The sequence below is a fragment of the Dasypus novemcinctus genome, chromosome 9 (genome assembly GCF_030445035.2).
Source record: "Dasypus novemcinctus isolate mDasNov1 chromosome 9, mDasNov1.1.hap2, whole genome shotgun sequence".
NCBI classification, from domain to species: domain Eukaryota; kingdom Metazoa; phylum Chordata; class Mammalia; order Cingulata; family Dasypodidae; genus Dasypus; species Dasypus novemcinctus.
Window position 1 is genome coordinate 37,560,763 of NC_080681.1, and position 72,089 is coordinate 37,632,851.

A 72,089-nucleotide genomic window follows, 5' to 3' on the forward strand; every position below is an offset into this window, starting at 1 on the left:
CCTCTATGAACCATTCAGCTCATTCCTTCAGACTAGACTTAGCTATCAAAGGGGACCAGTCAGTTCATTCTTTCAGGCTAGACTGAGCTGTTAAAGAGGCTTTTGGCAGGCCAAGTAATATTCACACAATGGGGTTCTTGAACAGTTTCCCCTATTTCTTTATGTCCCCAGGGAGTCGGTACTGCTGTACAGTGGCTACTGTGCAATCGGGAATTGGGAGGTCAATGGGCTATCACTTAGCGCAACCTCACATAATTGATTTAATTGGCTGCACCCATAGGGAAAATTTATTAATCCAGATATCGATGCTTAAAATGTGTTCAGGTATAGGGACTATGTATGGGAAGTAACCTCTCATTTGCATTGTAAGAGAGTCCTGCTACACCTTCACTGTTCCAACCCAGTATTGATCAGCAGGGGTCCCAGGGAACATTCTGCTCCAGGATTTAGTAGAGCTAAAACCTTCCGTTTATTAGGGGGAGACCAGGGGATGGTGAGTTCAACCTGAGGCCCCAGTCCCTTCAAACGGAAGAGATCGCGCAATGACTTTGGCCTCCCCCGTCATTTACTGGGACCTGCTATTCTGAAGGCCTTTTCCGCTTCCTGTTGGGGAGGGGCCGGTGGCACATCGTGAAACTTTTTTTGCAGCTTTAGCTTCTTTTCCAGGTCCACTAAGAATGAATTCGTTTTCCCGTATATCTTTTCTTTCAGTATCCCAGCTGCTAGCATGTCAATCAACATTTGTTTTTCAGTTACTTAAAAAAAATTTTTTTCCCACCAGTTTCATCCAAACACTGCTTCCACTGCCCTCCTTTCATCCCCACACCACTGCCCCCCATCCCAGTTTTTTGTTTTGATTTTTAATCCATTCCGTTTCTTCTAGATCAGCTGTGGCTTGAGCGGCAATGGACACAGCGTCCCCAACCATGGGATGAAGATGCAAACCTGAGAACCATAGCATTGTTCTGGGGCTGATTGTAAGATGACATCGCTCACGCCCATGGTAAATAATTCACTGTCGCCCCCGAAAGTGCTCAGCACAAATAGCCTGTTTCATTTCCAATCCCCTTGTTATACACTATCATCGCTGCCCTGCGGGTATATCTCCTTACCTGGGCCATGTCTGTGGCCAATTTAAAAGAGACGCCATCCCCTGAATAAATGGCCGCACAGAAGCACTGTGGTGGGAGAGATGTGTGGTAACACTGACCAGTTTAGACAGTTTATTGCCCAGGAGGACCATGCCCTCAGCACCTTGATTCCCACAGGTGCAGCAACCAACCAGCAACTAACTTCTTTTTACCTTTTGGCGAAACTTTGCTCCTGGTTCTGCTCTCTGACAGTCATATTACAGGCGGCTGGAATTTCTTCTTCTGGATCCATGTGAGTCTCTTAGCCTTCATCTTTGTTGTCATAAGAGGCCTAGTCTGCAAGGGTACCGCTCTTTTTTCTTTCTAATCTTCTTCATCCCCCTCTTCGTTCAATGGACCACTTTCACAGGGATCCCACTTTCATGGGTCCCACTGTGGTTTGGAAATGAGAACTCACACTAGCAGTTGCAGTAAGCCTTGGCCTTTCAGCCGAGCCACCTGGCAGGCAAAGGCTTTTATCTTTGTTGGCACGTGCTACTTGCACGATGTTTTCTCAACCCAGCTTTTTCTAACTGGCTGAACTTTGCCTCTACCATGAGGTGTGGTCGGTGGCTGCCTGGAATGCCATCTGCAATGGCCATCCTACTGCTGCAGCTGCTTTCTGACACTCTGTTTTTCTTTCTCACACCAGGAGTTTTTAAGACCTTGATTGGGCCCTTCGGTGTTCTCGTAACTCACGCACAGGCTCCCAAGTGTCTAAAACCCACGCTGCAGCCCCCCACCTAGAGGATGTGGGCCACCCTAGAATTTCCCCCGCAGAGCCCCCCTTTCCGGGCCCATTCATTGTCTTCAAGTGTCCATAGGCTCCCAAATGGCTTACCAATTGTGCTGCTGTAGAAACACAGCCTCTGGTCTCAGAGTGTTACCGCCCTTGCTCAGGAGCCCAAAGAATGCCTCAGGATGACAGGAAAGGAATCATACAATGTTTGTTTAGAGAAGCTTACATACAGGAAATGTGGACCAGGGCAGCAGCTGAACGCCAAATAGTGCTCCACAATGTGCAGCAGGTTACATGAGGATTTTATAGGAAGAGAGCAAAGAAGGCATCGAGCCAAAGCATAGTGTACTCAAGCAATGTGCATGAAACCTCTTGGTGCATGTGTGCAGGGGCTTTGTACAAAACGACTCCATTCCTCGCCAGTCACAAAGCAGAGTTTCTACCAGCATTATCTACCCTGTATACCTGCACACTGGTGCCTTCTGATTAAGTAAATACTCTCTCATTCTTTGAGGATTGTCCAGAGCCCTTGGACAATCCTGTTCCCAGGAAAGAAAGGGAGGAGGAAGGTAGGGAGGAGCGAGGTTAGCACATAAGAAAATATTCCCCTTCACTCACCTCAATCCCCTTGGCACTTACTCTTCCTGCACATTCCAGTGGCATCTTACTGCAGATACCTGAGACCCTCGATCTGAGTGTTTCTTTCGACCCTCATATGGACAAGACCAGAAGTGCTAGGGAATTATCTCGGGAGAAGCCCCATCCAGTGATGAAAGGAGGTTGGAATAAAAGGGCCCCCGTTTTCTCAGCCATCTGAGAGGGAACTCAGAGGCAGGTTTTATATTCTTTCCTACAGCACCTCAGGGGGTTTCCACAGAGAGAACCTGCTTGATATGATCCCATTTTGTGGCTTTCTTCTCTTCCACATTTTACTTCCCCACTCTCCTACTGTATTCCTTGGCATCACTTTTAGACTAAATCCCTTGTTCTAAAATCTTTGTCTCATGGTGTACTTCTGAGAAAATACAGCCCAAGACCCCCTCTGTTCATTGTATTATTTTAAAAAATAATCATATTATTAAAAAGGAGTTATCATGAGGATGATTCAATCAGCAAACACATAAAGCAGTATGATGAGGTGGTTTCAAGTATGGGTTCTACAACAAGACTACTTGGGTTTGAGTCTTAAGATACATTTGTTTGGAGAAGATTGTGGGAAGACAGCAGAGTAGGAATCTCCAGGACTCAGTCCCTCCACCAGAACAACTATTAAACAGGCAGCAACTCTGTGAAACAACTATTTTGAAGCTTCAGAGTCCAGTAGAACACTGTGTAGCATTCAGGGAAGAGAGGGAAGAAGAGCATGATATATTGTGGTAAAAGAAGTGATTTGCATTCTCTGCATGCAGGCAAAAATTACCCTACCCAACCTCATGGTATGCAGCAGTAAGGTATTGGCACAGCTTCCTGGTGCCAGAGTAGGGGAAAGACGCATTTCCCCAAGATCCTGGGATCTACAGTCTGAGTGCTGGTTAACTGCTTTGGATTAGCTACTATAAATCACTGGGGACCTGGATCTGAGGGTGGCCACAGTATGCTTCCTCAGAGCTGTGGAGGACAGTTGAAGAGCTTCATTTGCTGGGCAGATGCTCAGACAAGATCATAGGGAAATTTCCTGGTGTCCTTCCTGGTCTCTCTCATCCCCTTTTCAGAGCAGTTTGGAGCCAGTCAGCACTCCCTTTGGGGGCCCCTGGCCTTATTCCAGCTGAGAAAGACTATCTTGGGAAACTCTTTTCTGGCATGCCCCCTTTGCAGAATTTGCCCTCCAGGCAAAAGCAGCGAGATGCCATGAAAGCAAAGTAAGAAAAGACCTGAGTCAAAGGCTTACCTGCTTTATGTCCTGCAGAGGAACTTGTAGGAGAGGGAGAGGTCTGTTTCCTGGGGATTAGAAGGGACCTTCAAGTTCCTGTAAACAGGAGAACTCCTCAGGCCATTAACAAGCACAAGCCCAGGTAAGACACAAGCCCATAAAGACAGGGAAGCCTGTACTTTGCATTTATCGTGGGCTAACATTTTTGATAGGGGGACTGAACTCTGAAGGAGACCACATGCCAACTCAAAGTCAATTTGCAAAATTCTGTGAAAGGTGCTCTTTGCTTAGGTTTGCTTGGATTTATTACTTCCTGATACTCAAGAAAATTCTGTCATATCACTAGCTGGATACAAAGTCAAGAAACAGCTCAAAGAATAAATCCTTGAGTTAAGATTTTAATATTTTCAAATGCACAGCATGCAACAAAAAATTAGAATAGAAACAAAATGACGTACCATCCAAATGAACAGGATAAAAATCCAGAAAACCTCAATGAATAAGACCAGACTGTTAACCTACTGGCCAAAGACTTTAAAAAAAGTCTTTAATATGTGGAAGGAAATGAGAAAAAAATACAGAGAAGAAACTAAAGTATATCAGGAAAACAGTCAATATGTTCATGGAGATGAAGAAGTATAGCAAAAGAAATAAAAGGAAAGCAATGTTTTCATTCAGGAAAACAATGAATGAGCAAGAATCTCAATACAGATAGATATTTTAGAAGTCCATAATAGATGAAATGAAAAAATTCCAAGGAGGATTTCAACAGCAGATTGGAGATGGTAGAGGGAAGAATCAGTGATTTCAAAGACAAGAGAAGTGAAATGAGTCAGGCCAAGGAGCAGAAAGAAAAAAGAATTCTAAAAAGCAAAAATAGCCTAAGAGACCTGTGAGACACTATCTGCATACTAATATATGCATTATGAAAGACCCAAACTTTAAAAAAAGAAAAGGTGGCAGAAAGAATATTCATAGAAATAATGACAGAGAATTCCCAAACTTAGCAAAGGACATGAGTATGCACATCAAAGAAGTCCCAAGAACACCAAACAGGATAACCTTGAAGAAAAATACCATCCCATCACATCTTGATCAAACTGTCAAATGCAAAGGACAAGAAGAGAGTGCTGAAAGCTGCAAGACAAAAGCAATGTGTTTTGTTCAAGGGAACACCAATTAGGTAAAGTGCCGATTTCTCATCAAAAACCATGGAGGCAAGAAGGCAGTGGGTTGAAACACTTAAAATGCTGGGAGAAAACAATTGCCAATGAAGAATTTTTATCTGGCCAGACTTTCTTTCAAAAATGAGAAAGAGATTAAGACATTATCTGATAAAAGTAAAAAATCTGGGGAAGTTCATTACCCCTGGACCTGTCCCACAGACAATGTGAAAGAGGCTTCTTCACATTGAAAGGACAGTGATTCAAAGGACATAAAGAAATAAAGACCTCCAGTAAAGATAACCATATGGGTAACTAAAATGCCAGTACAATTGTATTTTTCAATACATAACTCCACTTCCTACCTCTTATAGGTGCTAAAATGCAAATTCAAAAAGGTAATGATAATCAATGTTTTTGGACATATAATGTACAAACATATAATTTGCAACAAATATAAAAAAAGGGGATGGAGGGGTACAGGAACAGTGTATGTTATGCTATTGAAGTCAAGTTGGTATCTAATAAAATAGGATTTTTATAGATTTAGGGTGGTATGTTTTAACCTCATGGTAACTAAAAAGAAAATATATGAAAAATATATCCAGAAAAAATGAAAAAGAATTCAATATGGTACAATAAGGCAAAATATCAAATAAATATGAAAGTAAGCATTAAATGACATGTTGAAGGACAGAAATGGTATAAGACTTACAAAGACTAAATATCAAAATGGCAGAAGGAATCCCTGTGTTATCAGTAGTTACTTTAAATGTAAATGAATTAAACTCTGCAGACAAAAGACAGAGATTGGCAGGATGGATAATAGAAGTGCCCCAACTATATGGTGTTTATAATAGTTTCACTTAAATTCAAGATACAAGTAGGATGAATGTGAAAGTATAGGAGAAAATATACCATGAAAGTTGTAAACTGAAGAGGTTAGTTATATTAATATCAGATAGTCTTTAACTCAAATATGGTTATGAGAGACAAAGACAGTCATTATATACTGATAAAGGAGTCAATTTAACAAGACATAGCAATTATATAAATAGAGAGATGAATTATATATATATAGACAAGTGAAACTCTCCATGAAGGTTGTTTGTTGGTAATCCTGGACTCCTGACAAATGGCAAGGCACAGTGGGGGCTGCTGGTCTCTGCCTTCTCTTCTAGACTCACCTTCTCCTTGAGCTCAGCTTTGGTGATCAGTCACATGGCAGGTCATAATGGTGGTGTCAGCTCATCTCTTCCTCTCCTCCAGGCCTCATTGTTAGTTCTGCTTTGGGTTGATCCATTTATGGCTTTTCTTTCTCCTGTCTTCATTAATTTCAACTTTGGGAAGCTTCTCTCTGTCACTGCAGTTTTTTCCCCTATGTATGAGGTTTTATTCCTCTGTTTATAAAGGATTCCAGTAAAAGGATTAAGACCCACCCTGGGTCATGCCTTACTAAAATGATCTTGTGAAAAGGAAAGTTCCTTAACTGAATCTCATCAAAACATTCCATCTGTAATTAGTTTTACACCTCCACTAGTGGATTAGGTTTAAGAAGATGATCATCTGGGATCCTCCCAGCTTTGAACTGTCATAGAGGGAACACTCCCTAATTCATCCTACAAGACCAATATCACCTTAATACCAAAACTAGATAAATATACCACAAGAAAAGAAAATTACATATCAATATCACTTATGAATTCAGAGGCAGAAATCCTTAGGAAAATACTAGCAATCTAAATATAAGAGCACACTACAAGAATTATGCACCGTGATCATGTGGGATTTATTCCAGGTATGTAAATGTGGCTTAACATAAGAAAATAAAATAATGTTTTATAACATATTAACAGAATGAAGGAAAAACTACATGATTATCTCAATAGATACAGAAAACTTGTGACAAATTTAGCACCCTTTTTGATAAAAATGCATAGAAGACTAGGAATAGAAGGAAATTTCCTCAACAAATAAAGGGGATATATGAAAAACCCATTGGTAAAATCATACTGAATGTTATGGGTCCAAAAGCTTTCCTCTAAGATAAGGAATAAGACAAAGATGCTCACTGTTAACCACTGTTATTCACCGTAATATTGGAGTTCTAGCCAGAGCAATTAGGCAAGAAAAAGAAATAAATGGCACCCAAATTGGAAAGGAAGAAGGGAAATGTTCCCTATTGGCAGATGCCATATATTTTCCATATATGGAAAATCCTGAAAATTTTACAACAAAACTGCTAGAGTTAGCAAATGAGTTTAGCGGAGGGGTGAGATACAAGATCAACATCCAAAAACCAATAGTCTTTCTATACATTAATAATTAATCAGGAGAACAAATAAAGAAAAAAAAATCAATTTACAATAACAACTAAGAGAATCAAATATCTAGGAATAAATCTAACCATGAACGTGAAGGACTTGAACACACAAAAAAACACAAAACATTGCTAAAAGAAATCAAAGCAGATTTAAATAAATGGAAGAACATTCTTTGTTCATGGATGGGAACTAAATATTGTCAAGATGGAAATTCTACATATAAAAAGTGATTTAAAGATTCAATGCAATCCCAATCAAAGTTCAAACAGCCTTCTCTGCAGAAATGGAAAATCCAATCATTATATTTATGTGGAAGGTAAGGAGCCCCAAATGGCCAAGGCTTCTTGAAAAAGAAGAACAAACGTTTTTTTTTTCGGCAAGATGGTGGCTGCGTGAGCTTGCCTGGTAGTGTCTCTGCAGGGGGCGGCTGGGCAGCGTTGAAGGCTCTTTGGGACCGCGCTGTTTCGGGGATTTTTGCTGGTTGGAAGGTGTCTGGACGTCAATTCGGTGGGAAGGTAACAGAGAGGATACGTCTATAATATATAAACGGAGGTCCCAGCTGGGCTCGGGAAGTTCCCTCCTTGGGTGGGCGGAGCCGCGGTAGCGGGTGCTCCTGAAGCTCCGGAGCCCCGGCGGCCAGGGTTTTTGTTTTTTTTTTCCTTTTACTAGAGGCTTTGCGGTGCTGAGAAATTCGCGGATACTGGGCTGGCTGGTGAGGGATTGTTGGGACAAGACTCCTTTGCAGATTGATTTGGGGAGACAGACGGTGTTTTCTTGTGAAGCGGGGGACGTTTTTGGTGACCGGACAGTGCTTCCGCCTGGAGCCCCATCCCCACAGGTCCGGCTGCCGATCTGCAACGGAATTGGATTTTGGACAACAAGGGGACACAATTGGGAGACTGTTGTAGGGTGCAGTGAGGGAGGAGGACACGTCTGGAAGCTGATTGGGGGATATTTTGCGAAGTTTGGGATTTCGGATCTTAGAGTCTGATTTCGGCGTTTCCAGCTGAAGCCCACCCCACCCGGCGGGGCTTGGGATCTGGGTCATTGAACTGGCCGTGGTGTAGAGGCGCCCTCAAGTGGCCGTTGCGAGGGAGCACAGGGAGGGAGCTGTCCAAAGGCTGATACCCTGAGGAGTTAGGTGAATTTCAGGGATCAGAAATTCAATATAAAATTGGCGGATCTGGCTTCCCCCACAGGGCTGGCACCCAGCTACGGGGATCCCTGAGGGCTGTGTTGCACTGCGGGGCTCCTAAGCTTTCTGTGGACCAGATTTGAGCTTGCCAGGTCTGGGTCCCCTGAACTCTGGCGGTCCACACCCCAGACTCACACCTCTTGAGTCTTCAGTGTCTCAGACTTTCCACCCCTGAATCCATCACGCTCTGGGGTCTACCTGGGGTCCTTGAGTGCCCTGGACCTTAACGTTTGCATTTTATCTTTATTGGTTCATATTGTTTTGTTTTTATTTTCACTTTATCTTATTTTTTACTCTTTTTGAAGCCCTGATTGCTAATATTGCATTATCCCCTAGTCTTTTCTCCTAGCGTCTCCCCCAAAGTCCTTTTCTTTTTTTTTTATACAAATATTTAGGGGTTTTTTTTGGTTGTTGTTTTAGATAGTATTGCAATTGTGACACGTGTATACCTGTATCTCTCTCCCCCCTATCTGTTCCCCACCGTTTGCCTATCCTCTTTTTCTTTCTTCCTTTCTTCTTGTCTTTCTTTTTTTCTTTATTATAATTAGTGTTTTTTTTTCTTTTTTTCGGTTCTCTCTTTCCCTCTTGTCCCTCATTTTCCACTTATTTTATTTTAATTCAAGTACACAATACGTGCTACAGGGAACACCTCACATTTGCTGGGTTTTCCCATCCTCCACTGCCTCATTTCTATGTGAACTGATTTAGGCTACCTACACTATCTCTCTTCCCCTGCATCTTGATAACCACTATCATCTACTGTCTCTCCTATATTCCACCCCCCACCTCCCATTCTTTGATCCACAAAGTGTCTAACTCTTAATTTCTAATACCTTTGTTCTGTTTTCTGTCTGTTATCCACTCTTGAAACTATTACCTTTCTTTTCTTTTTCCTTCTCTCATGAAAACAATAGCTTTGTAGTTCATACCATATTCCGCCTATATTCAGTCATCTACTTCATAAAAGATACTCTACCTACAGCTATAACTCTATACAATCTACATGAATCTAACCTCCATCCTCCCAGATCTCATATTCTTGCTTTGTTAACATAAATTACCAATACCACTTTACACTTTACCCTTCCTGACACAATTGCCTTTCCCCAACACTAATACTTTCTTCTAAAGTGAACTTAACCAACAACAAGTAACTTGAGTAAGAAGAAAAAAGTGACAAAGAGAAGATATAACACCTATGCAAAAATAACAACTAATTAACCTCCAAAAGCAGACAAAGAAGCTAAGGAACTGATTAAATTTGTCAAAATAAAGAGATGACCAGAAAGCAACAAAAATCTACAAACCAAACCAATAATCAGGAAAACATGACTGAATCCAATCAACAAACCAATAATCACGAAGGGGAGCAAAACTTGGCACAAGCAATGAAAGAACTCAGAACATTTATCACCGACAAATTTGATGCAGTAATGAAAGAGGTTAACAACATGAAGACATCACTTGGAGGGGAAATTGCAGACATACGCAAAAACATAACAGATATGATGGGAATGAACACCACAGTTCAAGAAATCAAAAATACACTTGCAGCAAATATCAGCAGACTAGAAGAGACAGAGCAGAGAATTAGTGATGTGGAAGACAGTACCTCAGAAATCAAACAGATAGTAGAAGGGGTCAATAAGAAGATAGAAAAAATCCAATTAGGATTTAGGGACCTGAATGACAATGCAAAACGCTCAAACATACGTATTATAGGCATTCCAGAAGGTGAAGAGAAGGGAAAGGGGTCAGAAGGAGTGTTGCAGGAAATAATGGCTGAAAACTTCCCAAATCTACTGAAAGAGACAGATGTACATATCCAAGAAGCACAGCGCACTCCACAAGTCATAAACCCCAACAGGCCCACCCCAAGACATATACTTATCAAATTATCCAAGGCTCAAGACAAAGAGAAAATCCTAAAAGCAGCAAGAGAAAAGAAAACCATCACATACAAGGGAAGCTCAATTAGATTAAGTGCTGATTTCTCATCTGAAACCATGGAGGCAAGAAGGCAGTGGTATGATATAGTCAAGGTACTAAAGGAAAAAAACTTCCAACCAAGAATACTCTATCCAGCTAAACTAGCATTCAAACATGATGGAGAGTTCAAAATATTCACAGACAAACAGAAACTGAAAGAGTATACCAACAAGAAACCTCCCCTTCAAGAAATTCCAAAGGGAGTTCTGCAGGAAGAAAGGAAAAAACAGGAAAGGCAAAGTTGGAGGAGAGTATAAGACCAACAACAACAACAAAAAAGACCAAAAAAATATACAAACAAAATATGACAAACACAAATCCAATCAAAATATGGCTAACACAAATAATTCCTTGATAGTAATAACACTGAATGTCAACGGATTAAACTCACCTATCAAAAGAGTCAGACTGGGACATTGGATAAGGAAATATAACCCATCCATATGCTGTCTACAAGAGACACATCTTAGACCCAGAGACGCATGGAGATTGAAAGTGAATGGCTGGAAAACAATCATACAAGCTAACAATAACCAAAAAAAGGCAGGAGTAGCTATATTAATATCAGACAAAATAGACTTTAAATGTGAAACAATTGTGAGAGACAAAGAAGGATACTACATTTTAGTGAAAGGGAAAATCTGTCAAGAAGATCGAACAATCATAAATATCTATGCCCCTAACAAGGGTGCCTCTAAATACGTCAGGCAAACGCTGGAAAAACTAAGTGAAAGAATAGATACATCTACAATTATAGTGGGGGATTTTAATACACCACTATCAACTCTGGACAGAACATCTCAAAAGAGAATCACCAAAGAAACAAAACATCTGAATAGTATATTAGAGGAGCTCGATCTAATAGACATATATAGATCGCTACACCCAAACACAGCAGGATATACATTTTTCTCAAGCGCACATGAATCATTCTCCAAGATAGATCATATGCTAGGCCACAAAGAAAGGCTGAATGAATTCAGAAAGATTGAAATCATACAAAACATTATCTCTGACCACAGTGGAGTCAAGCTGGAGATTTGCAAGGGACAGAAGCCCAGATTTCACACCACGATTTGGAAATTAAACAGCACACTCTTAGAAAAACAGTGGGTCAAAGAGGAAATCTCAAAAGAAATCAATGACTACCTTGAAACAAATGATAATGATAACACAACATACCAAAATTTATGGGATGCAGCAAAAGCAGTACTGAGAGGGAAGTTTATAGCCATAAATTCATATATCAAAAAAGAAGAAAGAGCAAAAATCGAAGAACTAACTGCACATTTGAAGGAATTAGAAAAACAACAACAAAGTAACCCAACAGGAAGAAGAAGGAAGGAAATAACAAAGATAAGAGCAGAACTAAATGAAATAGAAAATAAGAAAGCACTTGAACAGATAAACAAGACCAAGAGCTGGTTTTTTGAGAAGATTAACAAAATTGACAAACCTTTAGCGAGACTAACAAAGAAAAAAAGAGAGAAGATGCAAATACACAAAATAAGAAATGAGAAAGGCGATATCACCACTGACCCAACAGAAATAAAGACTATCATAAGAGGATATTTTGAAAAACTATATTCCAACAAAAATGACAATCTAGAGGAAATGGACAAATTCCTAGAAACACATAAGCAGCCCATATTGACGAAAGAAGAAATTGATGATCTTAACAAACCAATCACAAGCAGAGAGATAGAATCAGTTATCAAAAATCTCCCAACTAAGAAGAGCCCAGGGCCAGATGGCTTCACAGGTGAATTCTACAAAACATTCCGGAAAGAACTGACACCAATCCTGCTGAAACTATTCCAAAACATCGAAATGGAAACAACATTACCCAACTCCTTCTATGATGCCAACATTACCCTAGTACCAAAGCCAAACAAAGACATCACAAGAAAGGAAAATTACAGACCAATTTCTCTGATGAACCTAGACGCAAAAATACTTAACAAAATACTTGCTAATCGTATTCAACAATACATTAAACGTATTATACACCACGACCAAGTGGGATTCATCCCAGGTATGCAAGGATGGTTCAACATAAGAAAATCAATCAACGTAATACACCATATAAACAGATTGAAGAAAAAAAATCACATGATTATATCTATTGATGCAGAAAAAGCATTTGACAAAATACAGCACCCTTTCTTGATAAAAACACTCCAAAAGATTGGAATACAAGGGAATTTTTTGAACATGATAAAGAGTATATATGAAAAACCTAAAGCCAATATTGTTTACAATGGAGAAATCCTAGACTCCTTCCCTCTAAACTCAGGAACAAGACAAGGATGCCCACTGTCTCCGCTCCTATTTAACATTGTCTTAGAAGTACTTGCACGAGCACTGAGGCAAGAACCAGAAATAAAAGGCATTCAAATTGGAAAGGAAGAAGTCAAAATTTCATTATTTGCAGATGACATGATCCTATACATAGAAAACCCTGAGAGATCTACAACGAAGATTCTAGAAAACATAAATGAGTTTAGTAAAGTCGCAGGTTATAAGATCAATGCGCAAAAATCAGTAGCATTTCTGTACACCAATAATGAGCAAGATCAGGAGGAAATCAAGAAACAAATACCATTCACAATAGTAAATAAAAAAATCAAATACTTAGGAATAAATTTAACTAAAGAGGTAAAGAACTTATACAACGAGAATTATACAAGATTGTTCAAGGAAATCAAAGAAGACCTAAATAAATGGAAGACTATTCCTTGTTCATGGATAGGAAGACTGAACATTATTAAGATGTCTATCCTACCAAAACTGATCTACACATTCAATGCAATCCCAATAAAAATCAATGCAGCCTTCTTTAAGGAACTAGAAAAACTAACTATGAAATTTATTTGGAAAGGAAAGAGACCCCGAATAGCCAAAGACATACTGAAAAAGAAAAACGAAATTGGAGGAATCACACTACCTGACTTCAAAACATACTATAAAGCTACGGTGGTGAAAACAGCATGGTATTGGCATAAGGAAAGACACATAGACCAATGGAATCGAATTGAAAGCTCTGATATAGAACCTCACATATATAGCCACATAATATTTGATAAAGCCACCAAACCCTCTCAATTGGGAGACAGTGGCCTATTCAACAAATGGTGTCTGGAGAACTGGATAGCCATAGGTAGAAAAATGAAAGAGGATTACCATCTCACACCTTATACAAAGATCAACTCAAGATGGATCAAAGACCTAAATATAAGAGCCAAGACCATAAAAACCTTAGAAAGCAGTGTAGGGAAACATCTACAGGACCTTGTAATAGGAAATGGATTTATGAATATCTCACCAAAAGCACAAGCAGCAAAAGAACTAATAGATAAATGGGACTTCCTCAAAATTAAAGCCTTCTGCACCTCAAAGGAGTTTGTCAAGAAAGTAAAAAGGGAGCCCACACAGTGGGAGAAAATATTTGGCAATCATATATCTGATAAGAAACTTATAACTTGCATATATAAAGAACTCCTATATCTTGAAAATAAAAAGATAAACAACCCATTTAAAAAATGGGAAAAAGACTTAAACAGACACTTCTCCGAAGAAGAAATACAAATGGCAAGAAAGCACATGAAAAAATGTTCCAAATCTCTAGCGATCAGGGAAATGCAAATCAAAACTACAATGAGATACCATCTTACACCCATAAGATTGGCAGCTATGAAAAAAACAGAAGAATACAAGTGCTGGAGAGGATGTGAAGGAAGGGGAACACTCATCCACTGCTGGTGGGAATGCAGAAGGATCCAACCATTCTGGAGGACAGTATGGCGGTTTCTCAAAAAACTAGCCATAGATTTGCCATATGACCCAGCAATACCACTGCTGGGTATATACCCAGCAGAACTGAAAACAAGGACACAAACCGATATATGTACACCAATGTTCATAGCAGCATTGTTCACTATTGCCAAAAGTTGGAATCAACCCAAATGCCCATCAGCAGATGAGTGGATCAATAAAATGTGGTATATACACACAATGGAATACTACTCAGCTGTAAGAACAAACACACTACAAACACATGTGATAACATGGATGAATCTTGAGAACCTTATGTTGAGTGAAGCAACCCAGACATTGAAGGACAAATACTACATGACCTCAATGATATGAAATAAACAAGCTGCCCTAGATAGCAAGAGACTGAACGATAGGCTTACAGGAAATCGGAGGGTGGAGGAAGGATATGAGCCGATGTCTGCAGGGGTGGAACTTAAGACGAGATGGTGGTAAGTATGAACACAAAGAAGAGATAAAATGGGGGCAAGGGGTTGCCTTTGGTTGGGGCTTTACGGGTTTGAGGGTGGCTGGGGAGGGACGGTTGGGTAATGTTGCCCAAAAGTGGGGGGAGGGAGGGGTAGCATACGAACACAGGAGAGGGTTAGGAGGTGGTGGAGAGTAAAATGCCGAGAAAATAATATCAAAATATAATAAAGAGGGTTACCTGTTTAGAATGCTCGGAGGGGAGGGTCTGATGCAGGACGGGCTCCTGGGGAATGTCTAAATGCTCATTCTGCCAGAGTGGGTGACACCATGGGGTAGAATCCCAAGTAGTGAGAGTGGGGGTGGACCCACATCCTGGGGAGGACTAATGCCACCAAATAGAGGGAACTCTATCGCTCGAGAGAAAGGGTGGCTCCCAGGGCATTGGGGCAGATGAGCAAGTTAGGCCCGAAACACTATTCCATCTATCTCTGGAAGTGGCCCCTCAGGAAACGGAGGTTGGCTGTCACTGTGGGCACCAAGGTGGAAGGGAAAATGGACGTTAAATGTGTGGAACCAAAGTAAATGGGGGGCAAGGGAGGAGTTTCTTGAGAGTACATAAGGATGGGTATAAAACATGTAATATTACACCATAACATATAGGAGACGACAGACTGATAATGTAAACCATAATGTAAAACATAGGAGAACTAAAAATGTAAAGAACTGTGTATCCTAAAGTATGCACCATAATGTAAGCACAGATATTACCATCTTAGAAAGCTAATATCTCAGACTCTGTACATCACCTTAAGTAAATATGATGTGAATAGGGTGTAAGAGTATCGCTGTGGAAGGAAAAAGGTGTTGTGGTGGATGTATGGGAGTGCTGTATATTATATATATGCATTGCTGTGGTCTAGGACTCCTACGAAGAAATGCTGAATAATTAGGGGGGGGGGGGAAAAAAGGATAGGATGTGGAATTCTTTCAAGTCAACATTCTTTATCTAAGTTCTTTATCTAACTTTATCCAAGTTCTTTATCTATCCTTTAAACCCATCGCTATATGCCATTCCCTAGTAAGGGACCATGACATTATATTGGGCTTCAAATTTCGGGGAGTTCTGGATCACAGAGTGTTTCAACAATGGCAATGGAGGGATACTGGTATGGGATACCAATGACAGGTGATATATGGCTGACAGGGAGCTGTACAGAACATATGTCCAGGGTGCATGGTAATGATTGGATATACTCATAGTGGCAACAATTAAAAACCCAGCAGGGGGGGTACTGGGTTCCTGGCCAGTGGTGCTCTGTCGTGGTCCCTAGGGGAGCAGCGATAGTCTCCCAGGTACAGCGGCGGGGACCGGGAGGGAGTGAGGGTTCAACAGTGAGCCCCTGATGCTAATGACTACGCTTGTGAGCTGATAAACCTAAAATAAGAAAAAGGCCTAGAGCAACATTGTGCCTGGGAATTTCCTCCTGTCAGCCTTCATGTTACTCAAATGTGGCCAGTCTCGAAGCCAAACTCAGCATGTAAATGCAATGCCTTCCCTCCAGCGTGGGACATGACACCCGGGGATGAGCCTCCCTGGCAACGAGGGACCACTATCAAATACCAACTGATGATGCAACTGGAAAAGGACCTTATATGGAAGGTTCAATGCGGATCAGCAGAATATCCATGTCTACATAAAATAACATGACTTTAAAATGCTGTTTGACCTAAAGTAAGGGGGAAATGGAAAGGAGAAATGAGTTTATATGGCTACGAGTTTCTAAAAAAGAGTCTGGAGGCTGGCAGAAGGATTGCCCTCATGCACAACTGAGCAGAGTCAGAGAGACAGATAAAGCAGATACAACCCCCAGATATTGGTTCCTATGAAGGCTAAAGAGACCCATGAGAGTTATGGTCATGGCCGATGGGGTTTACTACCAGGGCAGATGGCCCCTCTCTGGAAATGGTGTTTATGTGTGATGAATCGGGACTCAGATGGGATCTCCCTTCATAAGACTTTCATACTAATCGGCTGGAGGTGCAGTTAACGTTGGGGTTTAAGATATAGTTAGGGGATTTGAATCTCTGGACTGATAATGTGATAGCCAGGTCCTGAGCCTCAACAGACTCCAGCACCTACAATCTGATTTATTGGACTTACCACACTCAGCTAAGATGGAGTTGAAGAAGGACAATCACCACACCATGGAGCCTAGAGTGATTACAACTGAAAATGGGAGGATGGCAGCCAGCATCCATGTGGAATCTGAGCCTCCTCTTGACATAGAGGTGCAATGGACACAACCAATCCAATGTCCACATAGAAGAGGTGGCATTGGACTGGGAAAAGTGGACATGGTGGACGATGGGTATGGGGAAGGGCAGGAAGAGATGAGAGGTGGGGGCGTATTTGGGACGTGGAGCTGCCCTGGATGGCGCCTCGGGGGTGATCACCGGACATCGTGGATCCTCACAGGGCCCACTGGATGGAATGGAGGAGAGTATGGGCCATGATGTGGACCATTGTCTATGAGGTGCAGAGGTGCCCAAAGATGTACTTACCAAATCCAATGGATGTGTCATGATGATGGGAACGAGTGTTGTTGGGGGGGGAGAGGGGGGATGGGGGGGTGGGGTTGAATGGGACCTCACATATATATTTTTAATGTAATATTATTACAAAGTCAATAAAAATAAAATAAAATAAAACAGAAAAAATAAATAAATAATAGTTTATGCCAATCACAATTACATAAATTCTAATTCTTAATTTTAGTACAGAAATCTAGAGTCTAGCCTCCAGTTGAGTATACCATGCCCCAAATTCCAAAATTTTCACTTTTGGAGACCCATCATTATACTTTTTTAAAAATTTAAAGTAAAATAATATACATTCCAACTTCATTATACTATCTTCTTTGTAATATTATGCTTATTAAATTTAAACAATATTTAATATATATTGGAATGGCTATTTTAGAAAAATGGAAAGGAATGAGGTTCAACGTTGGCACTTTATCAAAGATGTGGCATGTTTCTTCTACTACATCTCTCTTACTAAAACCTGGGATTTTGTGATGAGGCAAGACATGTTAAAATTACGTGAATTATATTTGGTAGAAATTACTTTCAGACTTGTTTATACTATTATATGAACTGTGTTTTTTCTAATCACAAGGGGTTGAATTTCTTTTTTTTAACCTTAAAATCCCACTAAGAAAAAATAATAGTGTAAAAATGTTTATTTCATATAGACTTTTTTCATGTAGTCTTAAATTTATAACTAGGTATTCAAAATAATTCAGTTATCCTTTTTAAAATGAATTTATTTCAAATTTTTAAAAAATAGACAAAAGGAAGCTTAAGTTATAGAAGCATCATCCCAAAAACTCTGTCCAGGGACCTCTATCTCATCTAATTCCAAAAACAAACCCTATAGTTCCTCCAGTGTTCAGAAAGATAAATATTTGATCACAGATTTCTAAATGACATGATGAATGTCTCCTTGTTAATGAATGAAATGAAGAAAAAATTGCTTACTCATATTACTGTATCATAAAACTAAACTTCATAGTCTTTTTTGACCTTCATCATTGATATAGAACATACTTTGATTCACTTACAAAGATATTACAATCTTATGGGCCCTACCTGGGAATTTGTGTTCCTGAGTGTGACGGAGTTGGACTCCCATGTGAAGTTTCTACCCATGCCTCTTGTATCACATTTCCTGAACCTGTGGTTGATGCTGGGGTGGTGTATACCCAGGAAACTTCAATCTCTGAGCTAGTCATATGCCAGCTGGGCAATGAGCCTCAGCAGAGTTATAGCTCCTATTCTTTGGTTTGTTGGACTTGCACAGTTAGGCTAACAGGGAGGTGAAGATAATCAACTACACACCAGGGAACTGAGAGTACCTACAACTCCAAGCAGGAGAATCACATTCATCAACCATGGATCTAAGTCCCCTTTTAATATAGAGGTGGAGTAGACATCACCAACCCAGGGCCCACAGGTTGGAGAAATTAAATATGCATTAAACTGAAATTACTGATATTCTACTATAGAACTATTATGACTAATAATAGAAGAAACTGTAGCAATGATCTGGAGAAAGTGCCCAAAGTAGTTGCCTAGGGCAGGGAGAGGGAAGTAGAGATGAGATATGGGGGCATTTTTGGGATTTGGAGTTGTTCTAAATGATACTGAAGGAACAGCTGCTGTATATCCTGCCATTAAATACTGAATGAATTGGGGGAGAATTTAAACTGCAATGTAAACTCTAATCCATGTGGTTCAGCAGTTCTCCAAAATGTATTCACCAAATGCAATGAATGTGCCATAATGATGAGGGAGGTTGACGTGGGAGGAGTGGGGGGTGGGCTGTGGGGTATGTGGAACCTCTTATATTTTTTAATGTAATATTTTTTGTGCTTTATGTATTTTTTAAAAAGACAATTTAATAAAAGTATATAAATTATAAAAAAAAAAAAAAAAAAGAAGAACAAACCTGGAGAAGTCACACTTCCAAATCTTTAAACTTATTACAAAGCTGTAGTAATCAAATCACCATGATACTGGCACAAGGATAGAGATATAGACCAATGATAACAGAATTTAGAGTTCCAAAACCAACCCTCATAATCATGGCCAATTGATTTTTTAAAAAGATTTATTTGTTTGTTTCTCCCCCACCCCATTTTCTGGTCTCTGTGCCCATTCGCTGTACGTTCTTCAGTGTGTCTGCTTATCTTCTTTTTAGGAGGGACTGTGAACCAATCCCGGGACCTTCTGGAATGGGAGAGAGGTGTTAAATCTCTTGTAGCACCTCAGCTCCCTGGTCTGCTACATCTCTTATTGTCTTTCCTCTCTGTCTTTTTTTGTTGCATTATCTTACTATGCCAGCTTTCTGCTCAGGTCACCTTACCATACAGGCCAGCACTCCTATCAGGCTAGCTCACTGAATGGACCAGCTCACTGCTCAGGCCAGCCTGCCTTCAACAGGAGGCCCCAGGAATCGAGGCATGGACCTCCCATATGGTAGACAGGAGCCCAATTGCTTGAGTCATATTCACTTCCCTGCCAGCTGATTTTTGACAAGGGTGCCAAGTCCACTAAATTGGGAAAGAATAATTTCTTCAACAAATGGAGCTGGGAAAATTGCATCTCCATATGCCAAAGAATAATGGTGGACTCCTACTTCATACCTTTTACAAAAATAAACTCAAAATGGATCAAAGACCTAAAAACAAGAATTGGAACTATAAATCTCCTAGAAGAAAAATGTAGGGAAGCATCTTCAGCACCTGGTGTTTGGCAATGGGTTCTTTGCTTTACATGCAAAGCACTACCAAGCAAAGACAAAAAATAGATAAATGGGACCTCAACAAAATTTGAAAGTATGTTCACCAAAGAACTTTATTATGAAATTAAAATGGCAACATACACAATAAGAGAAAATATTTGGAAACCACATATCGAATAAGTTTTTAAATTATTTTTGTTTTAATCAAGTTTATTGAAATGTGTCATAAACCATACAATTCATCTAAAGTGTATAATCAATGACATTTATTATAATCACAGAGTTGTGAATTTTCATTTCTCCAAGCAGAAAAACCCCCTACCCATTAAGAGTCATCTTTTAATCCCTCTATCCTTTCTCTGCCATACATAACTGCTACTCTATTTCCATCTCTATAAATTTATTTGTATTGTATTTACATTTGTACAGGTGGAGTCAAACAATATGCAGTAAACTTTGTGTCTATTTTCTTTCACTTAGCATACTTTCTTATTTTTACCATTGCTGGAAGAATACCCTTCAGCCCATAGTTTGCTTTAGTTGTATTTTTGCTCAAATATCACTCTATTATTTTCATCTTGTATCATTAATGTACATTTGTTCTGTTTCAGTGAAAAAGCAGTCTCAAAAATGAATTATTGACTGTCTGCAAGAATGTTTTCTATCCATTTGTTTGTCTTCTTTGATTTCTTTTAGCACTGTCTTGTAGTTTTCTGAGTATAGATCTTTTACATCTCTGTTTAAATTAATTCCTTGATATTTGATTCTTTTTGTTGCTATTATAAATGGAATCTTTTCCTGATTTCATCCTCAGATTATTCATTACCAATGTATAAAAGCACAACCAAATTTTGCAGATTGATCTTGCATCCTGCTACTTTGCTGAATTTATTTATGAGCTCTAGAAGCTTTGTCATAGATATTTCAGAATTTTCTAAATACAGAATCATGGCATCTGTGAATAGAATTTTTTACTTCTTCTTTTCCAATTTGAATTGGAATTTCTTTTTCTTTTTTTATTTCTTTTTCTTGCCTAATTGCTCTAGCTAGAACTTCTAGCATGATGTTGAATGACAGTGGTGACAGGGGACATCCATATCTTCTTCCAGATCTTAAAGGGAGAGCTTTTAACCTTCCCCCATTGAATACAAGGTTGGTTATGGGTTATATATATATATGACCTTTATCATGTTGATGAAGTTTCCCTTCTCTTCCTATTTTTGAAGTTGTTTTTTTTTTTTTTAATCAAAAATACACTGGAGTTTTCAAATGCCTTTTCTCTGTCAAATCAAGATGATCATCATTGTTTTTCCTTTGATTCATAAATGTGATATATTACATTAATTGATTTTCTTGTTTTGAACTACCCTTGCATACCAGGAATAAAACCCACTTGATCATGATGGATAATTATTTTAATATGCTGTTAAATTCAATTTGCAAGGATTTGGTTGAGAATTTTGCATCTATATTCATTAGAGATATTGGTCTGTAATTTTCTATTCTTGCAGTATCTTTTTCTGGATTTGGTATTAGGATGAAGTAGGCTTCGTTAAAAGAGTTAAGTAATTTCCCCTTCTCTTAAATTTTTGGAAGAGTTTGAGCAGGATTTGTCTTAATTCTTTTCAAAGTGTTTGGTAGAAATCACCTGTAAAGCCATCTTGTCTTTTCTTTGTTGGGAGATTTTTGATGACTGCTTCAACCTCCTTGGTTTCTTAAGGCCTTGTATTTCTTCTATAGTAAATGGAAGTTGTTCGTGTAATTTGTTCATTTCATCTAGGTTGTCTAATTTGTTGGCATACTGTTTCTCATAATATCCTCTTATGATCCTTTTTATTTCTGTGGTGCCAGTAGTTATGTCTCCCTTTCATTCCTAATTTTATTTATTCATATTTTCTCTCTTTTTCTTTGTTAGTCTAGCTAGTGTTTGGCCATTTTATCGATCTTCTCCAAGAACCAGCTTTTGGTTTTGTTGACTCTCTCTATTGTTTCTTTGTTCTCAATTTCATTTATTTAAGCCCTAATCTTTGTTATTTCTTTCCTTCTGCTTGTTTGGGATTTGTTTGCTGTTCTTTTCTGTGTGCCTCCAGGTGTGCAATTAGGTCTTTGATTTTAGCTCTTTCTTCCTTTTTAATATAGGCATTTAGGACTATAAATTTTACTTTCAGCACTGCCTTCATTGCATCCCGTAAGTATTGATAGGTTGTGTTCTTGTTTTTATTTGTCTCAAGATATTTACTAATTTTCTTGCAATTTCTTCTCTGACCCAATGATTGCTTAAGAGGATGTTGTTCAACCTCCATATATTTGAGAATTTTCCTCTTTCCCACCTATTATTGTTTTTCACCTTCAATCCATTATGATCAAAGAAGATGCCTTGTATAATTTCAATATTTTTAAATTTATTGAGGCATGTTTTATGGCTCAACAGGTGGTCTATTATGGAGAAAGATCCATGAGCACTTCAGAAGAAAGTATATACTGCTGATTTGGAGTGCAATGTTCTGTATATGTCTGTTAAGTATAGCTCTTTCAATATTGTTCAAATTCTCTGTTTTCTTCTTGATCTTCTATCTAGTTGTTCTATCTATTGATGTGAGTGGTATATTGAAGTCTCCAACTCTAATTTTAGAGGCTTCTATTTCTCTCTTCAGTTTTGCTAGAGATTGTCTCATGTATTTTGGGGCACCTTGGTTAGGTGCATGGATTTGCTTCCTGGTGGATTTCTTCCTATTTTATGAATATGTGATGGCTTTCTGCATATCTCATAAATTTTTGCATATAATGTCTGTCTTATCTGATAGTAGTATAGCTACCCCAGCTCTTATTTGGTTACTGTTTTTGTGAAGTATTTTTTCCAACCTTTCATTTACAACCTATTTGTATTCTTGCATCTAAGGTAAGTCTCTTTTATACAACATATGTAAGGCTCATATTTTTCCCTATTCTGTTAGCCTGTGTCTTTTGATTGGGGAGTTTAATCCATTTTCATTCAATGTTATTACTGTGTAGGCTTGCCTACATCTAGTATTTTATCCTTTGGCTTTCATATGTCCTACCTTATTTTTGTCTGTCTTTTTATCCTTTTGGTTACCCTTTCTGATATTCTTCATTTCTACACTCTCCCCCATGCCTCTCCCTCCTGGCTTTTCCTTTCAGGCTGCAGAATTCCCTTTAGTATTTCTTGTAAAGCCAGTCTCTTGCTTATGAACTCTCTTAGTTTCTGTTTATCTGTGAATATTTTAAACTCACCCTGATTATTGAAAGTCAGTTTTTCTGGATGACGAATTCTTGGCTGGCAGTTTTTTCTTTCTGTATTTTCAATATATCTTATCACTGTGTTCTCACCTCCATGGTTTCTGGTGAGAAATTCATGCTAAGCCTACTGGGCATTCCTTGAATGTAATTGATCACTTTTCTCTTTCTGCTTTCAGAAATTCAAGTTGTTGACAACATTCATTTCTTTTTCCACATGATCATGTGCTCCCAACATTTTCAAGCCAGCAATACCAGGTCAAGTCCTCATTTCAAATCTCTGATTTCCTCTTCTGCTTTTCTCTGTTTTTGGGGGTTCCAATAAAAATTTATTGGATGCTGGAAGAACCAGCAAGATGGTGGCAGAGTAAGGAGCTCCTAGAGTCAGCTCGTGCTACAGGGCAGTTAGCAAACACCCAGAGCTCTCTGGAGCTAACTGAAGCACCTCTTTGGAGGCTCCAGGAGGCCAGAAGAGCACCCTGCAATGTCCTTGAAGGAGTGGAAGGAGAAGACTGCCCATCTGCAGAGAAGACTCATAAGTAGAGTGCTCCATGCCATGGAGGTTGATGCCCATCCTCCACTGTAGACACAAGTTACACTAGAGCTGTCCTGCAGCTGGAATTGAAAGCTGCACTTCCCCAAAACAGAGGACGAAGAGACATTTGGGCACCAATTTCACTATGATGAGGAAATTCAGTGGACTACAGTATGATCCTGAGAGCAGCTAAGGTTTAAGCCTGTCCAGGTCAGAAAGAGGCTGGGAGCTGCCATCTTAACTCTACACCTGGCACGAGGGGAAGCAGGGTGGACTGAAAATCCCAGTGCTGGTGGGGACTGGCTTCTTACCATCCAGATCATATTTCAGGTCTGGCCTATGCCCCAGTGCCACCTCCAGCAGGAAGGAAGCTGTGGGGACCTCTGCCAGCCTCTCCAGGAAGTTACCAGCCAAGCTGCAGAGGCCAGTGATTATCCTACTCTGGTGGCACAAGCCACCCCAGGAGCTACTCTGTGATGGGAATTGGAAGCCCCATTTCCCAGAAACAGGGGAGGAGGAGACAATTGGCTGCCAATTTTGGCTGCTGATTGGGGGACTTGGCTGGCTAAGCGATAACCCCAGGAACAGCTGGGATGAGAACCAGCTCAAGTCAGAAAGAGGCCAGTAGCTGCCATTCTGACTCTGCCCCCATCCTGAGGGGAAGCCGGGCTGACCAAAACTCTCAGTGTTGGCTGGAAACAATTTCTTTCACACAGATCAGCCTTCAGCCTGCTTAGGCTTCAGCTCCACCACTGGTGGGGAGGAGACTGAGGAGCCCTGCACCAGCCTATACAGGTAAATGCAGGTAACTTTGGCTGGCATAGACAGAAAATCACAAGTCTGCCAGGGCAACTGTGGTCATCTTGGGCCTGCACTGCATAGATTGCTGCCCATACCTGCACCTTCATCGCTGCCCAGGCATGGAAGAAAGGGATATGAAGCTTCATCAGTCTCTCTGGGCAACTACAGTCTAGGCCTGCACATATGGTTAATGCTTATATTATACAGCGTTCCTATTTGTAAGGATGGAAAAATTTTGGTAATGATGGATGGATGGGGTGATGGTAGTACAACACTGTGAATGTAATTATCATCACTGAATGATATACTTGACTATATTTAAAAGCTGAAATTTTAGTTTGTATGTATGTTACTAGAATGCATTAAAAAAAAATCCATGGGACTGTCCACACAAACAGTGAACCCAAAGTTAACCATGGACTATAGTTAGTACAAGTATAAAAATGTACTTTCATCAGTTGTAACAAGGATGAAGAGTTGTATTAATCTGCTGACCTTAAGATAGGGAGATTATCATGGATTATTCCAGTAGGCTCTATGGAATTACTTGAACCCCGAAAACAGAGAAAATTAGAAGTGGAAATCAGAGATATGAAACCAGGACTTGACCTGGTATTGCTGACTTGAAAATGTTGGGGCCACATGTGAAAAAAAATGAGTGCTGCCAACAACTTGAATGAGCTTGGAAGAATATTATCTCACAGAGATTTCTAAGAACCCAGAGGAATCCCAGGGAAAAAATGTGGTATGATCCTAATTATAGCAGAGGAATTAAAATGCTGTAGGGATGCTATTTTGATTCAATTTTGTGCAAACAAATTGGACAAGAAGGACTTCTTTGGAAAATCAGGTCCTTTTCTTGTATTTTATTGTATTTCTTGTATTTTATTGAAGATGGCAGTTTTACAATTTGTCATAACATAGAAGTAGTCAAAAATACTCTAAATCCTGTATGGGAAGCATTCAAGACCTTAGAGTACTGTATAATGGTGATTTTGATAGAGCAATCAAAGTAGAGGTATATGACTGGGAATGAGATGGGAATCATGATATCATTTGAGAATTTACAAGTTATAGGGAATTTTCTAGAGGGCAATCACAATTCAACATACATGAAGTAACAAATCCTAAAAAGAAAGGAAAAAAGAAAAATATATAATAATTCTGGAGCAGTACCCTTACTTTCTTTCTTGGTAGAAACAGAAGTTTCATTCCTTGACTATATTAAGGGAGGAATGCAAAGCAACTTCACAGTGGCTACTGATTTTGCAGCATCAAATGACACCCTTGCCCAACCGACTTCTCTGCAGTGCATGAATCCTTACCAACTGAATGCCTCTATGATATATCACTGAAGGCAGTAAGAGAAATAGTTCAAGATTATGACTGTCATAAACTGTTCACAGCTATAAGTGTTGGTGCAAAACAACCTCTACATGGAAAGGTGTCACATGAATTTGCTTTGAACAGAAACCCTCAAAATCCCTACTGTGATGGCATTGAGGGGTCATGGAGGCTCTTTATAGGAGTCTAAATCTATCTAACTGTATGGGCTAACCAACTTTGTTAATCATGTAGCAAGGTATTCTTTTCCTGTAAAGGATGGCTCCCAGTATTTTATGCTCCTTCTTGTGACAGATGGTGTTATCTTAGACATGGCTCAAATGAAGGAGTCCATTCGACAGAACTTTCAATGTCAATAATTATAGGTGTTGGACCAGCAGAATTTGATGCAGTGGTTGAATTGGATGGTGATGATGTACAAGTCCCCTTCAAAGAAGTATGCTGAAAGGGACATCGTACAGTTTGTGCCATTCTGGGATTATATTGATGGAAGTGGAACCCACATATTGAGCATGAGTAAATTGGCTAAAGATTGGCTAAAGATGTCTGAGCTGAGATCCCTGAACAGTTTCTTTCCTATGTGAGGGCCTAAGGAATCAAGCCATCACCTGTGTTTCCCGCATATACCCCCACTGACACATGTATTACAGGTTCAAATATTACTGGGCTCCCAAATGCATAACATGAACTACACATTCCTTGGAGCTGTTAAGTCAGTCTTTCATGCCTGGTGCTCTGTAATGAACCGGGAAATGAGTTACTTTTCTCAGTTTGGCTTCAGCAGTACTAGTTAATGTGCTTTCTTGGATTCAAAACTAATTCTCTTCATAAGCCAAAACCGTAAATATGGTTGTTGTGTGAGCAACAGGAAAAAACTGTATAAATGCGTGAAACAAAATACAGGCATTCTTATCTGAATCTTTAATAATTTTTTTTGATGGAAAAGGCTAATTTCCAGTGTGTTGTTGGGAAAAAGCACAAACTATGTTTTTAGCTCAAATATTGTCCTTGGCTGTTGTGTGTATAGGAAAGCAGTCTCTCTGTTTCAATGTTTACATGTTACTACTTTTTAAATTTCAATATTTTTATAACTGATCTTAAGATTAAGTATTTTGAATAATGAATCATTTGTCTTCTGAATTGCAATAGTTATAATTACAAGTGCAATATCTCTTTGAATGACTGTCTGGACAAATACAATTGCAAATAAGAGAAGAGAAAGAGACTTTCAATTTCTCAGTAAACGAATTGTCTTATGAAATCACATCTGATACGTAATCAGTTTCTCTGTGCTTTTTTGCCAAGTATGGAAGTTTAAGTTCAGCAAAGGGAATCCTGAAAGATAACATATTTTAAATAAATTTAATTACATTTAAATAAATTTAGGCTGCAGTAAGTTTATATTTTGTAATGCTAAGTAAAAATACTGAAAAGTCAAACATTGTGAACTGTAAATGCACTGAATACACTCTGGGTAAAAAGTAGCATCTTTATATTATAATGCTATTTAGAAAGTTTAAAACCAAGGATATTTAGCTATGAACCATGTAGCAGATGTTTTAAAATTTTTATTTTATTATATCTTGGCTAGAGATTTTAATTCAAAATGATACTGGCTCTCTTGTTTTGGATTCTTCTTTATCTCCTTTCCACATTGCCACACAGGGTTCATAGTCTTTTATGAGATTCTGAGTTAACTATATACAACCATGTGACTTTTGTAAAGTAACTGACTCCTCTATACTGACCTGCCTATATAGAGTTTTTGCATGGACAGTTTTTACGAGAATTAGAGTTTTGCAAAGTTTTGTCTAAATTAAAGCATTTCTTTAGAAACTTCAAAAATACCTAACAAGTCACCCCTGCCCCCACTTATGTGGATTGGTCTGTGAGGGCATGGCCCTGCAGGAGAACATCAAGTGAATAACCCCTGCCTCCTGTTTCTGTAAATCAGCCTGTGAAACCATGACCTAGTAGGAAGATATCAAATGAGTGACTTATCCTCACCTGCTTCTATAAATCAGCCTGCAATCTTGCAGCTGCATTCTGCCTCAGTAACCCACCTGCTTGCAAAATTTCGCCTAGCAACATGTTAGCCAATGAGTGAAAGTTATGCTATTCCCACCTGAAATCCTATAAAAACCTATGAAAACTGAAAAATAGGGCTCAGAATTTGGAGACTGAATCTCCTCTGGGCCCATGCATAATAAATCTGTTTCTCCCCCTCTCTAGTGACAGTTTTGGGTCTTTCTGTGTTTAGATCTCCTGGCTGCAACATTTGTTTCCCTGGCTGGGAAACCCAACTGTACTGGCCCTTTGAGCCTCTGGTTTGGGACTGGAGGGCATGGCCAGAGGAGATCTCCACACAAACAAGGTGGCCCCACCTGTCCCCTTGACAGGGCCTTCTTCGGGGAAAGGATCCCTGTGGGCTGTGTCCTCCACCATGGCCTTACTCGGTGGAGAGGTGGATTGAACAAGATCAGGAGACATTGGAAAGTTAAAGCCCCAGGGTTCTGAGTCCCAGTCAGGCCTGTCTCCAAACAGAAGGGAAGACTGATCACCTCCCAAAATCTTGAGATTCAAGATTCCAGGATAGGGCAGTTCCTTGGGTAGGACTGTGTAACCTCTGAGTGATTAAGTGAATGAATGGGAAATGCAGAGATTTGCCTCTGCTGATCCCAATTTGTGGCACCATGGCCTGTGCTACAGAGTCTGAGTGAGTCCCAACCTGCACTCCATGGCTACATCATATTGCATAATGACTAATCCAGACTCTACACAGAAGCCTTGTTAGGCCTCAAAGCAAGGCCTTTATGGATAACCAGAGATGGCATGAAGAATACCAACAAGAGAGTTAGGCAAACTCACATTTATTACGTCTGCAGAGGTAAGGAGCCAAGGCCTGTCCAAAGTGACTCAGACCTGACTCCACCTGCTGCAGTTTCACTCTTGTTTAAATACCCAAATTACTACTTAGCATTTGCTTTGATTATGCATTAGTTTTTATGCATATGGATGAACACACATAGCTGGTTATATAATTGTATGATTAGTATGTTCAGAACATCACACTTGCACATACATTGCATGATCAAGAAAGGGGTGGATAACTCCACCCCTGGGTGGGAACTTTACTATGTTAATTAAGCAAGTTGAAGTGAGGACAGCAAGGGGCTACTTCTGTGCAGGTCTGGCCAACTGGTTAAAGTTGGTTTTCATACTTCATTGCTTCAACAAGATATTCTTGACCACCAAAAGAGGAATTTGGCCCAAAGAGAGGTTTGCATTTCATTACCTTCTGAATTACATACAATTCTTTTCTTGGTATCCTAGCAACAGGGAGAAAAACAAGTTACTTTCAGGTATTCGATCATCCTACGTTCATCAGCCTTAGCTAAGATGAGCTTAAGATCTCAGGAGAGACATGGACAGGTGGGCATCTGAGTGGCCTCATGAGAGGCCCTCCCTCCTTTCTTTGTCCTGTGACACCAGTTCAGGGATGGGATCATCACAGTCCAAACTCACAGTCTTAGAATATATGTTAAAAAACTTCAAAAAAGGCTTTTACGCAGATTATAGTGTCCATAAGTCACCCAGAATTCTCTGGACTCTGTGCAAAGTAGAGTGGCCTAAGTTTAGTGTTAATTAGCCCTCAGAGAAAACCCTAGAGGTGGCCAAAGTTCATGCAGTCTGGCAGGCAGTCACTGAAGCCCCTGGCCACCCTGATCAGTTTCCCTACATCAATTCCTGGTTAAAAATTGCCCAAACCCTGCCCCCTTAGGTTTGATTCTGTGTTGAAATGAAGGGTCAGAGCAGGGTTCTAGTAGATCAAATGGCCAGACCTTCAAAGCCTATTATTCTACAAGGACCTCTGGAGCAAGACACTTTACCCCTCTCATATGTTCCAGCCTTTCTGGGGCATCTCCCTGCCCTGAAGCCTCCACAAGCAGATCTCCCAAAGACTCTTCCACCTTCAGTTTCCCTGGGCCCATCAGCCTCCCCCAAGGGGGATCCTGAGATCCCTTCGGCAAGAAAACTTTGGTCCACACAGCCTGGACTTCAGATGCCCCTCTGAGAAACACAGAGTCAGGCCCAGACTGGTGCAGACAGGACTGTCCAATCTGGGAGGCCTGTGGGAAACAAAGGCACGGTGGTGCTGTTTCCATGGTTACACTGTAAACACAGGAATGCAGAAAGCAAACAGGACCAAAGCTGTCTAGGGCTGGGAGAAATATGAGAAAACACACTTTGTAGTCTGAGAGAGCACTAAGACCTTGTACTCTGAGATGATTTTAGTCCTGCAGCTTGTGAGAATTTTTAGTGTGCAGCTGCATGCTATCGCTTGTGCTTACAGTAGCTTGAGTATATGTAACAGTACTTGGAAATAATAAAGTTGTCTGATGAGCTTGAGGATTCAATGATCTCAGAAACCCTGATCTCAATCTCTCTTAGTCTTTCATTCCTGACACCCTTTGGGTCGACATTTCTGACAAGTGGCACCCAATGTGGGGCCCAAAGAAGTGAGTGAGTTTTCCATAATCATATCGGGAACCCACAGAAAAGACCTCATAGAGGGTCAAGTGAGATATCCAAAGCAGAACGACTCAAGTCTTCAAGATTAAGAAAGTAAATAACATTTCCATGATGTCATCAGGGTATGGGTAATCAATATTGAATTGAATATTCTCAAGTGTTAAAAACTTTCTTAAATACTACAGTGGTGCCAGTTAGAACAGCTGATTTGTTAGAACTCTTTGCTTTAGTTCAAAAACATTGTTATTGGTTTCAACCACAAGGTAAAATCCTTTTAAATTTGAAACAGTGGAAACAAGTAATGAAGGCTTTATGAAGAGCATATCAAAAAGGAGAATCTATTCCACTCTCAGTTTGGGCTTTAGGCCAGCAAATAGCAACTGCTGTAGATCCTTTACAGTCTGTGAAGGAGAGAAAGATAAAATTACTATATTTTCTAAGCCCATAAGTAAATTTGAAATAAAAAAAAGTAAATTGGAACAAGAATAGGAGTTTGATGTGAATGGGGAACCGGTAGGTTTTCCCCCTCATCCTGATATAAACCCTTTCATCAACAAAAGCTCAGTGAAGTGTCATAATGAAATATCTTCTATGTATCCAGTACAACCCTCTGCATCTAATGAATTGCATTCTGTTACTAAGCCTAAGTTAGAAATGTTTTCAGATGTTGCCGATGCTTTGCCTTATGTTAATAAGATTGTTATTCCTAATCCAACTCCACAAACACCCTTGATGTGATATTTATTGCAGGGATCTATACAGGGGTCCCCAAAGCTATGCAATTATTATCTGCTTTCCTGGTAGCATTACATGCAGTACCACCATATATAAATAATCTGCAAGGGGGTGTTGAGTTTCATCATGAACCAATACCCTTTAAACTATTGAAAGATTTAAAACAGTCAAAAATACTAAGTAAAGTCCTTGTTAATGAAATCAGGCTTGTAAGAAAACTCTCTGTTAAAGTGTTAACTAAGATTAGGAAACTATTCTGGCAGCTACTCTGTAAAACCCCTGTTGTCTACATGATAATGTAGCTGAGGGCTAATAGGGGTTAATAGAATTAAGCCAAGGGAAAAGGAAAAAACATTGCAACACTGGTGTTCTGTTTTGTTTCCATGCTAATTCTGATTGGGCCTATTTTACCAACATAATAAAATTAGTACAAAATTTTTTATCAAGGTGTTAAAAGGGATTTTTGGTTTTAAATCAATAGTTTACTCCTGAATTTCAAGCCTCAGTGTGGTCTTACAGAGTAGTAATTTAAAAATTTGTGTTAATTGTCTCTCTAAATAAAAGCTTAACTCCATTTATGCTGTGCAAATGATCTTAACTGGTTGCTGATAACTAATAAAAGTGTTTCCAAGCCCAAGCTTGCATGTTTCAGGCAACATGGATTCTAGAAAAAAACTTAAAAGCAGTAAAATCTAAGATGTGAAATGATGGAGAACTTAAAAACAGCTATACCAAAAAAGTAAGAAAGTAGAATTATGAATCAATTGTAAACTGTATGATTCTGTTGATGTGTTGTAATTGTTCTGTGTTTGTTTGGTTGTTCAATGTCCATGTATATTTTAATACCGCCAGATGGTGATATAAATTAATAAATAAAAATTTCTAAAAGAGCTCTGTTCAAATGGCCAAATATTAAATAAGAGCTTATATTAATACATAAGTTTAAATGTTAATAGGATCTCTACAATGATAAAAATTGTAAGTCTTGATTAACAAAATTACTATTATTCTTTTCATAAAAAATTGTTCTTGCCTAGATTGAAATGAATAGTTTATTTTTCTTCACAGGATAAAATGAAGGATGTAAAACTTAAATGAATTTTAAAGAAGGTTAAAAGTTTGTGAGAATGCTGACTAAAATTTAATAAGTTTTTTCCAAAAAGACGTGTTTTGTTCTAATATAAGATGACTGTTTTTCATAAAATCAGAATGCACATATGCAGGGCAGGACTTGAATACATGTGGCAAGTTGAAGAAGGTATTGTGGTAACTTTAAGTAAGGGAATGTGTTCTGTGAAGGTAAAATTTGTCTTAAAATAATGTAATTATAGTCTATATAGTTATAAATAATTATAAGAAGTTTATGGAAGCATTGTTTAAATTAAGGTATTTACATGGCTAGTTCTAAAAAGTCCTTATTAAACAAAACCTGAATTAGAGAGAATAGTAATAAAAGGTAATTCTATAACAGGAAAAGTTGTTGGCAGCCAGCCTCCCCTGCCAACTTGTTTCTAAAGACTGTTTCTAGTATTGCATGCTACTAGATATTTAAAATAAAGTAATTTTTGCATATAACCAAACTAAATCATTATTTTAAAATGTTTGTTTAGTGTTAATGGTAATTGTATGTGTTAAGAGTTTGGCAACTTATGTATATAGGATGTATAGAATGTGTTTTAATTATTAAAGAAACAGAAAATAATTTTGTCCTAAGATAAAGTTATTAAGAAAGAGTAAAATGTGGGACAAAATGTGAATGAATACAGAAAGTGCAGAAAGTTCATGGAAAAGGAATTTTATATGGTTAAAGTTGAGTAGGATTTGATGAGTCTGGCTATAAAGTTTTAAAAGCTTTAGTATCAATTAGTATACTAATACAAAGTTAAATTTTGTTATTTCTTAATGTTTCTCAAGTCATTCGTCTGTTTTAGTAAAAGTTTATAAAGAGTTTTTATCCTTAATAATCAGTATACAAAGAAAGTCTGTTTTATCAAAATAGCATCTTGTGCTTTAACCTTATCATTTCCTTGGTGTTCTAAGAAAAAGTCTTATCACTTTTAAAGGAACATAATGTTCAAACCTGCTTTCTCAAAAAGTATCTTTTTATTTCAAACTAGTTACAAAAGATTTGTTCTTTACCTCGAAAGAAAAATTAAAGTATGGAAATAGTTAAGTTCCTTTAATATGTTATAAGTCAAGAGGAAAGTATTTAAAAGTATGTAAAATTAAATGGAATTCTTTAACCCTCTGTTAATTAAAGTTGCATGAGTAAAAATTCATATGAATACTTAGAAAGTGTATAAAATTCCTGAAAATTTACCATTGTTTCAGCATAATATTAAACAAAAGTATACTAAATTATGGCAAAACAATTTATTATGACAGGCTGCCCTTTCTAATTTTATTGGGATACTTAATATACATTTACCATCAAATAAATTTCTAACATTTTTTCAAAACACAGCCTTTATTATCAATGTTATAGTACAAGACCAATCTATAAAAAATGCTAGTATATATTTTACAGATGGAAAAGGAAAAGGAAAAGCTGGATATTATGGACCCACTAAAAAATTATTGATATTACACAAACCTCAGGTCAAAAAGCAGAAGTGTCAGCCGTTATTCAATTACTTTCTGATGTATATGAACCCATTAATATAGTAGTTGATTCTGCTTATATTTGCTATACTGTTAGCCATATTGAAACTGCTTATCTTTCTCAAAGTATGGAGACTGATTTACTTTTGGCAGATTAACATACATCCATGTAACTGTAAATACTTGTAGTGGACTTACTTAGGCTTCTGCTATGACTGGAGGAACTGCAAACATGTTATTCACCTTTGTCTTGCTACTATGGCTATTATGGGTATGCCTAATAAAATTAAAACTGACAATAGCCTTATATATATTAGTAAATCATTTTCTAATTTCTATAAATCATGGAATATCCAACATAATACTGAAATCCCCTATAATCCCTGAGGGCTGGCTCCAAATCAGATCTGGCAGATGAATGTCACACATGTTTCAACTTTTGGTAAATTGCAATATGTTCATGTTTGTATTAACACTTATTCTCACTTTCTCTGGGCTACAGTGCATAGTGGGGAAAGATTTTGTCATGTTCATTCACATTTGTAGTCTGCCTTTGCAGTCATGGGATGCTCTGCACAAATCAAAACTGATAATGGTCTGGCTTATTCTGGCAAACAACTTGCAACATTTTGCTCTAAATATTCCATTGCTCATGTCACAGGAATTCCTTAAATTCCTACAGGTCAGGTTATAGTTGAATGGTCGCATCATAACCTTAAGTAAATGTTACTAAAACAAAAAGGGGGAGATGATTGCATTATAGTACTGGAGGACCAATTAGCAAAAGGTTTATTTATTTCTAAATTTTCTTAATGTATATGATTCAATAACACCTGCTGAACGGCATTATGCTTTGAATAAGAATAAAGAAAAGATATTGTGTGACTCAGCTGAATGTCAACCAATGTACTGGAAAGATGTACTAACTAACACTTGGCAAAGAGGGAAGGTTAAAGTATAGGGGAGAGGATATGCTCTTGTCATTACAGAAGATGGGGAACAAATTTGGCTGCCAGCTTGACAGATTAAACCACGGATAGAGGAGAAGAAAGAGAATTTTGATGATGATTCCTCTTCTCCTGATCACGTTGATGGTAACTCTGAGTCATGAAAATGAAAACCATACTTACTGGGCTTACATTCCTAACCCACTTCTAATATGAGCTTTAACCTGGAGGGATCCATCTTTCCCTATATTCTTGAATAAAACTTATATATTTCCTGGACCCATTGATAATAGGTTGCCATCAAAACCTCAAGAGGAAGGAAAGAAAGTATATAATTTAATGCTTCCTTTTGATTATAGACCATTGTGTATTGGAAAAAGTCCCCCTTGCATGCAGATAAAAAATAGAACTATGGTAATTATGAAAGCTAATGGTACCAAGTTATTAGTGACCTTGTTCCCTTCATATAATTCAGTTGTGAATAAAAGGCACGCTTCAATTGTGCACACTTACAATTGTCCACCAATTGTCCACAATTGTCAAAAATATCATATAGGAAGAGAATCTGTCATTTTTAATGATTCCTATGGAATAGTGTGGGAAAGTGCCCCTATGGGGACTCCCAAAGAATACAATGGCAGATTTATATGGTATGGTCTTAATAGTAGAGGTCAACAAGTCAGTAATATACAATATCCCTTTTCAGAATCTCTGTATGTGAATGAAGGAATGGTATACACCAAGAATTATAGTATATGGAGATATAGAGGGAAATGGATACCGACCCCATGGATAAATGATACTTATAATCTAAATATACATAAAAACTTATGGAAAGTATTTCTGGGAACTGCCCCTACTTATGAATAGATTGGTAACTACAGTCAAACTGGCCAATACTTACAATTAAATCAAGCCTGTCAATTAAGAGCATGTGTTAGAGATCCATGTGTGTATATCACTGGAAAAATAACTATAAAGGACAATATTTTGTTTTACAAAAATGGTGCCTTGTATACATGTCTGTCAGAAAGTGTATTGCAGAACAGAGACTCCAACACAATGGCCAGAAAACGACAAGGTATATGAATTCCCATCTGAATGAACTGAATTTGGCAGTCATCACCTGAAAGTCAGTTGCTGCTTCATGTGGCACAAGAGATCCTGAAGCAGACAAAAAGGTTTGTTGGATACTTAATAATTGGCATAAGAATGCTGGTGATTCATGGTATAGTCAAGAACATATTGATGAACAATTAAATAACAGAGTTAATGATTTAGAATCAGCAATTTTGCATCTTGGAGATCAAGTGTATAACTTAAATTTGCTTAGAGGATTGAAATGTGACTGGAATGAGAATAATTTTTGTATTACCCCGCTTGCTTACAATGCTTCAATGATTGAATAGGAAAAGATTAAAAATCATTTGCTAGGTCATAGACTAACATATCTTTAGAAATAGTAGAACTACAGAAAAAGATATTAGAAATGTATCATAATCAGATTTATGTAGCTGATGATAAGGATATCTTTGATGATCTGATTTCACATGTTAGTAAGTTTAATCCAGTGAATTGGTGGAAGTCCCAACATTTTTATCAGCACTAGGAATAGGACTCTGTGTGTGGGTCTTGTTGCTCATTGTTGTTGCCCGCCTAGGACAATGTGTTCAGAGAAGACTGCACAGTGTGGATGCTATAGGGCAAGCCAATAACTTGGTGCTTGCTAAAAACCTTGCAAAAAAGAATCCCATGGTCAGAGCACTTGGCTGGTAGTCAATGATGGGTGAGACTCTCAGAGGAGCACAACCTAAGGACAGGCACAGCCATCCTGACTAAAACAAAAAGGGGGAAATGTGGGAAACAAAGGAACGATGGTACTGTTTCCATGGTTATGCTGTTAACACAGGAATGCAGAAAGTAAACAGGAAAGAAGCTGTCTGGGGCTGGGAGAAATATGAGAAAACACACTTTGTAGTCTGAGAGGGCACTAAGACCTTGTAATCTGAGATAAGATTTTAGTCCAGCAGCTTGTGAGAATTTTTAGTGTGTTGTTGAATGCTATCACTTGTGCTCACAGTAGCTTGAATATATATAATGCTACTTGGAAATAATAAAGTTGTCTGATGAGCTTGAGGGTTCAATGCTCTCAGAACCCCTGATCCCAACCAATCTTTATCTTCATTCCTGATATCCTTTGGACCTACATTCTGACAAAGCCAATCCTGTTTTATCAACCTTTCACAACTACAGATCTCTTAAACTGGAAGCACCACACCCCTTCATATTCAGAAAAGCCTCAGGCTCTTATCATCCTCATGGAGTCCATTTTCCAAACCCACCACCCCACTTGGGATGATTGCCGCCAATTCCTCCTAACCCTGGTCAATACAGAGGAGAGATGCCGAATCCTCACAGAGGCCAGAAAGTGGTTGTGAGAACAGGCCCCTGCAGGTGTTGTGGAGCCAGAAGAATGGGCTCGAGAGGAGGCACCGGAAGCCCAGGGACTTTCACACAGATCGGGGTGGTGGCCCTTCATCAGTATCGAGAAGCCCTTCTCAGAGGGGTACGGGAAGGAACGAGGTGGCCCAGAAACACGTCCAAAATGGCCTCCTTCACTCAAAAGCCTGAAAAATCTCTAGGAAATTTTTATAAGCAACCCTGGAAAGCCTTCAAAATTTACACCCCCTTCAACCCAGAAGCCCCAGAATGCCAGAGAATGGTTAACGCAGTTTTCGTTGTCCAGGCGGCACTGAACATTAAACAAAAACTTACAAAACTTTTGAGGGGAAAACAAAAAGCAAATGAAACAGCAGGTCTTCCTGTTAGCAGCAGCCTTAAAAATCCAGACCCAACCAATCAAGAAAGGTCACCCCAAAAAGAGGGGACCACTTTACCCTGAAACTCCCAGCTGCTTCCAGTACTGCCTGGGGCCACCTGGTTTATGTGTCTAGATTCACAGGACTCAATTAACTTGGACTCAGCTCCCACAGAGCTTAAAAAACAAACAAAAAAAAACACCCCCACCTCTTTTCCTAAATCCTGCCACTTTCCTGCCAATGGAGAGAGGAGCTCCTGGGCACAACTGCACAAAAGTGACAAGAAGGTGTGTACCAGCCACCCCAGCCTCCAGGATGGGCCACTTCCTTGCCCAGATCAAACCCTGTCCACAAACGGCAGTGATTTTGTCAGAAATGAGAAAAGGCTTACTAAGTGTGTAGTCACTTCCGCTAAATAAGTAGTGAAGGTGGCTCCCCTACCTAGGGGGCGGCCTGCATAGCAAGCAGAATTGTGGGCATTTATTCAAACCCTACAACTGGCCACTGGGCAAACAGTAAACATTTACACTAACTCTAAGTATGCATTCCCTACTTATACATATCCATGGAGCAATTTATAAGGAGAGGAGTCTCTTAACTGCAGGAAAGAAAAAAAAAAAGAAGATCCTCGAACTGCTAAAGGCAGTCTGGAGGCCAGGAAGGGTCACCATCCTGTGCTACTGGGAGCATCAAAGGAAAACGGATGCAGTTGCTGAGGGAAATGCACTGGCCGATGAGGTGGCTTGACAGGCAACCAAGGGGGCTCTCAAGCTGCAGCCCCACTGTGCCATACCTGTCCCCTTTAAAACAATGCATTGAAAGACTGAACTGTACCTGGGGTAAGCAGGAGTAGGCAAGGAAAGGAAGGGACACCAGACCCCAGAGGGGGGCTGGCTACTCCCCGATGGCCAGATCTTCATCCCAGAGGGGGCCGCCTACACCCTTGTTCAACAATGCCTCCAGCTCACCCAGTTGAGAAAAAAAAATGGCTTTAAAGGCCCTGCTCAGAAAATATTGCTACATTGCCTGGATGACCTCGCTCTGCATGGCTGTTGGCAGCTGGTGCCAAACCTGCACTGAAAACAACCCCTCCCAAGTTCCCCAGGCCCTGGCCAGCACCCAACACACAGGAACTGCCCCTTTTAAAAGCTTAACAATTGACTTTACAAAAGTGAAACCGGGTCAAAGGTATGGGTGCTTATTAGTAATAATGTGCACCTCCTTGGGTTGGGTCAAGGCCTTTCCCACCCACACTGAAAAACAAGAAAAATAACTAAAGCTTTGCTCGGAGAAATAATTACCTGGCATGGGATGCCTTTATCCATAAGCAGCAACAATGGTCCAGCTTTTGTGTCAGCCGTTGTCCGAGAGCTAGCAAAATGTTAGGAATTAAGTAAAAACTCCACACAGCATATAGGCCCCAAAGCTCAGGGAGAGTAAAATGCATAAATCAAACCCTCAAAACCACTTTAGCCAAGGTCTGTGAAAAATAAAAAACTGGCCTCCCTGTGAGTAAACTACTCCCATTAGCCCTCCTTAAAGTCAAACTGCACCCCCTGGACCCTCAGGTTTCTCACCTTTTGAAGTTCTGTTTAAACAACCACCCCCAATTATTCAAACCTTCAAGGGAAATCTCAGGCTCCTAGGAAAAACTGGCCAGGATTCTATCCTCCAGCAATTAAAAAGCCCAAGCCCAAATGCACAAAACTGTCCTGTCTCAGGATCCCATCCCATTAGGAAACCTAATTTGGGTAAAAAAATGGAAAAAGATCCCCTCCAACCTACCTGGACAGGCCCACATACTGTTATCCTTGTAACCCCCACTGCTTTCAAAGTTTCAGGTACTGGCCCTTGGATTCATCCTACTAGAGTTAAAAGGGCACACTTCAATGAAAAACAAAACAACTGGACAACTCACCCTGTACCCAAGTGCCCCTTGAAAATCCAAATTACCCAGAGCCCCTGAGAATCGCCATCACCTGACTAGATGAACTCCTGTTTCCTGTGGTTCCTGCTTCTCTTTGGACTGCTCAGCTTGCTGTGTGGGACTGGACTGGCAGCCACAGCTCCCAGAGACTGGAGTGTAGCTGAAAGGACACTAATCTTAATAGTGTGCTTGTGTCTTACAGAAGGCTTTACTACCTTAAGTTGTTTTTCTACTTAGCATGAGTGACACCCTATAAAAAGTGTATAGGGGTATCAGAGGGGGAAAATGTTGAGAAATAAAAAGCATAACCTTGCAAAAATATCTAATAAGTCACTTCTGCCCCCACTTATGTGAATCGGTCTGTGAGGGCATGGCCTTGCAGGAGAATATCAAGTGAATAACTCCTGCCCCCTGTTTCTGTAAATCAACAATATAACTGCTTTATAGTATTTTTTCCTTACCTATATCCAATTTACTACTTGGTTTATTTCTACTGTATGTTTTTCTCTTGTCCCATTTGATTTAGGGTCACTTTTATAAGCATGAAAATATTTTACTGAAAAGAAAAATATATATTTCCACATATCTACAGTATCAATGTGTTATATAGCTACATAATACTAAATATGTCTGTTTTCAAGTATGTATTAAAATCCTTAAAAAGATTTTTAAAAATAGGGCGATATATGGGAAGCCTGTATGTATGATTTTTCTGTAAACTCTCAACTACTCTATCTAAAAAAAAGGTCTATTTATTAGTAGCTTTGGGAGTTAGGGCAAGTTACTAAATAGCTCTGTGCCCAGTTTTTGTAAAATTGGAAGAAAATATTTATAGTGAGAATTAACATGGGGTAAATCCATATAAATGTAACAAATACTCAATAAATAATATCCCTTTTTATCATTTATTACACAAGTGCCAAGTCGTTTCTTCCTTCTTGTTTGTTAGTATAAATCTTCAGTTACTGTACCTATTGGAAAAACAGCACTTGGTCCTATGTGAGGCCCCGAAACTTGGTGCTATGTAAGTGCATCTAATATTCAGGAAACTAGAGCTTAAAAGAATATGTCTTCCTATTTCCCTGCCTCCAAACTAGAGATAAATACCATTACATTTCAAACTACATTTCAAAATTTAGAAATGATCTCAAAGAGCTTTTCCAGTGATAGAAAGCCATTTCTGAGACATTAGGACAAATACAAGGAATCCATCCACTAGCAAACACTCAGGAAATGTCCTTTTTTGTTTTTCTAGTTGGTAAATTCTCTTTGGTTTCAGTTTCCTTTTTGGAGCTTAAGCCAACCTCCCTCTGGTTTCATTTTCTAATTTTCTGACCATAAGAAAGAAAAAAGTAAAGAAATCCCAGGACCTGTGTAAGGAAGAAGAAAACTACATAGCTAAACCAGGGTATAAAGTTAAACTCTTTCCAAATTTTCACTGCAGCTCCTTTCTTAGGAGCTCAAAGGAACTCTGTATTCAGCTTTTTAGCTAAGGTAAGGATGGGGCAAGGATGGGAGGAGATTGGCATTTTTAAAACATTCTATCCAGGATAGGATGCAGCTGAGCTTGACCAAACCTTGGTAAAGACTGAATTATGATGGTATCAGAAAACAGAATTCATTAAGTATTGGCTGTATTTGCTTAATGTTGAATTAAGCAAAAGTATTTGTGAGGACTAATGGAGACTGTAAATGTCCTGAAATTGTTTTTCTGCTATTAACTCCTTGTGACCTATCAGGAAGCATAATTAGCACCTAAATTGCCTTTCTTTGTCTTTGATAGAAACTGATTAAGCTGATTCAAACTGCAGTCTGAAAATTCCAAGTTCTACAATTGCATTATTTTTACGAAAAAGAGCAATGGATAAGATGCAATGCAAATAGCTGGCTACGATTATTAAAGACACACACATACACATATTGACACCTAGGGTGTTAGAATGAAAAAGTTTCATGAAAACAGCTATGTAGGTTTAGTCACAGGCATTTAATTTGATTTGAAGGTGGATTTAGATTTCTTTTAGAAATAGTTCTGACTTACCAGTTTCATTTTCTCAGGACCCACTCAGTCCTTAGCCATTTTGTGTTGGATTCGATCTCTATTTCTCTACTGCCTCTACTGTTATGAAATACTTAATTCAACAGTCATTGCCCAACTTGACTCAATACTGTCTCTTAATTCTGTTTGCTCCTTGGAACGCTCTCCTTCATTGACTATCTTATTATGACACACACTTTATGAATCACTCACTTGTTAGATTTTTCATTGGTCCACTCCATAAGAATATTTTCCTCTTCTGCCAAATTCAAATCAAATATAATACAAAACAAGGCAAAAGCAAAAATAACACAAAACAAAAACTAAAATTGCATGGCCAAATAGAGATGTTTCCTTTAGAAACTCCATCTCTAGCACTCCTGAACATTTTTACTTATATTTCTTGGTATTTTCTTGCTTTGCACTTTCTTTTCTTACAGCTCTCTCCGTTTGAAGCTAGCAGTTGTAATGATGTGCACTGTTCAGTTTGAGCTCTAACTATGTATTTACTATTTCCCGATTTTCAGAAAATTGGCTTAGATTGCTTAGTGAAATGCCAAATGTCATACCACTAGGCAGTTGCAAGGCTGGGACTGGAAATCAGGCCTACCTTACTTCAAAACCAAAACATGTATTCCTCGTTTTGTGTCTCAATGCATTTTCACACTGTTTTCATTTTCAAAAGATTGTGGGACTCTGACAAAATAAGGGAAAATGAATCCAAGAGCACACGTTGTGGGTTGAGCTGTGAAGGGCAGAGCCAGTATTAAACATGGGATTTGAATCATGTTGAACCTATAAAGATGTTTGGAGATTATGCTCTCCAAAAGAGAAATAAAGATATTACTCAGATAACAGGTGGAAATAATGTGGAAAATAATAATATTAATATAAATACATGGCACTGATGCTATTCATAAGGAGGTTTGAAAACTTAGTTTCCTTCTCCATTAGTGACATCATCCCAAACCACAAAATATGGATGCTCCCAATATCTGCATATATATTTGGCCTGTATTTTTTTAAAATAAAATTTTATTGAAATTTATTATTCATAGATGAATATATGTAAACAATAAATGTATAGTAAAATTTGTGAACTTACCAAACAAACATGCCTATCATCATACAAGGCTCCTATACATCTTCCCACCACCAACACCTTGTATTGTTGTAAAACATTTTTACAAACTATAAAAAAGAACATTGTCAAAATGTATAGTAGTGTATTAGTACCAACTATAGCCCTATCTTATATGTGGTGTATTTTTCCCCCAACCCATCCAATTATTAACTATTTTCTAGATAATTGTTGTAGAATGTCCCTGCCAGGTCCCCACATCTTTCTCACCAAAAACTATTATGACTTTTGCTGTATACATGCCAGGCAACCAGAACTCTGCAAATAAAAGGCATCAATATGGGGTTGGTAGCAGATTAGACTGGAAAGAAACTTGGCATTTGAGTTTCTAAAGTCATTGTGGATTCATCAATTGTAACAAACAGACCACACGAATGAAAGAGGCTGCTAATTGGAGAAAGCATGGGGGGGAGGGGGGGAGCATATGGGAATCCCCTATATTTTTGATGTAATATTTATGTAAGCTAAAGCTTCTTTAAAAACAAAGAATTATTTTTTATTTAAAAAATCATTGTGGAATCTCTTTGTTCTGGATCAGACATGAACTGGGAGTTTCTTGACTCTCCTGCCCTGGTGGTATGCCATGTGCAATAGATCTCCTATGATCTACTTCTAGACAGTTTCTGTTTAAATTTATCTGTCACTGGGGAGATCCCTGGGTCTTAGCTATGAGTAAGGGCGCAGGGGAGAATGGGCCTATATAATTGTTTTTTAAAAAATCAAAACCATTTTTGCAGCTTTTAATAAAGTGGTGGGGAATCCAGATCTTTTAGTCTTAAGATTCCAGCAAAAGGAAACGTTAGACCAATGGTAGATTTTTAGCTTCTGTAGCAAATAACTTTTAAAATAAAGGAAAGTATTTTTATGATAAGGCAGGGCAATAAAGCATGCATTTGTTTTTATCTCATGTAACTTGAAAACATTTTACCAGGGACTCCTCAGGTTATAGGAATCAAGGAATAGACGTTAGAAAGTAGGTGATTGCTTCAGCATTATTAAAGCAAGTATTTTCACTCACTTCCTTAACCATGAACTTATGAAATTTTGGTTAAAGAAGTCACATCAAAACAACATGTAAAAGTTCTTTTAAAAGCACTACTCTAAGAAAAAAATAACCATGATTTGTTAGATAATACTATATAATCACCTGGAAGGATTTAATATAATACAGTTTGATTGGACGTAAGAGAAAGCAAGTTTATAAGGGGTAAAAGAAGATGTGTGATATAAGAAATAATGGTCATGAAGAATCGATCTGGTAATTCAGGGAGGTCAAAATAAGAAACATAAACAAGACAAAAACAAACGAAGTAAGTCAGAGTCGAACTAGCAGCACTAGGTTAGACCCAGAAAATGGTGTCCTTTTGTGCACCACATATTTAAGAAGTAGTGGGGGTTACCTACAGAAGACCCCTGAAAGGCTTTGGGGCTTATTTTACTATATCCCTCTTTGCTTTCACTTGTCAAAAAAACTTTCTTTAGAAATTTAGGCCATGTTGGGGAATGGTATAACCCCAATTTCATGAAGCAGAATGACTTGCTTTGCTTAAAGATGGGAAATTTCAGTCCATCCCATCTGTTCCCTTGCAGTGAAGGTGACACCCTGGACATGGCCTCAGAGATCCATATGCCAGCCCCCCTGTGCCTCATCGAGAACATTACAGGGAAACTGAAGGTTAACCAGGAGGCTTTGAAGATCCTGTCTGCTACTCAGCAGCCTCTTGTCATGGTGGCTATTGTGGGCCTGTACCACACAGGCAAATCTTACCTGATGAACAAGCTGGCTGGGAAGAAACAGGGTAGGTGGTACCAGCAGAGCTCAGATGGGCCTCCTCTGTTCACCCCCACTGTATACTGTCTACCATGGCGATTTTAGAAGGCAAAGTTTAGACCAAGGGATAGAATCTGAAAGCTAATGTTTGGGCTAAGTCTGGACCCCTTATCTCCATTCTGATCAGGGAGATAAAGGGCAACTCTCTATTCCTTAATAAGATTGCCTTTTATTTATTATTTTGCCTTTGTATCTCCTTGGAAAAAGCATAATATTTTCCCCTCATAAGGAATAAGACAGCAATGAAATAATTTGTCTATCTGTAATTATAGATTGCTAATGTTTTGAGTCATATGATATTCTTGTAAGAAACATCAAATTTACAGCTTATATATATATATATAAAATTTATATATATATATATACAATCAAATTTACAGCTTTTATATATATATATATATATATATATATACACACACACACTCATGTTTCTGGTTCTCTATTTGTAACTTATATCAATACTGGTGGTACATTCTACTACCTCCTCATCTTGGTTCACTTACCTCCTACCTTATTTCTCAAGAAAGTCCTCAGTCTCCAAGCCCCTCCACTCTTATGAGCTCCAGGCACATCCCCTCTCTTCTTTGCAGGTTTCTCTGTTGGATCCACAGTGCAGTCTCACACCAAGAGCATCTGGATGTGGTGTCTGCCTCATCTCAAGAAGCCAAACCACACCCTAGTTCTGCTTGACACCGAGGGCCTGGGAGATGTAGAGAAGGTAAGGAAGGAGGATCCAATTTTGATTAATCACCTCATCTCTGAACGTTTTTTGCATAGCTAGTTTTTTCCAAATTTGTACTTCCACTTGACCAGAGTATACAACCCCCCACCCCTTGTTTCAATACTCAGTGTTTGGAATGCTGAAGTAAGAAAAAATATAAGCCAGAATCATAGTTGGGAGATACTACACAAACGGTGATCTGAGCACGTTAACCCAGTATATAAAAATGGTGCAAATAGAATCATTGTCACAAGTCTGTTCCTACAGAGAATAGTGGTGAAGGCCTCAGGTTCTGGATCAGACAAAACCTGTATCTAAATTAGGGCTCTGGCACTCTCTGACTTTACAAAAATGCTTGTGTTCTTCAGTTGATACTGAGAAAATTTTTTTAATTTCCTCTTTGGACTTATCCAACATCATTTGATCATGGGATTTTTTTTAGTGGTGTACTGAAGTTTGATAACCAACTGATATGGGAACAAAAAGCTTTAATTTGTAGCACTTGCTGACTCCTTAAATAATCCCATCATGGCTGATATCAAGCAATCACAGTGAAGTCACTAAACTCAGACTTGGGAAGAGATGTACTCAATCGACTCTTGTGAGTTGGTATGAAATGGCTCTATCACATCCCTGGGTCTTTCCCTTGAACATCCATTATTTAATGTTTTCATTTTGCTATTGATACATCAAGATTTAGAGAGAATCAGCTCAATTTGAGCCACAGTTTCTTCATCTGTGAAATGAAGATAGTAGTTATAAACCTACCTCACAGCTTTGCTTTGAGTACAAGATAAGATGAGTAATGTGAACTTCCTATGTGTAACAATTACTCAAGCGCATATATATGTATATATAGGCCAACTTTGCTTTTTACAATGGAAAATATTGATTTCAATACTCTAATGACTCCACTAAATTTAACTCCTTATTTTATAAAGATGTAACATTAGTATTAGACAAACTGATAATTTAATAATATATGGTCCAGGATAAAATTATCAATGCTAATTATAAAACTAACCATTGTTAGTTCTTCCAGTCATTTTTATTTTAGTCCTGTTTATCATTTGCAAGTCAAAGCCTATTGTTAACCCTTACTTACTTGATAGTGTGTAAGAGAAATAATTAAATTTTTTCTGATTTTCAGAATGATGCAGAGAATGATACCCAGATCTTTGCACTGGCAATACTCCTGAGCAGCACCTTCGTATACAATACCATGAATGCCATTGACCAGCAAGCCCTCGACCTACTGTAGTATCCTTTTGTGACCAAATACCAACAAAGAGAGAAGTCCAGTGCTCGCCAGCTGTGAATCCTGCTGAATCAAGCACAAAAAGTTAAAACACTGGAAGGAAAAAGAGAAGAACATATATATTTCCTGATGAAATGATGAGTTGATTAAGACCCAAAGGGAAAACAAAGATTTGGGGAGACATGGGGTTAAAGATGGGTTTAGGTGTGGTCTGTTTTCTGGCAGTTTTCCTTAATGACATCTCAGCAATGTGACTAAACAGACAGATCTGCTCAGAGTAAGATCCTCACCTGATCCTGGTAAGGCTGAAAATGCAGCTGACTTTGAGAAATTTCCAGACTTAGTGTGGACTCTGAGAGATTTCCTTCTACAAGTGGAAGCAGATGGACAGCTCATCAAAGCAGATGAGTACCTGGAGAATTCACTGAGGCCAAAGCGAGGTAACAGGATCTTCCATTTTGGAAAGAGGGAGAAAAGAAATAAAAGAGATTATCTTTTTTTTGTGTAGGTGGTTAAATTTATAATTTCCTGTATTTACTTGCCTGGCTATTCTACCAAATAAATAATTAACATTTTTAATTTAAATGATTTAATAGAGCCAATATTAAATTGTATTACTTTCTTATTCTTGAAGCAAGTTTTTTCTCTTTTACCCTTTCCCTGATTAGTTACCTTTTATTTTTTTGCTTAGGGTTTGTGAAGATATATAGAATAAATAAAATTGAATGGAAGGAATTTTTGGGGTGGAAAGAGATTAAATGAAATATAATACTAAAGAAATCTTATTTTTCTTCCTCCAGGTACTGATCAATGTGTTCAAAATTTCAATGTGCCCCGTCTATGTATACAGAAGTTCTTTCGAAAGAAGAAATGCTTTATCTTTGACTCACCCAGTCACCAGAAGAAACTTTCCAAGCTTGAGACATTGAAGGATGATGAGCTAGATCCCGAATTTGTGCAACAAGTTGCAGATTTCTGTTCCTACATCTTCAGCCGTTCCAAGATCAAGACCCTTTCAGGAGACATCAAGGTCAATGGACCTCGTCAGTAACTTCTTAAGGATATTCCTTCAATTCAATATAAAGAATAAAGAACACTCTTATAAGATTTGCCTTGCAATGTCAGTGTTGACAAATGCATAGTCAATTACTACCAAGCAAATCATATATATCATATTTGTTAAATTCCAGTGAGTACCTAAAATATTCCTAGTGCTTTTTTGGTTCTGTTTCCAAAGCAAGATAAAATAGGAACATAGTCTAAAGAAAAGGCCAGGTTAAAGAATTTCTACCCATAAATGGTCTTCTGTTGAACTAGACTTCTAACCACCTGGGTAGGCAGCATTTGCATCATATATATATTGGCTACTTATTATGTATCATAGCCTGTGGTTGGCACAGGAAAAACATTAAACAAGCAAATGCTTACATTGTCTAGAACTTTAAATAAAGTCTAAGTAGACTTCTTGGTCCACTTTTTTACTAAGGTCTCTAAGTCTCAGAATTCTATATATTATTGCTACACTATTGAGGGAAGTTGAGCACAAGCAAAAGGTGTGCCAAGGAAAACAGGAAAATTCTAAAAAGGATAAAAGAGACCTGGTACAATTTGCTCACTTGTTGCCTTTTCAGAAGAGGATAACTCAAGCCAGCATTGCCATGATGCAATGAAAGAGTAAGGGAATTCTTAAGGTCATGGAAACCTGAGAAAGGCAGGGAAGGGCCTTTTGTGGCAAAAGGCCTACAACATTCTGATCAAATGAATACATGTGACTTTTATATAACTACCTCATCTCTATATGGGAGAAAGAGGCAACATGGAAAATCACATAGAAATTTTGTGATTTCCCCTTTGAATGTTGTTTCTTTTCCCAAAAAAAGGAAAACTTGGCTTATTGATCATAGTTTCCCCAAATAACTTACCTGAGTCACTTCGACAATGCACATAACGCTGGAAAAGTTCAAGCAATGCAGTGTTAAATTACCATTCTCTGTCGAGAGCATGCCCTCTTTCTTTGCAAACAACAAGCATCTCTTCTGCCTGTGAAGGTCTGGAGCACCTGACTTACATCATTGCCATCAACAATGGGGATCGGCCCTGCATGGAGAACGCAGTCCTGACCTTGGCCAAGGTAGAGAATGCAGCTGCAGTGCAAAAGGCCATTGCTCACTATGACAAGCAGATGGGCTACAAAGTGAAACTACCCACGGAAACCCTCCAGGAGCTGCTGGATCTGCATAGGGCTCTGCACAGAGAGGCCATTGACATCTTCAAAAAAACTCTTTCAAGGATGTGGACCAAAAGTTCCAGAAGGAATTAGAGGCAATTTTTTTATTGCTGTTTTAGTTCATGGAGATTAGAGTCAGTTGAAGGGAAAATGGGGACTTAATTAAGAAAAACAATTCTTAATAGATGGGAAAATAATGATAATCATTTGGGTGGGTAGCTAAGATATCCCTGTTTTTATTTAAAAAGAAAAGAAGAAATTTAACTATCTTGTGCCCTATAGACAAACATTCACAAACACACAATCCATTTTTACTACTATGTACTCAATGATTTTTTGTTTCTTTGCTTTGTTGTTGTTTTTTCAGGTACGGGGGCCAGGGATTGAATTCAGGACCTCGTATGTGAGAAGCCAGTGCTCAACCAGTGAGGCAACACTGGCTCCCCTGAGTTGGTTTTTTCATTTGTTGTGCCTATTGTTTGTTTTTGCTTTTTCTTAAGGATTCACTGGGACCTGAACCAGGGACCTCTCATGCGGGAAGCAGGCACTCAACTGCTTGAGCCACTTCTGCTCACCAATGTTTTGAAAAACCTTATTCCTTTAAAGAGTTGCATTTATCAAGTATTAATTTATCTTTTTAAAAAAATTAATCAATAGCATAAAATTGCCATTGGCTATTTGAAAAGATTGTGTATCCAGGCTTAACAGATTAAGTTGATATTATTACAGCCAAAGGCTAAGAAACTGATGTCATTGAAAATCAGTGCAGCATTATGTGGTACCACATTTATTTCAGTAATGATCTTCTCATTGTAAATCTTAACTCCAGCATAATACAGAAACCAAGAAAGTTGCAAAATAATAGCTTATATTTAAAATAAGGGCATAAGTATAGAGATTTGGGATCTGGAGTTTATATCTAATGCAGATATAAAAAGAGAAATGGGTTTCAGGGGATTTGAAACCCAAAGTAAATGCCATTTTTCTACAGAATTTCATTCTTGGAACTGGGTTTAGCAGGAGGGAAATAGTCTTTCTTGTATTCCTCTAAGTTTCTAGAAAAAATGTAGATTCTTCTTCTGAGAATCATTCCCAGAATACCAAAGTGTTTCTAATACCCTCTCCATGGGCCTTTGTCTCTTTGAAGGCCAGTCTAGAAGCAAAACAAGAAGACGTTTGTAAACAGAACTTGAAAGTATCATCGGATCACTGCTCAGCTTTACTTCAGGAAATTTTTGGTCCTCTAGAAAATGAAGTGAAACAGGGAATTTATTCTAAACCAGGAGGATATCTTCTCTTCCTTCTGAAGACAGAAACCCTGAAGGCAGCATACTATCAAAAGCCCAGGAAAGGAATACAGGTATCCTAATTTTATTAACTGTGGAAAACTGCTAGGGAGAAGGGGTGCATCTTTCAAAAAACCAGTGAGAAACGGAGGAAAGATAAATCTATAGGCACACAGATGAGATTTATGCCTCTGCCTAACCTTTCCTCTTACATTTAATAAACATATTTAGAAGACATTGTATATGCCTGATATTGGTGTTCCTAGCATAGGATTTATACTCTAATTACAGTCACGGCACAAAATTGAATTATCAGCATTATCCGCAGACTTTTAATGTGACCCCTAATACAAGAGGACAGAATCCCAATAATTCAAACTAACTTAAGGAAAAACAAATTCATGGGCTTACATAAACCAAAAGCAAAAGGTTTTGCTTTAATTTCAAGCCCAGCTACACTCAGAGCTGAAACAATGCAATTGGTTGTCTTCCTTCCTATCTTTCCTGCCACCTGGCCCCTTCATTTTTCCTGTTCCATTTTCTTAACTATTGGCTTCATTCTCAGGAGGCCTCACCTCGCACAGCAGCGAGACAACACCAACTCCAATTTAACTAGTCCTTGGTAGACTCAGAGGAGAGAGTTCTTTTTCCCCTGCATCCATATTGAGAGTTTAAAAACCCATAATGTGGTATTTCCCCACCTGTGAATTTGTTCCAAATCTCCAGACCACCCGTGACAGGCGAGGCTTGACTGACAGAGCCACCAGGAGCAAGCTGAGCGCCTCCGGGGAGGAAAAGATGCCGGGAAAACAAAGACAGAAAGATATTTACAAACATTCCTAATCGCCGTTTTCTGCTTTTCATTTCATGTCTTGGGGGTTCCTAGGCTGAAGAAACTCTGCAGATATATTTAAGGTCCAAGGAGTCTGTGAGCAATGCAATCCTACAGATGGACCAGGCTCTCACCAAAAAGGAAAGGGAGAAGGAAGGTGAGAAGAAGTGGAAGAGATGTAAAACAGACCGTAACTGTCTAACAAATTTTTAATTATTTTGGCCTGGTCCTTCCAGGATATTAAACGAGAGCAAAATGGAAAGATGCTTCTGAGCTCCCGAGGCTGTATCCGCATATACAATCAGCTGTATTATGGCTACCTGAAAAGAAAAAAACTACCGCCGAGAATTTTCTCTATGAAGTAGCAAGCAACAAGAGTGGGAGGCAGAAAGAAGGGACGTTTTAATCCTAGAGAGGTTTGTCCTTCTCTTTTTTCTCTTCAGTGGCACGTGTGAAAGCAGAGGCGGCCCAGGCTGAGGCGCAAAGGGTGGTGGAGTTGGAAAGGCAAAATCAGCAGAGAATGCAGCTGAGGGAGCGGCAGCATCAGGAACACGTGAGACAAATGGAGCTGGAAAGAGTGAAGTTGCTGGCAGAGACGATAGCCCAGCAACTGAAGATCCAGGTGCTGGAAAGAGCGAACCAGCTGGCAGAGCAAGAGATAGCCCAGCAACGGAAGCTCCAGGTACGCCTTGATTATATCAGCTTGAGATTTTAAGTCTCCCCTCCTCACTCTGAAATGATGAGAGAATGAAGCAAGGACAAAGGGTAGTGTAGCCCAGGGCAAGGTCAGGAGCCCGTCAGCCTGGGCGAGAGTCCCATCTCCACCACTTACTAAATGTCTAATTTGGACATGCTATCTAACCCCTCTGTGCCTCAGCTTCTTCTTCTGTAAAATGGACCCTGTAATAACACCTGTTGTATGGAGATGTTTTGATCATTAAACAAGTTAATGTTTGTGTTTAGAATAGTATCTGCCTCAGAATAAGCACAGTAATTTGTTAGGTAAAAATGAAGGACACAGCTAGCCCATGGTATAAGTAGTCTTTTCTGTTAGTTTGCTAAGTACTCTGGCCAATCATTTGCTGTGATCATAGAGTACCTTGTTCAAATAATTTCATATTACTGTTTCTACGTCCTTGTCCTTGACTTGATTATGTCTGGCTCTGAAAGCTGGCTCGGAAGGCCTTTAACTTACAGATTTTGTCTCAATAAGTGATAGTTCTTATTTACTAAATACTGTACAAAGCATTTTACATGCATTCTCTCATCTGATTATTCACTAAGGAGCAGAACTATTGTGTCCCAATTTGTCAGATGAGAAAAAATGAAATTCCAAAGGGTAACTATAAATGTCAATACCACATTGCCTACTCAGCAAATTATCAAAACCGTCTTCCCTAGGATGTAGGGTAGCAACTTTTTTGAATGAACTACCTATCGAACATCTTTAGGAGACAAAGGGCATGCTACGCCCCTTCCCCCAGGTGACCAATCTCTCTGTAGGTACTAGCTTTCCAGGTACTACTCCAAGAGATTGCAGTCTGCATTGAAGGAGGAGTATGGTCAACCTGGGGTCCTTGGTCTCCTGGCTTTTTTCTTCTTCCACCGAAACTGGACGTCTGGAAAAATTCCCTCATCTAAGTCTCAGACACTTCTCCTGACTCTGGAGATCAACCTAGATGCCCTCCTGTTTGATCAGGATCTTAGAAATATATATGACTTTCATTGACATGTACATGATAATTGAGGTCAAGATGTAAGATCGTCCAAAGACGGTGTATAGAATGAGGCAAAAGGAGACCTCAGGATGTAATAATGGGCACACCATCATTTCAGAGATTAAGAGATAATGATGTTTCTGGAGCTAGAGCAAAAGGTACAGAGTGAATAATTTCAGAGGCAGGAAACCCAGCAATGAAAGGTAAAATGGACATAAAAGAAAGGACTCAGAGACTGTCTATTGCTACTGATGGACTAAAATATATAAGGAAAAGTCAATAATTTGAGCTTCCCCCCAATGGTTAGGGCATTACTTTTTGCTGATCTCTATTATTTTATTTATCACTCTTTAGGAACAGGTTGAAGAACTCAGAGTTTGGAAAGTGAAAACCCAAGACTTTATAATGAGATCCTGCTTTACCAGCTGAATGCTAATGCACATGATAATCCATGTATTTTACTCTAAAGAGCTAAACATCAGAGCTTCCCTTTCTTCCTCACTTTCAGTGTGGATGCACCTGGAATGAGAAACTATGGAACTGAGTTCAATTACCATTTAAATAATCTGTATAATTATCAAATTTCTATAGAAAATTATAAAGTTACGGTGCTGGTAATTGGTAAAATGTCATTCTCAACATCCCAATAGTTAAAATGATGCTCCCTTCCTTAAAGAGATTTTGAATTATATAATAGGGGGCATATAATTGTTGACTGAAAGAATGAACATATTTTATTTAATGAATATGTGTATATGTATGTATACATACATCATATGTCATTGCATATAAGACTATCAGTTGGAAGATGTGTTTCTTTTTCAGAGAGACAAAAGTTTGGAAAGAGGAATGTTTTAAAATATTTGAAATACAGTTTTTATGGTTTCATGTGTATACCTCTGTGTGTGTTTTGTTTCATGTGATGAAGAGAAAATATATCCTTTGCGTTGTCATTAATGAAAGATGCACAAATGTTGAATTATACAGAATCAAAAATGTTAGAGATACATTCTAAAATTATAAAATATTATGGTAACATTCTTATGAAAGGTAATAAAACTAAAAGTTGATATTAAAGCTAGTTTAAAATTTAAAATATAAATAAAACCTATCTTTTAACCAGGAGACCATTCTGCCTCCTTTGATTTGAGTGAATAGAACAACTTACCAAATTTCTGAATTAGGACTGGTAAACTATAAAGTCTTTCTAGAAAGATTTGTAAATATAATAAAAATTATATTAGAAACTTACTATGATTTTGGGGACTCTTCAAAGCATTATTCTGAAGCTCATTTCATAGAATAAGAATAATATACAAGATAGGATATTGGCTCAGCTGTCTTAACAGAGAATCAAATAAACTAGCTGAAATAAGATAGAAATTAAATTTCTCTCCTATGAATATGGTCACATTGTTAGATAGTCCATGGGACTGGGTGGTTTTAGCCCATGAGGCCATCTAGGGACCAAGGCTGCTTCTGCTTTAAGGCTCTACCATTAATTGGGGGTGTTGTCCTCAACCGTCAGGTCAAAGATAGTACAATATCATCATATTCAAAAGTTAGACAGTGGGAAGGGAGAAAATATGAGAAAGGCAAGAAGGTTTCTTGCAGGTATATAACCAGAATGGTGCATACAATACTTCCATTTACATCCCTCTGGCCATAACTAATTCACATGACCATACCTAGCATTGAGAACAGCGGGTGAATGTAGTTTGGGGCATAACTGTGTACCTTGCTAAAACTTGGAGGATTCTATTACTAAAAGGATGAAGGAAAGAAATATAACACACATTAAAAATGGGTATATAATAAAATGTAAATGCATAAATGAAAAATCCTGAACAGAATATAAGTAATCCAATAAATTAATGATAAATTGATATATCACAAAAAAGTAGAATTTAAAACTGGAATGAAGGGATGATTCACCAACAGAAAATCAAAATACTCAGCCATCAGAAATAGCTTTCATGGAGGCGACGGACTTGGCCCAGTGGTTAGGGCGTCCGTCTACCACATGGGAGGTCTGCAGTTCAAACGCCGGGTCTCCTTGACCCATGTGGAGCCGGCCCACGCGCAGTGCTGATGCGCGCAAGGAGTGCCCTGCCACGCAGGGGTGTCCCCCGTGTAGGGAAGACCCACGTGCAAGGAGTGCGCCCCGTAAGGAGAGCCGCCCAGCGTGAAAGAAAGTGCAGCCTGCCCAGGAATGGTGCTGCCCATACAGAGAGCTGACACAATAACAAAAAGAAACAGATTCCCGTGCCGCTGACAACAACAGAAGCAGACAAAGAAGAAGCAGCAAAATAGACACAAAGAACAGACAACCTGGGTAGGGGGGAAGGGGAGAGAAATAAATAAATAAATAAATAAATAAATATTTTTTAAAAAGTAGCTCTCAGTATATCACCAAATGCCTCTAATACTTCACTGACTAGTTTTGTACTCTAAACTTTTTTTTTTAAATAAAAATCTAGTATCTTATTTTGCCAGAGTTTCTGTAACAAAGAACCACAGAGTAGCTGGTTTAAGCCACGGAAATTTATTATCTCACAGTTGTGGAGGCTTGAAGTTCCATAGCAAGGAGCCTGCAAGGCCATCATCCTCTTAAAGGGGAGAATCCATTCCATACCTCCCCCGGCTTCTGGCAGGTGGACTGCGATCTATTGCGTTCCCTGGCTTGTGATGGCATAACTCAATCTCTGTCTCTGTGTCTTGGCCTCTCCTTATCAGGGCACCAATCGTGTTGGAATAGTGCCCACTTTCATCCAGTTTGACCTCACCTTAACTAATAACATATTTAAAGAGCCAATGTACAAGTAAGTTCACATTCACAGGAGTGGGGGTTAGGACTTCACTGTGTCTTTTGGTTGAACACAATTCAATCCACAACACCTAGGACTAGATGAGGATGCTTATAAACCTGCAAACCAACAGTAAATAGCACATAACAAAATTTTAGATATCATCTCTCAAAAATTGGCAATAGGACAGAGAATTGCAATTAATTGCTAATTTTAACCAAAAATTGGAGAACTTGGCCAGTACAAAACAAGATAAATAAGAGGTAAAAGCAACACAAGGAAAGAGTAGGGACTAATTGTTTGCAGAAAACTTCACATTACCTATAGGCAAACTATTAAACATTTTCAGATAATGTATCAAATTTGAAAAAGAATGGTATTTTGGTTCTCTAGAAGTAACCAATAAAAAGCTCTAAAGGAAAAGGGTTATCATTTACAGTAATGCAATCTATGAATTATCCATGAATTACTTTAACAACAAAAGCACAAGTCCATTATGGATAAAAATTTTAAATTTATGAAAAGGCATAAAAGACCTAAATAACAAGTAAATTTTCAACTCTGGGCACAAAACCTTATTCTCAGTAAAACTGTTATTCAAGAGTGAGGGTGAAATAAACAATCTCATTTGAAGAACTAAATAATGTATTCCAGCAAGATGATAAATATTCCTGAAAGGAATATTGTTAGAAAGTGATGTTGAGCAAAGTAAATAATAAAAGATGTTAGTAAATCTACATAAGCACAGGCCCAGATGTGGTGATGGTAATACTAAAAGTGGCAGCAGTAGCAAAACAGTGATTTTTTTTAACAAGTTGAAATTAAGATTCCCAATAACGCTGTTGCAGTTGTTAAATTAGAGAGATTGGAGTCAAGGTAAAGCATTTCTGTGGCAGGTAGAATAATAGACCACTCCAAAGATGTCCATACCCTAATCCCTGAAACCTCGGAATATCTTATGTTAAATGGAAAAAAGGACTTTGCAGATGTGATTAAATTGTGGATCTTGAGATGGGAAGATTATTTTGGATTAGCCTGGAGGGTCAGTGTGAGCACAAGGGGCCTTAATGAAAAAGAAAACAGGAGTGTCAAGAGTCAGAGAGAGAGGTATCTGAAGTTGTTATGCTGCTGGCTCTGAAAGTGGTAGAAGGGGACATGAGCCATGGGAATGCATGCAGCTCCTAGAAGAGGGAAAAGAAAAGGAACCATTCTCCTTGAGCTTCCAGAAGGAACACAGCCTAATTTCTTGATTTTTACCCTACAAAAAATTTGACATCCAGAACAGTAAAAAAATCAATTTGTGCTGTTTTAAGTCACTAAACTTGTGGTAATTTGTTATGGCAGCAAACAGGTAACTAATATAAACTTCTTTATTAAATAATATTCCTAGCTATTAATACCATTCAGGATTTATTATATGCCAGTTATGAATATTTTGATAATTCATCTACTAGTCACAAAAAGCTACAAATATTTTAATGTTATTATAGTTGTTATTAACAATATTATTAACATTATCAAGGTTATAACGATTAAAGGTATTATTGTTATATTTGTCTTGAAGTTGTGGATATTAAGGAATTTAGATAAAAGAAATTAAGGACAATGCTAGGCACAGGAAACATTTTGACTCTGGACACCACATTCATAATAATTTTATTTTTTGTATTCATAATAATTTTGATTTTGTATTTCTTTTCTTGTCTTTTTAGGCAAACACAGCAATATTGAAGCGTATGTTAAAATTGAGGGGGAAATACTAAAATAATTTAAATGGCATGCATTCCTTTGGAATTGAACAAAAGACTGCAAAAAGAAATTCCCTGAAAGAAATGGAGAAAATGTAGTACTGACTCTTGATTAAATAAATCACCCTTAGAATGGAATAGAAAGTCCAAAAAATAGAAACAAATTTATATGGAAATTGTATAGGGTAGAGACAAATTTCTTAGTAGAGTCAAGCAATTACTATTTGGAAAGAGATCATGTTGGAGCCGAACCTTACACAATATTTAGAAAAAACTCCAAATATATAAAAGATTAAAGTTAAAAATAATACAATATATTTGAAGAAATCAAGTCCTTTATAAACTTATAGAGAAGAGGATCTTTCTAAATACAACTAAAAATCCATTTGACATAAATTAACAAAAGTGATATTAAATTTGACTCTGTAAGAATAAAAAAGAAACTTCCTCTTAGCAAAAAATACTATAAGCAAAATCCTTTTTAAAATGGCAAACTAGGAAAAATATTGGCAACTCATGTCACAAAGAACTAATTGCCCCAGTTTATACAAGACCTCTTGAGAGGGAAGATGACAAAAGACATGGATGGGCAATTTATAGGGAAAAAAAAGATTTTAAACACATGAAAAGGTACTCTGCCTTAATCCTAACAAGAAAAATGCAAATTAAAAGTATACTGAGAAACCATTTATAGTCTGCAGTTTACAAGTTTGACCACACCCCCTATTGGCATGATTATGGGATGACTGGCACTGGTTTATATTACTGATGGAAATGCAAATTGTTGCATCTTCTAAGGAGGGGAATCTTGCATTTAAATTACAGATTATTAAGGATATCTATTTTTTTAAGATTTATTTTATTTATTTATCCCCCTCCCTTGCCCCTTGCTTGCTGTCTGCTCTCTGTGTCCATTTGCTACACATTCTTCTGTGTCTGCTTGTCTCCTTTTGTTGCATCATCTTGCTGCACCAGCTCTATGTGGTTATGGGCCATCAGCTTTCTGCGGGCACAGGCCGTCAGCTCTCTGGGGGCGTGGGCTAGCTTGCCTTCACAAGGAGATGCTGGGAAGCAAACCCAGGGCCTCCCATATGGTAGACAGGAGCCCAATTGGTTAAGCCACATCTGCTTCCCTAAGGGTATCTATTTTATGAAGAGAAATATATACAGGGTCATTCACTAGAGGCATCGTTTGGGATAGAAGTGGGGAATGATCTGTGTCCATCAATAAATCTCCATAAATAAACCATACCATACTAAACACTTGAGAAAGGAATAAGGAACAGCTCAACTGGGTGGTCTCAATAGATTGTAGTTTAAGACATGGGTCTGTAGTCATGCAAAGGCTTTACTGATTGTATTAGTCAGGGTTCTCTAGGGAAACAGAATCAACAAGAGATATCTGTCAATAGTATGCAATTTTATAAGAGTCTCTCATGTGGCCATAGGGATGCACAAGTCCAGGTTCCGCAGGCAGGCTGCAATCAGGGGCTCTAATGAAAGTCCAGTGAAGGTTCTCAACAAGTTCTGGGAGATGTTGACTGTCCAAAGATGAGCTGGGAAATTCTCACTCAATGCTGGAATCACTTCCCCTTTTAAGGCATTCAACTGATTGGATAAAGCATCACTCATTGTTGATGGCAACTTCCCTGACTGATGTAATTGTAATCAGCTATCTATGATTTGCCACTGCAATAAAGTCAATAGCGACTAAAGTCCATAGATGCCCTTGTATTACAGTTAGCCCAGTGCTTGCTTGACCAAACAATTGGGCACAATTACCTGGTTGAGTTGACACAATAGCCTAACCATCACACTGAGACTGGAGGATTCTCTTCCAAGATGACTTGTTCATGTGGCTGTTGGCAGGGGGTGTCAGTTTCTTGCCACATTAACCTCTCCATAGGGTTGCTTGAATGTCCTTATGACATGGCAATTGGCTACTTGCAAAGCAAGTGATCCAAGAGAGAACAAGATGAAAGTCACAATGTCTTTAAATGTAACCTCAGTAGTCACACACTGTCATTTCTGCAAGATTCTTTGGTTACACAGGTCAACCCTATTCACTGTGGGACAGAACTACATGAGCACATGATTACTAGAGGCGAGGATGATTGGAGGTCATCTTGGTGGCTGTTTACCACACCCTCCTTTCAATCTTCTCTCTCTTGCCCTCATTTCTCTCTTTTATTATGCATACTCCCTTCCATAGGAAATCATGCTGTTTGCTCATTCAACTGCCATTTCCTATTTCTTTCTTGTTAACACATCACAAATTCTGCTCAGGTATTACATTGTTCAGGATTCCTAATGGTAGACAACATAACCTATTCTAGCAGAAAGTGATATATATTGCTCACAGAATTACAGGGAAGGCTGAAAAAATACACTCTATGAGAAAAGAAGAAGGAAATTCTACATATATTAATGTGGAAAGTGCTCCAATATATTGCTAAATGAAAAAGGGAAGGAGCAGTATAGTGTATACAATTAATAGTTTACCCCATTTTAAGTAAAAGGAAAGAGGTTTTTTTCAGTCTGTAAAAATTTACATATGTTTTATTGCTTGTATTTGTGTAAAGAAACACTAAAAGGATTTTAAGAATTCTAATAAAGATTATCTAAAGGATGGAAGGGATAGTGGTAGCAGTGAGATTTCAAACTGTATTTTCTAACAATTTTATTTTCAAAATGTGGATGTGTTACTCTGTGAGCCATGGAGATGCCTGTTTTAGTTTGGTAGGCTGCCAAAATGCAGATACCACAAAATGGGTTGGTTATTTACAATGGGGATTTATTAATTTACAAGCTTAAAGTTTTGAGGCTGAGAAAAATGACCAAATCAAGGCAACACTAGGAAATGTTTTTTTCCCAAAGACTAGCTGCAGGTGATCCTGGACTCCTCTGTTATGGGGCAGGGCAATGTGGCGGTGTCTGCTGGTCTCTTCCTTTTCTTCTGGGTTGCATTGCTTTCAGCTTCTTGCTTCCATGGCTTTCTCTCTTTTTATCTCAATTTCAATCTCTTCAAAAGGACTCCAGTAAAAGGATTAAGACTCACCCTGGGCTCCCTCTGGCCATAACTAATTCACATGACCATACCTAGCATTGAGAACAGCTGGGGAAAGTAGTTTGGGGCATAACATCAAGAAACAGGGAGATATGGCCCAGTTAAAGGAACAAGATAAGCCTCCAGATGACATAAAGGAGTTGAGACAACAAATCAAAGATGTTCAAACAAATCTCCTTAATAAATTCAATGAGATGACTAAAGAGATTAAGGATATTAAGAAGACATTGGATGGGCACAAAGAAGAATTTGAAAGCAAAAATAGAAAAATAGTGGATCTTATGGGAATGAAAGTCACAATAAATGAAATTTTTAAAAAACATTGGAATCATAAAATAGTTTGAAGAGGCAGAAGAAAGGATTGGTAAGCTTGACAAAATGGCCCCTGAAAGTTAACATACAAAAGAACAGATGAAGAAAAGAATGGAAAAAATTGAACAAGATTTGAGGGAAATAAATGACAGTAAAAATGTACAAACATACATGTCATGGGCGTCCCAGAAGGAGAAGAGAAGGGAAAAGGGGCAGAAGGAATTTTTGAGGAAATAATGGTAGAAAATTTCCCAACCTTATTGAAGGACATAGATAAGCATATCCAAGAAGCACAATGTCCTCCCATCTGAAAAAATTCGAATACACCAACTCCAGGACACATACTAGTCAGAATGTCAAATACCAATGACAAAGAGAAAATTCTGAGAACAGTAAGAGAAAAGCAATGCATAACATATAAGTGATACCTGATAAGATTAAGTGCTAATTTCTCACCAGAAACCATGAGTGCAAGAACACAGTGGTGTGATATATTTAAGATACTATAAGAGAAAAACTTCCAGCCAAGAATCTTGTATCTACCAAGACTGTCTTTCAGAAATGAGGATGAGTTTAGAATATTCACAGATAAAAAGAAACTGAGAGAATTTTCAACCAAGAGACCAGATTTTCAGGAAATTCTAAAGGGTGTGCTAGAGCCTGAAAAGAAAAGAAAGGAGAGAGAGGCCTAGAAGAGAGTCTAGAAAAGATTATATCAATAAAAGTAACTAAAAGTGTCAAAAGAGTGGTGAAAATAAATATGACAGATAAAACTCAGTCGGGAATTAACTTAACCAATGATGTAAAGTACTTGTATTCAGAAAACTGTGATTCAATGTTAAAAGAAATAAAAAAGTCCTAATTAACTGGAAGAATGTTCCATCCTCACAGATTGGAAGATTAAATATCATTAAGATGTCAGTTCTACTCAAATTGAATACAGATTCAATGCAATCCCAATAAAAAGTCCACCAGCATTTTTTAAAAATTGAAAACATGATTATCAAATTTATTTGGAAGGGTGAGTCGTCCTGAGTAGCCAGACACATCTTAAACAGGAAAAGTAAACTCTCCTCTCTAGAATTCAAATTATATTACCCAGCTGTAGTGGTAAAAACAGTATGGTACTGGCATAAAGAAAGACACTTAGACCAATGGAACCAAACTGATGGTTTAGAAACAAACCCTTGCATGTATGATCAAGTGATTTTTGACTAGCCTGTTAAACCCACACAACTTGGGCAGAACAGTCCATTCAACAAATGGTGCTGAAAGAACTGGATATCAATAGCCAAAAGAAGAAAAGAGGACTCCTATCTCACACCTTATCCAAAAATTAACTCAAAATGGATTTTAAAAAACTAAAAATAAAAGCAATAACCATAAATCTTCTAGAACAAATTGTAGGAAAATAGCTTCAAGACAACAACAGAGGTGGATAAAGAAGAAGATGCAGCAAATAGACACAGAGAACAGACAATTGGGGTGGGGGTAGAGGGAAGGGGAGAGAAATAAATAAATAAATCTTAAAAAAAAAAAAAAAAGACCTGGTGGTAGGTGATGGATTCTTAAAGGAGATAAGAGGAGGACTATTGTTATTTAATGTCTGTAGCAGTTTTAATTAGTTTTACTGTAAAAGTATGGAAATATATAGAGTGGATGGTAACACATATTCGGCTACTTTATAAATGGGGATGTGGCTGAAAATGGTAGTCTAGATATGTAAATGCAAATTAACAGAATGCTAGAGAATATTCTAGGAACAGAATAGCACAGTAAACCAAGAGGTGAATGAGAATTGTGGTTGACAGTACAAATGCAAGAGTGTCCTTTGTTAGCTAGAGCAAATGTACATCACTATTGCAAGGTGATGAGAATGTGGAGAAGCATGGGAAAGATACATCTGGAGTGACCTATGGACTGTGGTTAGCAGTGATAATATAATATTCTTGCATCTATGCCAAAGGCATACTGTGTTGATAATGGGGCAGTATGGAAAACATGTGCCAAATGTATGCTGTGGACATGGTAACAATCAGATGATATTATATTATTTGTAACAAATGTTCCACCACAGTGTGGTGTGTTGATAGAGGGGTATTGTTTGGGAATTCTGCACATGTGCATCATTGTTTTATAAGTTTACAGCTTCTGTCATAAAAAATATATTTAAAAAAAAATAAGGTAGGTTGGAGGAAAAATACACCAAATATAAGATAAGAACTATAATTAGTAGTAAGATTTTGACAATATTCTTTCATAATTTGAAACAAACATCTTGCGACAATGCAAGATATTGGTGGAAGACTGATGTCTGGGACCCCTGTATGATGTTATGCATGTTTGCTTTTACTGTACACTTATTGTTTATTTATGTTCTTATATAAATGATATAAAGATAATAATAATAATGGGAGGGTTGGGGAAAATACTTTGATTAGTATATTTTAACAATGCTCTTTAATCATTAGTTTAAAAGGTTTAACAATGCAAGGTATTAGTGGTAGGGTAAAGTGTGAGAGTCCTGTATGATGTTATATATGTTTGTTTTGTAAGTTCACAACTATTACTGTACACTTATTGTTTATGTATGTTTATATATGAGTGATATACTTGAATAATTTTTTTAAAAGTTCATAACTTGCTGTTTGTGATACTCAAGGACTTTGCTTATTCTCTAATACAAATATTGAATAAAAATAAATAAATACAAGAGAAGATCTGAATTAACACAAGGCGGTGCTGAAAACAAGAAAAAAGAAATTTTGAACAACCTACATTCTATGCAAATACCCTGACTAAAATGTTGGTTGTACTACACAATTCCCATTCAGAGCAGATATGATAGTTGATTTTACTGTACCGTTTTTTGTCTTTAGCACTTTTCTTTCTCAACATCACCATGCTTTGAAAAGATGAATAAATTTCTACCAATCACAAATCATCAGAAATCCATTTTAATGTAGTCCGCATAAAATCCAGCATACATACATATTTAAAAATACAACAGAGGCACAAAATGGAAGATTTGAAATCATGGAGAAAAGATTAATGACTTAGAATAAAGAAGAACAGGGAGAGACAAGAATGGAAAAAGTTGAGCAGTGGATCAGGGAGTTGAATGATAACATGAAGTGCATCAACATGCATGTTATGGGAGTTCCAAAAGGAGATAAGAAGGGGAAAGGGGCAGAAAGAGTATTTGAGGAAATAATGGCTGAAAATTTCTCAACTTTCATATGAAAATATGTGTCCAGGAAGCACTGCATAGTTCTATTAGAATAAGTCCAAATAGACCTTCCCAAGACACATAATATGCAGAATGTCAAATGCCAAAGGTAAAGAGAAAATTCTGAAAGCAGCAAAGGAAAAGCAAAACATTAATACACAGGACATCCAATAATACTTAGTGTGGTTTCTCTTTAGAAACCATGGAGGCACTGAAAGAGAAAAGCTACCAGCCAGAAATTCTTTTTCTGATAAAACTGTCCTTCAAATATGACAGTAAGTTTAAAATATTCACAGATAAACAGAAACTAAGAGAGTTTGTAAATAAGAATCCAGTTCTTCAAGTAACTCTAAAGGGAGTTTTGCAGCCAGAAAAGAAAAGACAAGATAGAGAGTGTAGATATGACGATACCAGAAAGAGAAATCAAAAAGGTAAAAAAATGGACAAAAATAAGATATTATGATATATGAAAGCCAAAGGATATAATGACTGATGTAAGAAATGCCTTGACAGTAATAACATTGAATGTTAATGGATTAAACTCCCTGATCAAAAGACATAGGCTGACAGAATGGGTAAGAAAATATAAGCCATGCATATATTATCTGCAAGAGACTCAGCTTAGACCAAAGGATGCAAATAGACTGAAAGTGATAGGTTGGAAAAATATGTAAATAGTAACCAAAAGAGAACAGAAGTAACAATACTGGTGTCAGACAAAAGAGAATTTAAATGCAAAATAGTAATAAGAGATGCGGAAGGCCATTCTATATGAATAAAAGGGACAATCCACCAGGAAGGAGTAACAGTCATAAATATCTATGCACCTAACCATGGTGCCCCAAAATATGTGAGGCAAACTCTGGAAAAACTGAAAGAAGAAATAGATGTCTCCATAATATTACTTGGAGACTTAAACACATCACTCACATCAATAGATAGAACAACTAGACAGAGAATTAACAAGGAAACAGAATTTGAACATTATGATAAATGAGGTGGACCTGACAGACATATACAGAACATTGCACTCTAAAATCAGCAGGTTAAACATTCTTATCAAGTGCTCGTGGACCTTTCTCTGGGATAGACCACATTTTGGGCCAAACACAGCTCTCAAGAAATTCAAGGAAATTGAAATTGTAAAAAACACATCATCTGATAATAATGGAATAAAGCTGAAAAACAATAATAGGTGGGAATGGGGGAAATTTGTAAATGTATGGAGGCTACACAACACACTCAAACCATCAGTGGGTCAAAGAAGAAATTGCAAGAGAAATTAGTAGATATCACGAGATAAATGAAAATTAGAACACAACATATCAAAACTTATGGGATACAGTGAAGGCAGTGCTGAGAGGGAAATTTACAGCCCTAAATGCCTATATTTAAAAAAAAAAGAAAGAGCTAACTAACTGGAGAAACTAGAAAAAGAACAGCAATCCAATACCAAAGCAAACAGAAAGAATAAAATAACAAAGATTGATGCAGAAATAAACGAAATTGAGAACACACAAACACAACACAGAGAAAATCGACAAAACCAAAAGCTGGTTCTTTGAGAAAATCAATAAAATTGACAAACCCCTAACAAGACTAACAAAGAAAAAAAGAGAGAAGATGCAAATAAATAAGTTCATGAATGAAAGAGGGGACATTACAACTGACACCACAGAAATAGAAAGGATCATAAGAGGATATTATGAGAAACTGTATGCCCACAAAGTAGACAAACTGGATGAAATGGGCAAATTCCTTGAAATGTACAAACAACCTACATTGAATCTACAGGAAACACAAGTACTCGACAAATTAATCACAAGCTAAGAGATTGAATCAGTCATCAAAACTCTTCCAACAAAGAAAATTCTGTCTAGAACCAGAAGGCTTCAGAGATGACTTCTACCAAACATTTGAAGAAGATTTAATACCAATATTGCTTCCAAAAAATTGAAAAGGAGGGAAAATTACTCAACACATTTTATGAAGCCAACATCACCCTAATACCAAAGCCAGATAAAGATACTATAAGAAAAGAGAGTTACAGACCAATCTCCCTAATGAACTTGGTACAAAAATTCTCAACAAAACACTTGCAAGTTGAATCCAACAGCATATAAAAACAGCTATTCATCATGATCAAGTGGGTTTTATTCCTGGTATGCAAGGAAGGTTCAACATAAGAAAATTAATTAATGTAATATACCATATTAAAAAATTGAAAGGAAACACATGATAATCTTGAATAATGCAGAAAAGGTATTAGACAAAATATAGCATTCTTTCTTTATAAAAACACTGCAAAAGATAGGTAGAGATGAAAAGTTACTCAACAAAATAAAATATATGAAAATCCCACAGCCAACATCATAGTCAAGAGGTGAGGTTGTAAGCTTTCACTCTAAGATCAGGAAAAAGGCAAGGATGCCCACTGTCACCACTGTTATTCAACATTGTGCTAGAAGTTCTAGTTAGAGCAGTTAGGCAAGAAAAAGAAATAAAGGGCATCCAAATTGGAAAAGAAGAAATAAAACTCTCACTAATTCACAGGTGACATGATCCCATATTTAGAAATCCTGAAATATCTACAACAAAGCTACTTGAGCTAATAAATGAGTTCAGAAAGTGGCAGGATAGAAGATCAACATGCAAAAATTAGTAGTGTTTCTATACACTAGTAATAAGCAAGCTGAGGAAGACTCAAGAAAAAAATTTCATTTACAATAGCAACAAGAAGACTCAAATATCTAGGAATTAATTTAACTGAGAATGAAAAGATCTGTATTTAGCAAACTAAAAATACTGCTAAAAGAAATCAAAGAAGACCTAAACAAATGGAAAGACATTCTGTATTGATGGATTGGAAGCCTAATCATTGTGAAGGTGTCAGTTCTACCCAAATTGATTCATAGATTCAGTGTAATACCAATCAAAATTCCAACAGCCTACTTTACAGAATAGAAAAGTAAATTATCATATTTATTTGGAAGGTAAAGGGGTCCGTTTCCCTTTGTTTAGGTTGCCAAAAAACATCCCAAAAGAAAAGAGTGAAGTTGGAAGACTTGTACTCCCTGATCTTGAAGTGAATTATAAAGCTACATCAAAATAGCATAGTGTTAGCATAAAGATAGACACATGGATCCGTGGAATTAAATTGAGAGTTTAGAAATAGACCCTCACCTCTATGGTCAACTGATTTTGATAAGCCTACCAAGTCCACTTTTCCAGTACAGAATGGTCTCTACAATAAATGGTGCTGGGAGAAATGGATATCCATAACCAAAAGGATGAAAGAGGACCTCTATCTCACTCCTGATACAACAATCAACTCAAAATGGATCAAAGAGCTAAATATAAAATCTAGGACCATAAAATTCCTAGAAGATAATGTAGGGAAACATCTGTAAGACCTTGTATTAATAGTAAGTGGGGGTCTCTTAAACCTTACACCTAAAGCATGAGCAAAATAAGAACAATAGATAAATGGTACCTCCTCGAAATTAAACACTTCTGCACCCCAAAGACTTTGTGAAGAGGGTAAAAAGGCAGCCTACTCAATGGGAGATATCTGATAAAGTTCCAGCATCCATGAAATATAAAGACATCCTATGACTCAGCAATAAAAAGACAAATGACCCTATTAAAAAATGGGCAAAAGAGCTGACTAGACATTTTTCTAAAGAAGAAATACAAATGGAGAAAAAAACCCATGAAAAATGCTCAGCTTCACTGGCTATTAGGGAAATGCAAATCAAAGCTACAACGAGGTATCATTTCACATCTCCTAGAATGGCCACTATTAACAAAACCGAAAACTAGAAGAGTTGGAGAAGATGTGGAGAGATAGCTTATTCACTGCTGATGGGAATGTAGAATAGTACAACCACTGTGAAAGTCTGTCTGGCAGCTCCTAAGGAATTTAAATGTAGATCTGCCTTTTGACCTCTATTAGATATATACTGAGAAGATCTGAGGGCAGTGACATGAACAGGCTTCTGCACACCGATGTTCATAGCAACATCATTCAGAATTGCCAAAAGATGGAAACAACCCAGGTGTCCATCAAGTGAAGAATGGAAAAACAAGCTGTGGTATATACACATGATAGAATATTATTCAGCAGCAAGAAGAAATGAAGTTGTGAAGCATATGACAATGTGGATGAACCTGGAAGACATTATAATGAGTGAAGCAAGCCAGGCACAAAAGGACAAATATCGAAAAACTCATAAGGGATTAATAGATAGAATTTAAGTCACCAGAGAAAAGAATGTGGTTGGAGAATGGAACACTGAGGTTTAATCTATGTAGAATTGGTAAAAAGTTGTTTGTAAATGTTTAGAAATGAATAGAAATGGTGAAAGCATATAGGATTTGTAATTAGTAGTGTTAACATAAGGGTATGATAGTGGTTTGTTTGTTGGTTTTTTTTTTTTTTTTTTTTGAGTAACGAAAATGCTCTAATATTGATAGAAGTGATGAATGTACAGCTTGGTGATTATACTGAACACCATTGATTGTATACTTTAGGTAAATTATATAGTTTATGAACAAAAAAAATAATAGGGTGGGTTGGGGAAAAATACACCAACTTTAAGATATGAACTATAGTTAGTAGTAATACTTTGATGATGCTCTTTCATAATTTGTTACAAACGTTACACAACAATTCACGTTTGTTTGTGGTGGGGTGATGTATGGGAGCCCTGTACAAAGTTATGCATGTTTGTTTTGTAAGTTTGTTTGTTTTACTGTATACTTTTTGTTTACATATATTCATGTATGAATGATATACTTCAATAAATTGTTTTTAAAATGAAACTGAAAGGTAACCAGGCAGATTTATTAGTAAAAAATTTAAATATTGGATACTTTCTGTGAAAAATAAAAAGTTTTATGTAACACTTGCTTAAAAGAAAATGACTTGCCCTGGCTTTCTTTTCTTTCCCCTTTCCTTTGGGCAGGAAGATAGAAGCAACAGTGACCTAATTTTAACTTTGAAGTTAAGGACAACACCATAAGGGGTGCAGGGTATTAAAAAGGAAGGAACTTGAGTCTCTGAATGACTTTACGCAGCAGAATCTGGCCTGTCCAGACAGGAGAGAAAAATAAACATCTGTCTCTCTCTCTCTCTTTTTTTTTTTTTAAGAATCTTAACTTTCAATCATGCTTTAAATTGTCCAGTGTTTTCCCAAAAGTCTCCACGTTCTATTACATGATTGTGACACAGAACTGGCAGCAGTTAGAAGCATGTTTGTTTTCTTTTGCTTTGTGTTTGAGATAAAACATTTATAATTTAAGTCTCATATAGGCTTTTTATTAATATAAGGACTTCTGTCAGAGAATCTTTTAACTTTTCAGTTAAAGCGAAACATGGAAAGAGAAAAGTACTCATCTCAGAAGTGTAGTCAGTGAACTTTGTAATTATTACCCTGGTAAAGAAAAAGAAAACTATCACTACACCAGAAGCTTTCTTGTGCCTCCTGCAAATTAATAACCCCTCCCTCCAGATCAAAGATAATAGCTTTCCTGACTTTCAGTGTAAGAGACTAAATTTGCTTATTTGTGAACTTTAAAGAAATGGAATTGCCAGCATATATTCTATTGTGTCCAGCTCCTTTTGCTCAACATTGCGATTGTGAGATTCATCCATGTTGTTGTATATAACTGTAGTATGATCATGTTCATTGCTAGAAGGCATTCTAGTGTACAAATACCGCACAAATTACATAACTGGTAATTTGTATTATTTACTGTGGCTGCTATAACAAATTACCACAAACATGGTGGCTTATAACGGCACACATTTATTCTCTTGCAGTTCTAGAAGTCAGAAGTCTGAAATCAGTATCACTGGGTGAAAGTCAAGGTTTCAGCAGGATCACATTCCCTCCAGAGGCTCGAGGAGAGAATCTGTTCCTTGCCTCTTCCAGCATCCTGCGAGTATTGGCATTCCTTGTCTGTGGCTCGTCTCTCTGTTACCTATTCGTATCCCCTTCTCTTCTGTGGGTCTGTCAAATCTCCTTCTGCCTTTATCTTATATAGACACTTGTAATGGTATCCAAGGCCCAAGTAATTTCTGCATCTCAAGATCCTTAAATTTATTATATCTGTGAAGACCCTTTTTCCCAAATAGTAAAATTCACAGTTTAGGGGTATTAGGACATGGACATTTCTTGAGGGGAGGGGGCATTTTCAGCCTATTGTATCATTCTACTAAGGGCTAATATTTGGGTTATAATAGCCAAATCACAAATGCTGATGCCTTGACTATTCTATTAATATATATGTTTGGCTATGCATATGCACACATGTCTACTCTACTGTATGCTTAATTAGGAGTGAAACAGATAAGCCGTGGGGTGTTTCTGTTCAATTTTAGTAGATGATTCCAAATATTTTCCCAAAGTGACTTTAAATCATCTTCAAAATTATAATGATTTTTAACCAAAAGTAGCTTTTCAGAAGTATTTTTAGTCTATAGCAAGGCATATTTGCTTTAATGATTGGTACCATTCATAATAAATATTTATGTGTATATGGAAATAATGTACCATAGAAAACCAGCAAAGAAATATGTGGAATATTCTTTGTAGTAAAGAGATATTTCTTATTCAACAAAACCTGCATAACATCCTAAAGAAGAGCAGTAGGATGGCTGCAGAGGAGACATGGAAGAGGCCATGCTAGAGGAAGAAGAAGAGATGGCATTGGGAAGAAATAAAGAATGTTAATTCTGTCAAACTTCTGAAATATGATGGGCAAGTAATCTCTACAAAAGTGGGTGCTGTAACAAAAATAACAGCTGTCCTCAATGGCAAGAAATTGATGTTCACCTTCATGGTTTGTCTTTTATCCCAGAGGTTTGAGTGGGAAGTCATATCTAACAACCAGAATTCTGGACATCCTAGGTCCTTGAACCCTGCAGAGAGTACTTGGTGGGGGAGGGGTGAGAACATGGGTCAAGGAATTTATAGCCTTGTAGTTTCCCGGTGTGACCTTTTTTCAGAGACTGCATGCATCTATAAACTCCTTTTTATTGACACAGATGCTGGGGTTTGTGTGTGTGTGTGTGTGTGTGTTTTTAAACTTTCCTCAAAGCCTTTACCTTGAGATAAGATGGAAAATTTTTACAAGTACACATGGAAAAATAAGCCATGTCCTCACGGACCTGAGGAAACTCTCCTTCCTCCATCTCTTCACCACATACTAGTGAACAAGGGCATGCTTGGCATACATCAGGTCCAACTTGTGGTCCAGGCAATCCCAGGCCTCAGCAATGGCTATGGTGTTGCTCAGCATGCACACAGCTCACTGGCCCTTGGCCAGGTCTCCACCAGGTACCACAGTGGGAGGCTGATAATTAATGCCGACTTTGAAGCCGGTGGGACAACTTCACAAACTGGATGCTACAATTTAATCTTGATGGTGGCAATGGCAGCACTGATGTCTTTGGAGACCATGTCACCCCAGTACAACAGGCAGCAAGTCATGTATTTATCACAGCAAGGGTCACATTTCACCACCTGGCTGACTGGCTCAAAGCAAGCACTGGTAATCCCTACTAGAGAAAGCTATTCTTTGTAGGCTTTATCAGCAGACACGACAGAGGCATATGTGGCCAGAGGAAAGTGGATGCAGGGATAGGGTACCAGGTGTGTTTAGAACTGTTAGGTCAGCGTTTAGGGCACCATCAAACCTGAAAAAAGCAGTGAGGAGGGCACAATCTGGCTAATAAGGTTGTTAAGTTTGATGTAGGTTGGGTTCTCAATATTGAGATTTCTATGACAGATGTCACATATGGCCAAAGCTGTGGAAAACTAAGAAACCCTGAAAACATGTGCACTGGTCAGATAGTGTGACAGTTTGAAGTTTTGTGAATCCCAGAAAGTATCATGTTCTTCGAATTAATCCATTCCTGTGGGTCTGAAGCCCTTTGATTGCATTAGATTCACTTAAGAGAATTTTTTATTAGATTGCTTGATTAGATCACTTCAGGGTCTTTGATTGGACCACATCAGTGAGGCATGACCCAGGTAGCACCTCTTCCTCTTGCTTAAGGCTTATATACGTGGGGAACTGAAAGCAGAAATACAGAGAAAGGTAGCTTCCATTTTTACCCTGCCATGTGAAATAGGACTCCAGGATCAGCTACAGGTAAGAGAAAGGCTTAGAGAAATTCTTGGAAGGTGAGAGAGAGGCTAGAGGCTGGAATCAGTGGAGTAGCTGAAGCTGAAGAGAGGAGGCCTGGAAAGAGATAAGCTATATGTCTGATCACCCACAGCTGAGCTTAGGGAGAAAGTGAGCCTGGAGGATAAAGCAGAGACTGGCTGCCATTTTACTTTGCCACACGGCAGGAGTCCAGGATCTGCCAGCAGCCAACATTTGGTGAGAAAGCATTTCTTTTTTTTTTAATA

The 72,089-nt window shown here is 38.0% G+C and overlaps 1 long non-coding RNA gene and 2 pseudogenes across 1 annotated transcript; 2 read left to right on the forward strand and 1 right to left on the reverse strand.

Annotated features, from left to right (window-relative positions):
• The first annotated feature begins 25,861 nt into the window (after positions 1–25,861).
• On the forward strand, positions 25,862–26,574 carry LOC105746517 (copine-8 pseudogene; annotated as a pseudogene).
• Positions 26,575–39,236: 12,662 nt separating this feature from the next.
• Positions 39,237–41,705, reverse strand: LOC111765501 (uncharacterized). Its single transcript, XR_009187151.2, has 3 exons — positions 41,496–41,705; positions 39,507–39,614; positions 39,237–39,392 (listed from the first exon to the last, which is right to left on the reverse strand). It is a non-coding gene; the product is annotated as an uncharacterized lncRNA (long non-coding RNA).
• On the forward strand, positions 40,753–53,400 carry LOC101422613 (guanylate-binding protein 5-like; annotated as a pseudogene).
• Positions 53,401–72,089: the final 18,689 nt, after the last annotated feature.